At 37.1% G+C, this 72,089-nt stretch overlaps 1 non-coding gene and 1 pseudogene across 1 annotated transcript; one reads left to right on the top strand and one right to left on the bottom strand.

Annotated features, from left to right (window-relative positions):
- Positions 1–29,223: 29,223 nt before the first annotated feature.
- Positions 29,224–55,149, bottom strand: LOC121173068 (uncharacterized; annotated as a pseudogene).
- LOC121173107 (small nucleolar RNA R71) lies at positions 47,588–47,694 on the top strand. The gene has a single exon (XR_005887314.1). It is a non-coding gene; the product is annotated as a small nucleolar RNA R71 (small nucleolar RNA).
- Positions 55,150–72,089: the final 16,940 nt, after the last annotated feature.

The following is a 72,089-nucleotide window of genomic DNA, read 5'->3' as shown; positions in this document are numbered from 1 at the left end:
TACCATGATTATTTTGTTAGAATTAAGCGTTGCTTCGATTTGCAGATATTCTAGTTTTGTCTATACGTGTAACTTTTGCTCTGGTCTGGAGTAAGTCAATTGTAAGGCAAGATAATGTTGAAATGTGCAGGAGATTAAGAAACGCTTGATGAGAATGTTGCTGGTTGGTACTATGAATGTCGTGAAAGTGTATCATGAAAGTTGTTGGTTGTGTAAATGATGATTAACTTCCTTATGGTGATCAAAGGATTAGGAAAATATAGCCTAATAAAGAACTTCATTAGATATCAAACAGTGGTAGTTTTTCACCATGTGTTTGAAGCTTTTTGACTTGGACTGAATTCTTAAACTCCAGCATTCAAGAGCCATAGTTAAAAAGAGATGATTGAAATACAAATGTGGTTATTCTAGATTTTTTGGTGACGTATACTGAGTCGTGTGTTGAAGGATTCTCATTTTTTATAAAATATAAAGTGTGTAAGTTGATTTTAGCTTGTGTAATAATTTTAATTTATCCTTCTTTTGTTACTATAAATGCTTATAGAGAAAATTATTCAAACATGTCTATGATTTTGTTTTTTCAAGCAATAAAATCTGTTATAAAGCAACTGGATTATGAAATCCTGTCATTAAGTAATATATTACAAGACCCAATTTTTATTTTATTTTCTTTCCTTTTCTTATAGGAGCACATTTCAATCCTAATAATAAGGAGCATGGTGCCCCTAAGGATGAGCATCGTCATGCTACAAATTGCAGTAATTTTGCGGTAATTTGATGAGATTTGTAGAAAGTGATGTCTTTTGAAGAAGAGGAATTTTTTTGATGTTTTGATTGAAGGTTTTGAGTGAAAATGAGGATTTGATGGTTTTAAGGTAGAGAAAAACTAGTGGAAGGATTTGATTGTATAACAATTAAAGGATTAAATTCGAGCAGAAATTTGTTAAGGTACCATTCTCATACATTAGCTCTAACAGGACCAAAATACAATTAAGCCTAAGCTTAATCTCATAATTGAATTGTGTTTGAGCTGATTATCTTCTGTCTATTTTCTGTTGTTGATTGAAGACAGCTAGAAGCATCCCCATCAGAGTATGCAAGAGCAAACAAGGAGTTGCGGAAGCTAAGCGGTTTTATGGACCTTATTAAGGAATTGAAGGCCAAACAGAAGGTAATGAGTTGGTGCAAGTTTACCTTAGAAAACAGCAACTTGCCTAAATGGCAAGTGGTGTTACAGGCTTTTGTTTCGTTATTCCTTTTGTGGTAATATTTTACCAGATAGGCCATAGCCTTTAGGCATACTAACTATCTCTTTGCATTACTCGTGTGCTTTATTTACCATGCTTTTCTGGTTTAAAGAAATAAGAAAGAAAGGGGGGAGGATAACTTCTGCTTTTGGGGGGTTATATTATCTAATGCTACCTTTTTACTATCTGCAGGAAATTGATGGCTTGATGTCACTAATGGCTGAATGTTTTGAGGATAAAGACATGCTTAATACGGCTACAGAGGAAATGGGTCAGGCAGTGGAAGAAGAAAGAAGACTGTAAAATTTGTTGTTGAAGTCATTACTTCCTAAGGATGATGCTGATGAAAGGATTGCATTTTGGAGGTGCGCCCAGGTAAAATGTCTCTGTTGAAAATGGATATCTATTATTAATGTTCATCAAACAAATGCTTCAATGAATGTTTGCTAAGTTGTCTTAGGACTTGTTCATCACTTTACTGTTGTACCCTTTTGCTTTTGTCTCTATGCTTTCTTTCATCCCAATTTTCATTTTGTTATACCATGTATTCCAATCCTTTTCACACTTTTTTTCACCTGGTTCAAGTCAAAGAAATCATTGTGGTTTGTGATCCTTCATACAAGGACATTTTTGAAGGTTTTTCCATAACTTTAGTAGTTTTTCTTTCTTTTCTATACCATGTTTTTGCTTTGCCTCTTGGTTATCAAGATTCTTTTTTTGCTGAGATGCAAAGGAAGATTACCAAGCAGAACTCAAATTTCCACTACCTGGAAAAACAAAACAGGATTCTGTTTATAATGGCTTTCAGGAATGTGCAGTCTTTTAATCTTAATAATGGTTTATTTCTTTGTCATTCTTTGTCATTTTTTAATTTCATAACTTTAAGATAAATTAATTTGTAGGTTCCTAAATATTTCAGAATTTCTTAAAGGAAATCTTTGTACTTTGAAAGTTTGTAATTAGGCCCTTAAAGTTTTAAATCTTTTTAATTAAGTTCCTAAATACATTTTTGTTAAGACTTCATTAACCTAATTTAAAAAATTTAAAAAATTTTAATCTAGGAAGTATGTCACTAGTTAAATTATTCAGGAAGTCTTTATATTGTATAAAAAAATTTAATTACAAGTTTGACTTTGTTTTTGGTTTTTAAAATTTATTTTATAAAATATTTTTGATAACTAATTTTTAGAGAGTAAGAATATAAAAAGAGGAAACAGTACAAAGAAGAATGTGAATAATGGAAAATTAACAATGCCGAGGCGATGACCGTGAACACGTGGAGGTCATTCAGGGTATTGAGAGGGATTGTTTGGCCTTAGAAGCTATGCGTCTCTCTTTTTTTCTTAATTAATTATTATTATCTTGGGTTTAAGTTATTGTTATTAGTTATTATTATTACTATGAACTTTGTTTAATTTGGATTTTGATCTTTTCAATTTTAATTTTGCAATGATGATCATTCAGTGGAGTATGTCTTTTTTTTTGTTGTTTCAATGGAAATTATATAGAAATAGAGTGAGGTCTTGATTGGAATGAATTGAATTGTCTGGCGTTTTTGATGTGTCATGCACGTATTAAAACGGAGCAAGAAAGTATAACTACATAAATAGTACTAGTATTAAGTAACTCCTTCATTTTTGACGAATTAATTGATTCATGAATCTCATGGATTGAATTGAAGTAGCATATCTGAAATGGTCTGATTCACTTGATGGGGGTGCTTCACTTGATGGTGGTGCTGGTTGTTGAAGGAGGATATTTTAATCATAGCTATTCACGAATCTCACGGATCGAATAGGATTGTGATGGAACTAAACCCTGTTCCTTTGAGCTTGGACTTGAGATTGCTCAACAAATTAGCCTGGAGCTTGGTCAAGTCATTTTTGCTCAATCAACAAGCATAGCAGATAGTAAGGCTAATGAGTAGTGAGACATGACTCTTTTGCAGCCATTTAACTGAGATGGTACAATGTCCATAGTCTACTTTCATTACCATACAACATTTATTACTTTCTTTTACTTTTATTTTCTTTCTTGTTTCACTTTACATTTCATTAATACTATTATTAAGAATTTAAGATTACATGCCTGTGAAGGTTTAGTTTATCTACTTTTGGTATCAATAGGTTTTAATATATTATGACATGATTCAAATGAAAAATTATTAAATGGATTAAGTGTCCAAGACTTACTCTAGAAGTAACCCTTACCTTAGTTATTATTATTATTTAGCGGCGACATTTTTTAAATTTTATTCAACTTTGTGAAGAAGATTACGACGGTTTTTTAAAACCGCCTTTGATGTTAATGTTACAAAGGCGGTAAAAACCACCTTTGTATGTTTACATATTACTATGATTTTCTTTTAATCAACGTCATTAAAATTTTGGTATTTAAATCACGATTTTATCCTTTTTTTTTGCATGCTGCAAACTCGATCATCTTCCTGCTTGGGTCATACCTCCTTCACTCCACTGCAACCTTCACTCCGCCACAACCTTCACTCCGCCGCAACCTTGCCTGTGTAAGTCTCAATACCCAGGCACAACTTTGTTGTTCTTCACTCCAACAGTCGTGCGGTAAGTACATTGTTTTGATGCACAAGTTTGTTGTTGTTTTTGTCCTCGATAAGCCTCCGGTTTGATTGATACATGCTTGGTGTTTATGATAATATGAATTTGATGCCATTGTGAGTTGTGTTTATTTAAACCCTAATTTTATTTAGTTGTAACTTGAAATCCCTTTTAGGGCTTTTTTCATGGCTTCCAACCTTAATGTAGAAAATTATCCAATAGATAAATTATAAAAAGTTAGTTCAAAATTGCGAGCTAAAATATTAGGCCTCAGAATTGTTGAATATTTTGTGGAGAACTTGAAAGAAGAATATCTAGTATTCATAGCTGAAACAATCCCCTTCCTCGGTGAACTGGTTGAGGATGTGGAGCTTTCAGTTAAATCTCTTGCTCAGAGAATTCTACAGGATATGGAATCTCTGAGTGGGGAAAGCCTTCGCCAATACCTATGACACATAGATTAGGAGAGCGGTATTCATGGTTTTGTGACATGATCAAAGAGCTAGAGATGTGTAATTAAACAAAAATATAATCGATAGGCCAGTGTAAACTGCGGTTAATCAAGGAAAAATTGCATTTATTTATTCTGATAAAGGTTAAAGTTCAATTTTTCCCGTGCATTTTTTAGACTCAGTCATTTATAGCATAGTGCTTTTGGGGGTATTTGTGATAGTAAGAGAAAAGAAAAAGAAAAGATTAAATTGGTTTAGTTTTTTAAATATCATTTATACATTCTGCAGAGGAATTTTATCCGAGACTCTTGTACTTTCTTATTTTTTACAAGAATTCTATTTTGTATCTCTTTCATTTTTAAGCTTTATCATTTCATTATCTTTTAAAACTTTTTTTCATTAAGTTTTTGACGCTTACTAAATAAGTAGACTTAGTTAACATCGGGTTTTCCCAAACTGATGTTAACTACTCGATATTAACATTGGTTATTTAAATAACCGATGTTACTATTGAGTAGTTAACATCGGTTTTGGAAAAACCGATGTTAATATTGAGTAGTTAACATCAGTTTTGGAAAAACCGATGTTAACGAGTTGATGTTAACATCAGTTTTAAGAAAATCGATGTTACCTAGTTGATGTTAACATCGATTATATTTAAAAAACCGATGTTGTCATGATTATAAATTAAAAATCTGAAATTGCACACCCCGCGTGCTTGAACCCTATCATTCTTCTTCTTTCTCCTTCTGCCTGAGTTCGTCTTTGTCGCAAACTGCCCTGCGCTTCCGTGACTGCAACCACATTGTGGAGTTCGTCTTTGTGGAGTTCGTCTCTTCCACTTATCGATTGAGGTACATCCTTTCATTTTAACATTAGGCGTTCCTCGTTTTAACATTTGGTCACTTTCGCAGCTCAAAGAAAACTAGGAAAGGAAAGAGTCCCGGAAAGGGTGGGAATCGATTTTGGAAGTCCATTATGGTTGGCTTTAAGACTCCCAGGGAAGCCATGAAAGGTATGTCTCTGTTGTCATGTTTCGAAACCAATTGCTTAACTTTGTATATATCAAGTCTACTTTCCTGCTCAGGTGATTTCTTCGTCTTCTTTAGTCGCTATCAAGGTTCATTGTTGATTGTGTTCTGTGTGCTGGTTAGTGATCAATGCTGATTAGGAATATCTCTGCCACTGACGGCAATTGACAATCAGTGAGTATATGCATCTCTATTTGTGCTTCTTAACAAGATGAGAATATGCTTGTTGCTAATAATTAAAATAAGTTGTGTTGTAGTTCCTTTGGGTATTTGTATTTTGAAGTAATGGATTTGAGTCATTTGATGTTGCAGGATGTATTTTGTATTTTGTTCATTTGTAGTTGCTCTTTACCTCATGAAGTTGATGGTTTGAGTGTTCACCATTTGTTTGATTCGTGGTTTATTACTAGATGAGTTTGTTAAATAAAATAAAATAAAATTCGAATCATGAAATGAGCCCTGCAATTCACTCTTTATCTTGACATGTTTAAATGCTGCTAATGTGTCTTTGGTACATGTGAGCACTGCAATTCCCTCTTTATCTTGAGTTCATATGTGGACAACAGAGAAAGTTCCATGCATGCTTTGAGTGTCTTTGGTACATGTGACTTGTTGGTTACTGGTTAAAACATGAGCTTACTTAGTATTAATGATTTTACACTACTAGAAAAAGCTGATTTAACATCGGCGGATTAACATCGGTTTTGTCAAAAACCGATGTTAACGTAAAAGCGGTGGCATAATTGTAAATAATGTGTATTTCTTAACATCGGTTTTATCAGTTAACATCGGTTTTTTGAATAAAACCAATGTTAACGTTGACATCAATTTGTTAACATCGGTGTTTTATTGAAAACCGATGTTAAACTTACATTTTAAATTATATTTGACGCGACCTATTTCGCTCGCGCTCCCTTCTTCTCCGTTTACCCTCTCGCGCTTTCTTCTTCTTTTTGACGCGACCTATTTCGCTCGCGCTCCCTTCTTCTCCGTTTACCCTCTCGCGCTTTCTTCTTCTTTGTGTACCCTTTCGCGCTCTCTTCTCCATTGCACTGTTAACATCGAAGGTTGTTCTCCATTGCACTGAAGACCGTGACAGGTACGCTTCGTCTACCTGTGTTGTTATATTGAACTGAAGAGCGTGACCGTGCTAGGTCTGTTTCTGGAACTCGTGGTTAAGCTAAGGACCTTTTTTGGTTTCTGGTGCAAGGATTGGCAAAGTGGTGGTCACCTGAGGTACATTTGACTGGTAGTACGTGGTCTTTGTGGTCAGCTGAGGTACATTTCACCTGAGGTACAATCTCGTCGGCATTGTCACTGTTGTGTTCGAGGTAAGCTTCATGTCTTCATTGTAAGTTTGTGCTTCCGTGTACGTGGTGTTTGTGCTCTTTGTTCTTATAGATTGTTAGTTAGTTTCTTAATTAGTTACTACTACTAGCTAGGGTTTGGAATGCAGGTAGTGTTGCTTGGAAAGCTGTGTAAAAATATTGCCTTATTTTGTTGAGTTGTTGCTTGGAAGCATCTACTTTCTTCCTTCACTGTTGTTGTGTAGTCGTTTCTTTCATGCTCTAGTTTTTGTTTCCATGCTTCATATCTTATAGCTTTTTGGGATAGTGGCTGTTCAAATTGTTTGGCCTTATTGTTCATAGCCTTCTGGCTGATGTTTAACTTTTGCCTGATGTTTTTAATATCCCCATTGATTTGTAGTATTTGGTGGGATATGAGCTTGAAGGAACAGAATTTGGTGTGATTGATTGAGGGTCAACTATCCAATGCATGTTTTTTTTATATTTAATTATGTATTTTACCAAAAAAATATTGTTTTATTTTGTATTTTGTTGATTTCCTTCTTGATTTTTTTTTCTTGAACTAGTCTTCTAAAGCATAACTACTAGTTTTTTTGCAGTCACATTAACCCTTGAGCTGTATTTGTCTTCTTCTTAGATTAAGCTTGGTTGGCAGTCTGTCTTTAACCAATCTCCATGCAAAGATAGCTGCTTTTGCTGGGATTTGTAATTTCCATAACTCCGTAAACACTCCATCACTATTTTCCTCAGTTGCTTCTCCTTGCATCAAAAGGTATGCGCTCCTTGTTGTGTACTGTCCATTAGGTTCTGCTCTCCGTTTCCAGCAATCTACTGAATGTGGATGAATATGAATCTTTGTTGTATCTTCTAAAAATCTGGTAGCTGCCTCAATTTCACAATCAAATAGAGGCCTTCTCCATCGAAAATTTCATTCCTATGATGTAGCTATTATTTTATACATGCAATATCTGAATACCTAAATAGGATTAAGAAAAATAGAAAACTTAACAGAAATGTTATAGAAATGATTACTTTATAAGCATAAGGTGTGTATGATGAATAAATCAAAACCAGCTCTAGCAGCATTTCAACATCATGTGTATCATGCGTTGATGACTTTTTTTTTTGCACAACAACATCTGATAATATTATTAATGATTTAGTACTAGCCTGTTGTTGAATAATCTCCAAGAAAAAGCACTTGCTCTTGGGGGAATTTTCAGGCTCCATATGATCTTGGAAGCCCTATCCTCATTAGCATTATTATGAGCCTCCTGCAACACTTTGTAGTTAGACTTTGTGGAATACAGACCATTAGGGTTAGCCTTCCAACAAAGGAAATCCCTGCTGGATTGATGGATGTGTCCAGACTCAATCTCAACCAGAAAAGCAGCTACCATGTCAATTTCATGGTCAAAAAAATTCCTTCTCCAAATTAGCTTCCATTCCCATCTATCCTCCACGAAATCCCCCATGGAATTGATTGAAGAGGTCTGCTGATTGCTTATTAAATACAAAGTAGGATATTTTGCTTGAAGATTTAAATTATCCCCCAGCCACTTGTCCTTCCACAAACTGATTTTGGTACCACAACCCACCCTCCACTTGAGGTTATCGATAAAGCCATTGTTGTGCTGCTGCTGCAAGACAACCTTTAAGTCTTGCCACCATTGAGATGAGAATTTACTCTTTCCATCAAAGATCAGCTCCTTCCACCCGCCATATTTGGAGAGTAAAATTCTAACCCAAGGTTGGTTCTTATTATTAGCCAGCTCCCACCCCCATTTGCCAAGTAAAGGCTCATTAAAATTAGATAAATCTTTAATCCCTAGGCCCCCTTTGTTTTTAGGAAGGCAAACTATGTCCCACTTCACCCAAGGAATCTTGCTGGCCTCTTGATGACCTCCCCAAAGAAAGTTTCTCTCAATGGAAACAATGTTGTGCACCACTTTTTTGGGAATCTTAAAAAAAGATAGTAAATAGATAGGTAAGGCTGATAAAACTGAATTAATGAGAGTGATTCTGCCTCCCATAGATAGGCTTCTTTGCTTCCATTTTGCAAGTTTGGCTTCAAACTTGCTTATAATAGGCTGCCACACAATCCAGCTCTTAGAAGACACCCCTATTGGAATTCCAAGGTAAGAAAAAGGAAAATCCATATGACTGCAATTGAGGAATTGAGCTGCATCCCTGCACCAACTTCCAGATTTGCCTAGACAGCCAAAATGGCTTTTAGAAAAATTTATCTTGAGGCCAAAAGCCTTTTCAAAAAACCTTAGAATACATTTTAAGGTTCTAACATTATGCTAAGTGGCATCTCCAAAAAACAGACTTCCATTAATTAAAATGGATATGGTTGCAGTGGACAGGCAACCATTAATCCATTTCCTCCATCTTTCACAAAAGCCCATCCTCATCAACATGTAGTCAAGAAAACCCCAAGAAACCGAATCATACGCCTTTTCAAAATCCGCTTTGAAGACCATGCAAGGTTTATTTCTAGCCTTAGCCTCAGCTATAACCTCATTGGCAATCAAAACACCATGAAGAATGTGCCTCCCCTTCATAAAAGCCATTTGTCTTTCATCTATAAGATGAGGTAACACAAGGGCTAGCCTCTTGGCCAGAACTTTAGCCACAATTTTATAGACACACCCTATAAGGGAGATGGGTCTATAATCATTGAAAGATTGAGGGTCATTAAGCTTTGGGATGAGGGCTATGAATGAAGCATTGGTTCCTTCGGGGAAGGAGCTATTGATGTAAAATTCATCCATGAACCTGATGAAATCTGGTTTCAAAATCTCCCAAAAATGGTTAATGAAATTGAAATTTAATCCATCCGGGCCAGGACTTTTGTCCCCCCCACAATCCCAAACTGCTGATTTGATCTCCAATTCAGAAAATCTAGACACAAGGCTTTCTTTATCTCTTAGGTCAAGAGAAGAAAATTGGACACCATCCAAGGTTGGTCTACTACAACATTCCTCCGAAAATCTGTCCTTGAAGTAGAGGATAGCTGCATTTTTAACACTGCAATGTTCATGCACCCACACACCATCTATGGAGATACCTTGAATAACATTTTTTCTTCTTCTATGGTTGATCAATCTATGGAAATAGGTAGAGTTGTTGTCCCCTTCTTTTAACCACTTTACTCTAGCCTTTTGTCTCAGCATAGATTCATATGCATAAGCTGCATCCCACAATTGGACTCGAAGGGATTTCTTAAGGATCACTTCCTCTTGAGATAGAGCTCTATCATTTAAGCCAGCCTCCAAAGCATTTAGCTCCTTTTTAATATTCTGGACTTTTCTAGCATTAGCTTCACCATTTGAAAAACTCCAATGCTTTATACACTGTTTAAGGAATTTTATTTTGTGATTCAGAACAAAACCTCCCCATCCAGGAGGGTGATAATTGCCCCATTGCTGCTCCACTAGTTGCTGGAACCCCTTGTTCTTTAACCACCAGTCCATAACCTTGAAAGGTTTTGGCCCCCAATCAATGGTCTTTGACTTCAAGAGGATAGGGCAGTGATCAGAGTAGTCCCTGTCCAGCACAAACTGAGTGGAACCTGGCCATTGCACCAACCACTCATCAGATAAAAGGAACCTGTCCAATCTGCTCATAGCACTGCCATTAGGTCTACACCAAGTGAATCTTCTCCCAACAAACCTAACCTCCTCTAAAGCCATATCTGAAATCCAAGAATTGAATTCAGAGATGCTGGGGTTAGGACCCACTGACTGAGCTGAACTCACTCTCTCATCTTGGTGCCTTATAGAGTTGAAGTCACCTAAAACACACCAAAGGCCTTCTTGAGAAGATGTCTTCAACTGCAGAATCTCATCCCATTACTGTCTCTTCCCTTGGAGATCACAGGGAGCATAAACATTAATTATGGAGACCCTCTTATTCTCTTTAATCCACATCCCTTCCAACAAAATAAATTCTCTCCCCACTACCTTTCTGTCAACTGAAAAAGAATCATTATTCCAGATGCAAAGGAGGCCACCAGCACCATTAATTGAAGGGGCACATTCCGAAGAAGCATGACAGTCAGCCCATAAATACTGACATAACCTTCTATCAATAGATTCCATTTTTTTCTCTTGGATTAGCCCTCCAGAGGAGAAGATCCCTACTTGAAGGTTGGATCTGATTTAATTTCCACTTCAGCGAATCTAGCAACAAGGCTTTCCTTCTCTCCTTGGCCAAGGGAAGGAAACTGAACCCCATCTAGGGTTGGCCTATTGGGGTTCTGCTCTAAGAATCTCTCCTTGACTGCAATCTTAACACTGCTAGGCTCGTGGACCCACACACCCTTAATGATCAGACCTTGAAAAGCATTGACCCTCCTTCTATGATTGATCAATCTGTGGAAATAAGTTGAGTTTCTATCCCCTTCTCTTAACCACTTCACTTTGGATTTCTCCAAGAGAGGGTCTTCAACCCAAGTTCCATCAATCAGCAATCCCCTTAAAGCATTTCTCCTCCTGCTGTAATTGATTAGTTTATGGAAATACAAGCTGTTGCTGTCCCCCTCTTTAATCCATTTTTTAGTTAGTGTTAGCTCTGCTTATTTCTGAATGTGAAGAATACAGTACACAAGGTTTAAGCAAGAAAAAGCCAAATTAAGTAGGAGCAAATTAAAGACTTTCGAATTAAAGGATATGGCTGTAAAGTTTGGCTTTCCAAAATGAAATTAGTCCAGATACAGTGCCCAAATTAGAGGAAAAATCACTGATTGGAAAAGAGCTTTATATGCCTAAAAAAATAATTAACTTGCATAAAAGACCATTACCAATTGGATATGTACTTAAATTGTGGAGTTTGTAGAGAGGACCAAGTTATCTTCATTGTAACTAATCATAAAACTAAACAGAACAATTACAAAAAAATTGAAAATTCAGTGTGCCACTGTAGGTTTCTCAAGCAAATGACACAACTCCCACTAATAGAAGTGATCGTTACACACTTACACACACATGCAGTATTTGAACCAATGCTGAGAAAGTAAAGATAATACAATTATTTTCTTGATTTTTCTATCCTATACTATTAGAAAATCCTGCTCTGATATTGGATGACCATTGGTTGAAATGAATACCAAAATCCTTCTCCAAATGTGTGAGCCATGTCCATAACAAGAAAATTGCATCATCTAATATTCTGTTAGCGTTGAAACTCCCATTGGAGAATATGATGTCATTTCTTTGCTTCGAAATGGTTCAAGTCAATGCAACTCCCTGTTGATACATAAAACTTTCTAGACTATCATGTCATTTCTTGTCTTCAATATCATTTAGCTTCTGCTCCTCCTCACTGCTGATTTTATTTTTCAGAACAAATTAATTCAGTGTTATGTATGACATGGACTATGGTTTTTTTTTTCAGGTTATCATATACTACTTTTAATTGACATTGTTGTTGAAGGTTGTTCGGGTTATAGCAACTCCAGGTACGTACGTAGGAACTAGTATGTATATACTGCTGTTTCATTTAAAATATTATATACTGGTGTTTGCTTTAAAATGTTATATACTGGTGTTTCATGTAAAATGTTGCATACTGGTTTCAATGAATGAGAAATTGAGTCCCTTAGGAAATGAAGCATTCACATGAAATTCTGCAATAAACCTTAGAAACTCAGGTTTCAGCTCCTTCCAAAAATGCTTATTAAACCTTTTTTATTTATTAGCAAAGATAAATATATTATATTGAAATAAAGTACCAGAGGTACTAATTACAAAGGTATGGACTATTATATGTAGTACATAAGTAGTCAAATAGGTCTACTTGTGTGGCGTACAAGTATTGCTGAATTATGTGCACTCCCTTTACATAAACAAAAAACCTTGTCTAATATTGCTTGACCACTGATTATAGTGGACTGTGAAGTCCTTCTCAAATTGTCTAAGCCAAGTCCAAACTATAAAGATAGCATCTTCAAAAGGCCGATTAGTATCAAATTCTGCATTTGCAAACAAAATTCTGTTTCTAAGCTTCCATATAGACCATGTTACTGCCAACCACCAATACCTCCATCACTTAGCCCTTAATCCTTCGATCTGGATAGAGATATGCTGCATGAATTGCTGTTTCGGGCTGAAAGGGAAAGCGCCTTTGATATTCATCCATGACATCGATTCCCACCAAATTGGTTGGATTTTGATGCAATGAATAAATAAGTGAGATTCATCTTCCATAGCTCCACTACAGAAAGGGCAAAGCATATTGTTGATCTGCATGTTCCTTTTACGAAGATTCTCTTTTGTGGGAAATCTGCCCCTGCATAATCTCCAAGCGAATACCACAATTTTGCTAGGTATCTTTGTCTTCCATAGTTCCATACTCCAATCCTCCTTCTGACCACCAGCAATTTCCTCCCATATCAGATTGTAAGCACTGCGAGTTGAGTAATTCCCTGATGGATCTCCTAGCCACTCCTAAATGTCAGTTTGTTGTTGCTCTATGCTTTGTCCTTCTACCTCCCTAAGAAAACTGATGGATGTATCAATTTTATTGTCAAAAAGCAGTCTTCTCCATGAAAATTTCCATTCCCAGTCCTTGTCATTGTGAATTCCCATCTGCCTAATGGTGTGATTCTGCTGTGAGGATATGATAAACAGCCTGGGGTACCTTTCTGCTAGTGATTCCTGTTGATTAATCCATTTGTCTTTCCAGAATCCAATTTTCTCTCCATCCCCCACCTTCCACCTCATGTTATTTTGAATAACCACTCCCTGTTGTAATTAAACCTTATCTCCTATATGTTAAAACCAACTTATATACTTCAATTGTAATTAATAAAGATGCTTCCATTTTAACTTCTCTAAAAGCTGCAGTGAAAATTTTTTAAAAAACATAAAACCTTCTGTCAAAGCTTATTAATTTGAACTCGTGGTTGTACATAAGTTCAATGAATTTAATTTTAAAAGCTACAGTGCTTATTTTTCCACCCACATACTACAGATACTGCAGAATTTCTGCCTTAAATAAGCTGCAGTGCTTGTACATAACTTCAATTAATTTGAATCTGCTCTGCAAATGCTGCAGAATTTCTGCCTTAACCAAATTAGGATTTTCCACCCAGATACCATCAATCAGCATCCCCCACAAGTGAAGAACAAATGGGATGCAAACTCAGGCTTGTTGTGGCAGAAAGGGCATAAGTCACTGTCAGTTTGAATTTGCCTCTTCGCTAGGTTATCCTTAGTAGGAAGTCTATCCCATAACAACCTCCAGGCAAAGGACAAGGCTATCGGGGGGATTTTAATATCCCAGAGTTGCTGGAATGCCAAGTACTGAACTTCAGAAGCCTGCTCATCTTTTAAAACTTGGTAGGCTGATTTAGTAGAAAAGATTCCATTAATGTCAGCTCTCTAAACCCAGGTGTCCTTCAAGTTGCTATTTAGCCTGATTATTGAAATTTGATCAATGAAATTGGAAGCAATTCCCATCTCATAATCAAACAGGTTTCTTCTCCAAAGAAGATTCCATTCCCACCCACTTTCAGAGAAGGATCCCATATCAACCACTCTGTGGTTTCTTTGAGAGGAAATTTGATATAAATCTGGAAATTGGTCTTTGAGGGGAATCCCATCCCCAACCCAAGCATCTTCCCAGAACAGGATTTGGTCACCCCTACCCATCTTCCAGCAGAATTGTTTAGAAGCAGCAGTCATACTTTGGTGTTGATTAATTGTCTTTAGGTCAACCCACCAGGTAGAGAAATAATGTTTTTGAGGCCCCTGATCCAATCTTCTCCACCCTTTATATTTAGAGATCAAAATCCTATTCCACAGCTGGTGTGGTTGGTGAAACATCAGCCATTTCCACTTGATTAGTAGAGAATTATTTAGAATTCTAAGGTCTTTGATCCCCAGACCTCCCACATCTCTAGAAGCACAACATTGTGTCCAAGATACCCATGCAATCTTCTTCCCTTCTTGGTTACCTCCCCAAAGAAATTGTCTTTAATGGCATATAACCTATTGATCACTGCTTTAGGGGCCCTAAAAAATGACAAGTAGAACAAAGGTAATGCTGTTAAGACAACATTAATAAGAGTGAGTCTACCAGGCATGGATATATTTCTCTGATTCCACCTATTCAGCCTATCCTCAAATTTCCTAATTATAGGATCCCACACCACCTTTCTTTTGGGATTGACACCAATCGGAATACCTAAATAGCAGAAAGGAAATTGGAGCAAAGCACAATTGAGGTAGTTTGTAGCATGAAGACACCACTCCTCAGATTGACCAACAACTCCAAATTTGCTCTTAGCAAAATTAATTCTAAATCCAGAAACCAGCTCAAAACTCCTGAGAATAACCTTCACAGTTTTGACATTTGCCATAGATACTTCTCCAAAGAATATCGTATCGTCAGCGTATTGAAGAACATCCATAGGCACCTTATTGCTCCTCACCAAAAAGCTTGTAAAGCATTGATTTGATACTGCTTCCCTCATTAGACCTATCAAGCCTTCAGCCACTAAATCATATAAAAGAGGAGCCAAAGGATCCCCTTGTCTCAACCCTCTTTGAGGTTTGAATTCGGCAGTAGGGCTTACCCACACAACGAATGTCATCTACCTCCATAACAACAAGCCAATGATTAAATTTAGTTAACTTAGTAGTGCATCGTGTGGCTGATGATGTTTGCAATTTAATGATCCTTTGCTACCCTGCAATGAGACATACACAGATACACAAACACACACACATAGAGACAAACACACGCAGACACTAACACAAACACAAACACAAACACACACACACACATAAAGATACAAACACACACACACACACACACACACAGAGTCACACACACATAAAGAGACAGACAAACACACAAACACACTGAGCCACAGACACACACACTGAGTCACAGACACACACATACACAAACACACTCACATACATAGACAGACACACACACACACACATATAAAGAGACAAAACACATACACACACACATAGATAAAGAGACAAACACAAACACACACACACACACACACACACAGACAACTGTTGATGTCCTTGTATGTTCTTGTACGTCATGAATGTTCTTGTATGTCATGAATGTTGTTATACGTACTGAATGTAATTTGCTATATGAATAATTGTTGTTCATGCTGAGTGAACCGTAGATTCCTGTTTGAGACTGAATGTAATGATTCTTGCAGATAGTTTGCATTAGTCATTGTACTTAGTCTTGAATTGTCCGTTTGGACAGTTTGGGGAGACTGGTATTTTTATGTTAGACTCATTCGGTCAGCTTTTATTATTTTGATTAATTTGATGAAATTTTGGTTGAATGCATTTCAAGTTGTTCTCTCAGTGCATACTTGATTATCGTGAAATTCATTTCACCGATTTCATGTCGTGTACTTGGAGACCAATGCAAAATGCTGCCGAAATTTACTTAAATTGTTCAAAATAATGCTAACCATGACGTTTGAGGCTAACATAAAAGACAATCTTCCTAAATAGGATAGGGCCACACCTATAAATAAAAAAGTGAAATTTGCATGCATGGATTTGCTTAGATGGATCGAAGTTGGATCAATCAAAGTCGCATGAGCCTAGAATATGAGGATGGCGTGGAGCAGTTCTTGCAATTTGCTTTAGAAAGAGGTCGACCGAATGAAGAAGGAAAATATTATTGTCCTTGCATCAACTATTTGAATGGAAGATGACAACTACTTGATGACATATGGGACCATTTATTCTATGATGGGATGAAGAAGAATTACACGACGTGGATATGGCATGGTGAAGTGACTGACATGCAGAGTGGGTCCCAATCTGAACCGTTTGATGTAGAAATGGGAGATCGCTTGGAGGACATGATTCGTGACCTTGGACAAGAGTCTTTTCAGGAAGCACACGCCCCTGTATATGAAGGATTGCAGAGTGATTCAAAGAAGCCTTTGTATACGAGGTGCACGAATTCCTTAACCCTGTTGTCTGCGGTGTTAAGTCTAGTTAATGTAAAGGCAAGGTATGGGTGGAGTGACAAAAGTTTCACCTCACTGCTTGAGGTAGTGCACAATCTGCTTCCAGAGGACAACACGCTGCCTAAAAGTTACTATAAGGCGAAGAAGATACTGTGTCCCATGGGTATGGAGTATCAGAAGATTCATGCTTGCCCCAATGATTGCATACTCTACAGGCATGAATTCCAAGAAATGTCCAAATGCCCTATGTGTGGGACTTCACGGTACAAAGTGAAGGATGAAGAGGAAAGCAATTATGATGAAAAGTCAAAGAAGGGCCTGCCAGCAAAGGTTTTGTGGTATCTTCCAATCATTCCAAGGTTTAAGCGTCTTTTTGCTAACGAGGACGACGCAAAAGACCTTACATGGCATGCAAATGGAAGGATTTCTGATGGACTGGTCCGTCATCTGACTGATTGCTCACAGTGGAAGAAGATTGATGGTTGTATCCGGATTTGGGAAAGAGCCAAGAAATCTTAGACTTGGACTAGCCAGTGATGGAATGAATCCATATGGCACCTTAAGCACTCAACACAGTTCATGCCCAGTTCTGCTAGTAATTTACAATTTGCCTCCTTGGTTGTGCATGAAGCAAATTGAGCTGGTAAATTACAGTGTATTTTACAAAAGCAAAGGTGAAACGAAAGATATTGAGCTGGTAGAGGAGGAACAAGCACGGATTGGTGCTGATTCTTCTAGTGAAACCTCCAATAAATCTGAGAATTATAAGGAGGAAGCACGAAATGAAACACAGAAGCATAAACCAAAGAGGGTAGAGAGTGTCAATGCTAATGCAGAAGCCTTTGGTGATGATTGGAATGTTCAGATTGCTCTTTGCATTCTGAAGCTGAAGCACTAGAACATATGAAGAAAAAAGATACAGGCCGTCAAAGTGTGTCATTGGAGAATAAGACAGGAGATTCAACTGTGCTGAAGATAGGAAATTCAGCTAAAGTTGTGATAAAACAAGATATGAAGGGAAGAAGGCATAAATATGGGTTTAACAACAATAAACAAGAGAAGGAAGAGAAGGTAAGGGTGGTGGATGATGAAACTGGCGACAAACATCAGCTGGATGAATTCCTAAGGATGCCATGTACATGTGTATTTCTGAAGATATAGTATTTATATTCCATCAAGCATACATTGACTGTTGATTACATGTAATACACTTTTTATAACATGGTTGCCCCAAATCACAATTAAAAAGCACAACTAAATCACTTTCAGGGCACCCCTTTAGTTGGGTTTTTTGTTTTTGGAAGGTGGCACCTTGGGTGTCTCGTATCTGATCTCCTCAGTACCTCTGGCACTGTTATGTTTCATTAATAATATTATACTTTTGCCTTCCAAAAAAAAACTTATGACTGATCCTCTTTTGATTAATCCTATTTTGTATGTGGCTATATGTTATTGTATAAAAGATCATAGGTTCTCCACCTGCCTCCACTCCTCCTCCTCCTCCTCCTCCTCCTCCTCCTCCTCCTACTTCTCCTCCTCCTCCTCCTCCTCCGGACGCATCGGCTTCGCCGTCTGCCATGAAGCGGACACGCAAAGCCTCACGTCTACGATCGTTGTCCACTATACCACCTAGTGCTGAGAGACCAGTGGTGCATGTTGATCCTGCTACCGGGAAGGCCGACGATCCCCACAAGAAGAAATTAAGAACATATTTGGGGATTGTGGCGCGTGATAAGGTGGATGTCACCTACGAGAACTGGAAGGAGGTCCCTACTGCTCAGAAGGACCTGATTTGGGAGGATATTCAGGTATTTTTCTTTGCTTATTTGATTTTGTTTAATTAATAGCCAAAAAATACATTATTGTAACAAATAAACTTTATTTCATGTTGTCAGGCGGAATTTGATATCCTAGAGGCTTCTGACAGTAGGATGAAAAGGAAGTTACTGCAGACCATGAGGGAAAGATGGAGGCAGTATAAATAAGACCTCACGGTGAAATGGGCCCTTGCAGCCGATCAGGATGGTGTCGAGGACACTGTCTGTGAGAAATATGGCATCAGCAAGGAAAAGTGGGCCCAGTTTTGCCAGACTCGTAGAGACCCTTCTTGGGAGGTATGTTCCTTGCCATTTAAGTTGTTTTTAAAAAAACATGATGTTGTTATACTTCATTCTACCAATTTCAAACATTATTGTTTAATTTTTTCAGGATGTGCGCAAGAAGGCACATACCATCTAGAAGTAGAATACTGCCCCCCATGTTTTGTCTCGTTGGGGTTATGATTATTTGGAGCAGAAGCTCCTGGCTGAGAAGACAAAGAAGAAGCTGGAGGAAGCTGCACAGTCAGGAAGTGTTGATGGCGTCATCGACCCTCCATCCCCGGTCAGACGCCACGTGAAGTGGAAGATGGCCCGCTGTCATACCCTAATTTCGTCCGGGGACCTTTGCTTGATGACATGCGACCTTTGTTTGGTCCTTGTAAGGTGCTTGGCACCCATCATTAGGCAATTTGTGAAGTTTCGGGACATGCCGGAAATCAAAAGAAAATACTGATGCACAATCCGTAAGGTTCCGTGACACACCGGAAATCAAATGGAAGCATCGTTGCATAATTAAGTGAGATTCCGTAACATTCCGTAAGTCAAAAAGGGGATGATTATGTAATCCGCAAGGTTCCGTAACATTACGGAAAGAAAACAAGTATCGTTACGAGATTCGTAAGTTTCCGTAACTTTACGAAAAAAGAATCACCAAAAAAGGTAAGGGGGGGTGAACTTATCAAGATAGGGGTGTAAATAGCAATTCAAATCTAGGCCCTTCCTGAACCTTTTGGAAGTTGGGTTGCTTAAGGAGGAAGCAACTTGGCGGCAAGCTCCTCCACGTTTTTTGAAAAATGGTTTTCGGGGCTTCCGCGGCTTCCGTAATACTTCCGTAAAATTTCCGAAAACCTTGGGTAAGCATATTCCACTTAACATTGGTGAAAGGGAAGAGAAAAAAGATGAAAATCAAATTCGAAAATACTTCCGTAAGGCTTCCGTAACTTTTCCGTAAAATACGAAAAGGGGGGTGAACTTAGTAATTCGGGTGCGCTTAGAAATCTTCTTCATTAAGTCTTTGGGCGGCAAGCACCTCCTTTTTTTTCTATAAATAGGGGAGAGGGGAGCTGTTTCAAAATGTTCAAGACCCCTTTGGCTATGCATTTCGGCTATTTTGGGCAAAAAACACGTTTTCGTGAAGAAAAATCGAGTCGAAGTGCTTCTGTAACGCTTCCGTAAGCGATTCTGTGGAAATTCTTCATCGTTCTTCGTCGTTCTTCACCGTTCTTCATCCGTTCTTCGTTCGTTCTTCGTTCTTCAACGGGTAAGTTTTCGAATCCGAGACTTTCAATTCATTTCTTGTTTTGTGTACTTTCACTTTAATTTCGTTTACTTTCAGTTTTCTTTTCTTCCCTTTTGACGTGCTTAAGCCATTTATTTAAGTCATTTCTCGCTTAATCTAAAAATAAAATAAATTTCCACCGATCGTTTGAATTGTATCATCCGTTAATTTTGGTTAAAATGAATTCCGACCATTCGGTCGTGCCGTAACCACGTTGGAAATCAAAAAAAGAGGTAAAATAATAATATAATAATCAAAAAAATATTTTTTAGTAAAGTAAAGCGAAAAATCAATCGGACGTTTTCTCTTTGGGATTTCTCATTCTTAATCGAATTGATTAATAACCAAAGTGAAACTAAGACTAAAATCAACTCACAAATCAAGTTTTTTTCCGAAAAATCACTAAAAACCGTTTTAAGGTGCAACGCCTTAAACGGTCCTCTTTGCTTTTATCGGTTAACATGGACCGTTCAAAAGCATAAAATCAACATGTGACTTTACCGCTTTTGCAAGAACTATGTAGGTCTGATTTCCTCATCGCAATTGAGGATACGTAGGAGCAAAAGCCTCGCTTTTGTTGACCACCCCAAGAGATCGTTAATGGTCCAAATTCCTTAACGCTTCTCTCCTTTCACCCCAAGAGATCGTTAATGGTCCAAATGCCTTAACGTTTCTCTCCTTTCAAAAACAAGAGATCGTTAATGGTCCAATGCCTTAACGTTTCTCTCCTTTCAAAATCAAAAGACCGTTTAATGGTCCAACACCTTAAATGACCTTTTGTTCAAATAAAAAACATATTTTGCAAAAAAGACAAAAAACAAACTTAAACCAAACACTTTGTTCCGAAAGAACTACGTAGGTCTGATTTTCTCATCCCAATTGAGGAATACGTAGGAGCAAAGGGAAACACCCTTGTCGACCACAAAAAGAGAAAAAATATAAAAAGGGTATAAAGGATATAAGGACATAAAAGGGAACGTAAAAATCAAAGTCATGTTTGCACATTCGATTAAAGGCTGCCGTCCCTTGTGACGGACGTGTGGGGTGCTAATACCTTCCCCGCGCGTAAATACAACTCCCGAACCTTTCACTTAAAAGTTCGTAGATCGCGTCTTTTCCGGTTTTTCCGACGTTTTCCTTAAATAAATGTTGGTGGCGACTCCGCGCGTATTCCTTTCGTGGAACACGCATCCCGCGAGTCTCGCGTCACCCTCCCGCCGAAGGGTAGGTTGCGACACCCGCACGAAGAAAACAGGGGAGATGACGATTGAGGCTGCAAAGGAAATCGCTGAGAAGATTGTAAGTCATGTACCACTGTGTTTTCTGTGCAGGATTCCTTTGAGGAGCAGGCCACACAGGGATCCTTCGTCCCCCATGGACGTCAGGATGTTCTCGCCGCTACTATTGGACGTCCAGAGCACCCTGGACGTGTTTGTGCTGTTGGAGCCGGTGTCACCATCAAGCAATACTTTGGATCGGCTCCACGGACGTCCCGCAGCGCTTCCTCCCTGCCTCTTGACGAATTGCAGCAGCTAACCCAGCAAATCAGGGACCAGCTAGAGGAATCCATGACAGAGAAAGTGACACGGCAGGTCATGGCATCCTTCAGCCACATGCAGTCCCAACTTCAGTTGCAGATGCAATCTCAGGGAATTGCAGTGCCTCTTGACCCTCTGGTTGGTCCCTCCGGTCCTCAAGTGAGCACAAAGGGGAGTTATGTTGATCCCTCAGGAAACAATCCTGAGACGGGTGACTCTGACAGGTGCGGCTTGTACATAGAAGCAGATCCTGCCCGCCTGGTTGCCGTGGGGAAAGTTTATGAGGGATCCACTATTGTTCATAACACTCCTTTGTTGCCTGGACAAGTAAAGGTGAGTGTGAAGGAGGTTACAGATGCAGATGCTCCAGTTCCTGTACCCACTGATGAGGTTTCCTTAGTGGGGCAGGCACTTCACACCTTCCTTACTTGGTCGACACATCTGGTCAAGTCTTTATCACAACATGTACTTATTGTCCTTACTATATGTTTCTTCTTTTTAAATCAATTCATTAAGCGTGCCTCAAATTAGGCTATTTAACTTTGTTTCTTGAACAGGTAGCTGTGTCTCTGGCAAAACCACCTCCAAAGCCCGATCCGGAGGTCAATGATCCGCTTTATCTGATGACATTGACCATACTAGAGCTTTTCTTGAGGCCTTATCAGGTTAGATGGGATGTCACCGTGTTTGGGGTCTTCAATCCAGATTTCCCCCTCTACATAAAGCACAAAGACCTCTCCAAAATCGCACATGGTGGTCAATGTCTCAGCATATCAGTGTTACAGTTGTGGATTTTGTAAGTCATTTTATATTACTTTTAATTACCTAAGTTATTGCTTTCAATTCATAAATATTTAACTTTGACTTAACATAAACAGGCATCTCACTGAAACATGTATGCGAGTGGGGAATTCTGATATCTATGGATTCCTCGAGCCACAGTCCATTCAGAGGTCTAGGCAATCGCAGTTTGAGTCTGAAAGTTACATAAAGAGTTGGATGCAGAGTTCACAACGCGATGTCTATCTTGGAGCCTACCTAAATGGGTAAGTCACAAAATAACTAAATTTAATTAATGTTTACTAATGTACTAACCCATTTTAGGTTCCACTGCAGCGGACACTGGCAGATGGTGGTCATCCTGCCCAAGGAACATCTAGTTGTCTGGTTTTGGTCATACTACCTTAAGGGGATTATTAATAGGTTAGTGTTCTTTTCAATACATTTGCATTGTAATACCTCAACGTACAACACCAGTTGTTAATTGTTACTCATCTGGAACAGTGCTTTAAAAGGTCTTGATGATGCTCCACAACTTAAATCAAAGGCTTCTACTAGGTGGATTGTCGTCAAGGTACGTCATTTACATAAAACTTCCACTTATATATATTTCTTTATGTGTCTGTACACTAGTTGTTTAATTAATATCCAAATTTCATTATGTATTTAGTGTAATAGACAAAAAGGAAGTACTAAGTGCGGCTACTATGTGATGCACAGGATGTCCACCATCATTTTAGGAACTTTTAGGAATAATTGGGAAGCGGTAAGTTTATTTAAAAAAAATAGATTTATTTATAATTTGTATTACATTATTAACTTATTATGATTTATTTCATCATGCAGTATTTTAACGATCCTAGACCATTGGAGCCAGAGAGATTAAAGGCATTGCGGATCCAGTGGGCACAATTTTATCTCTGAGTTAGAGATCAGGCCTAGGATTTAGGGACATTGGTTTTTTCCTTAGTTTACTTTGGTTTAACATTTTTGACATTTTCTATGTAATATGAACATTGAATTCATTTGATGGTTGTTCTTTATGATAAATCAATTATTTGTTCTTTATTATCATTAAAACTGCTTGAAAGCAGAATAAAATGTTTATTTACTGTGAATTGGCCTTGAAATTTCATTTGACAGGTACAATTTTGGGTTTACTGTAAAAACAAAAAGTATATATAAAAACAATACTTGAAAACAACATCGGTTATTAACAAAAATCGATGTTAATATGATAAACAACATCGGTTATTTACAAAAACCGATGTCGACATGAACCTTAACATCGGTTGTAATAGACAACCGATGTTAACGTTTGTATATTAACATCGGTTATTTGTGTATAACCGATGTCAGCGTTTGTATTTTAACATCGGTCATCTGTAGATAACCGATGTCAACTCTTGTATATTAACATCGGTTATTTATAAATAACCGATGTGAACATTTGAATATTAACATCGGTTATCTACATATAACCGATGTTATACACAAAGAACTACACCAAATAAGTGTATGCATCATCAACATTGACATCGGTTTTCTAGAAAAACCGATGTTAATGGAATATATTAACATCGGTTATCGTAGGAAACCGATGTTAATATATTACATTAACATCGGTTTTTCTAGAAAACCGATGTTAATATAACATATTAACATCGGTTGTACTGCAAAACCGATGTCAATGTTCATCATGCGTACACTTTTTTTGCTGTTGTTCATTGTGTTTAACATCGGGTATTCAGAGAACCGATGTTGTCATATATATGTTAACATCGGTTTTACAAAATCGATGTTAACATTGATACATTCAACATCGGCACTTTCAACATCGGTTTTAGAACTGATGTAGAATGTTCTAAATAACCGATGTTGAAAGTGTATTTTCTAATAGTGTTAGGACTGTGTGTTTGAAAGGATGATTGCTGATTTGGTTTTCACCTATAACCACTATTTTAGGAAGGCAAATTGTGTCCCACTTCACCCAAGGGATCTTGTTGGCCTCAAGGTGACCTCCCCATAGAAAATTTCTTTGAATAGAGACAATCTTTTGCACCACTTTTTTAGGGTTCCTAAAAAAAGATAGCAAATAGATGGGTAAAGCTGTTAAGACTGAATTAATGAGAGTTATTCTGCCACCCATAGAAACACATCTTTGCTTCCATTTTGCAAGCTTGGCCTCAAACTTCCTTATAATAGGCTGCCATACAGTCCAGCTTTTAGCACTTACCCCTACTGGAATTCCAAGATAAGAGAAAGGAAATTTCAGTTGACTACAATTGAGAAATTGAGTTGCATCCCTGCACCAGCCCTCTGATTTGCCCAGGCAGCCAAAATGGCTTTTAGAATAATTTATCTTAAGACCAAAAACCTTCTCAAAACACCTTAGGATACATTTTAAGACTCTAACATTATCCTGAGTGGCACAAATAACTAAAGCACAGTGAATTTGGGTAATTCTCTGTTGCCCTGTTGGCTTGTTGGGCATGGTCTATAGGTTTAGTATTTACCTACCTACAAGACCTTGATAGAAAAACTTTTTAGAACATTGAAAACTTAGTCAGATGAAACAGCAACCATTGAGTACTTGCTTGCTGTAGTTTCATGTGTTCATTCAGATTAAAATTTGTAATTTATAAAGAAATAATGGTATAAATAAAAGTGTAAGATACCAATTTACTGCAGATTATGTTCAATGTTTGTTGATGCTAGTATGCAAGAAGCAAAGTCAGTGCCATTTCCAATGTGGTCAAATTCAATATTATCACCATTAAAGTTCACAATGTTGTTTTCTTCAGTAAGTTGGAAAGTGAGATAAAATTATTAATATAACAAACTAACAGAAAAATAAAGGGAAAGATAATGTCTTAAAAAATATTAATGACCAATGTAACTCAATGAAAATTGGTAGAGATGGTTTTTCCCTTTATCTAAATTTTCTTATCTTTTTATATTAGTTGAGTAATTAAGGAGGCATTTGATTCAACAAAAATGATGGAGCAACCAAAATTTTGTTTTCATAAACTTAAATTTCTTAGGAAAGCAGAAGGAAACTAGAAGAGCATCAAATTTGCATGAGCATTTGATGATGGGGCACATGAACTGTGCAATTTAAACACAATAAAGGCCTTCTTGAGGAAAATCAAAACACAACACTATAAGATTCTAATGGAACAAATTCAGCCAGATAGAAACCATTTCCAATTTTGCTTTTTTATGGATGGATGCGACACAAAGTCACTTTCTTTCTGTCTTTCATCAACTCTATAAAAAAAAAATTCCCTTACAAAACCATGGAATCAGATGCTTCTATGGCTTTCTTCCTCTTCTTTTCCTCCTTACTTTGTCTCGCACCCCCATTTTTGAACGATGGCCAATCTTCTACACCTACCACCATTGAAAATTCTCTTTCTTTTTCCCTTTATTCCATTTTTTCTTCAATTCCAATCCCGAAAGGTTTTGTTTTCGGTTACAAGATCCACCAGTATGTGTGCGGTAGGATAGGATAAGCTAGTGGAGGAAAACTGTTATAGTAGAATTACCTTAAAATATGAATCAAATTAAACCTGACATTGAGATATATTTTTTTTAATATAATTAAATATTAAACAATGCAAGCACTACCACCAAGAGCATGGATTATGGTTGTTCTAGTTTAATAAGTTGTTGAGTTTAAATCCTAACATGCAAGTATGATAAATGATCATAGAGAGTTTTTTAGGTTTATAATAATATTATCCAGATCAAATAGAAGATAGTACAACATAAAAATTTTAATAAGTTGTTAACTTCCTCTTTATGACTTCCACTTGATAGCTGCTGAAAAGGTACTTAGACACAGCTGACCTCATCAAAGCTGTAAGACCTTCCACTACTATATTGAAGAGCAAAGGTGCAAGGGGATCACCTTGCCTTAATCCTCTCTTAGGGGCAAATTCCTTAGAGGGACTTCCATTAATTAAAATGGATATAGTTGCAGTAGACAAACAACCATTAATCCATTTCAGCCATCTTTCACAAAAACCCATCCTCATCAACATGTAATCTAGGAAGCCCCAAGAAACCGAATCATACACCTTTCCGAAATCCACTTTGAAGACCATGCAAAGTTTGTTTTTTGACTTAGCCTCAGCTATAGCCTCATTAGCAATCAGGACACCATGGAGGATGTGCCTCCCCTTCATGAATGTTGTTTGCCTTTCATCTATAAGATGAGGCAACACAAGGGCCAACCTTTTAGCCAGAACTTTGGCCACAATTTTATAGACACAACCTATAAGAGAGATGGGTTTATAATCATTAAAAGATTGAGGGTCATTGAGCTTGGGGATGAGAGCTAGAAACGATGCATTGCTTCCTATGGGGAAAGTGCCATTGATGTAAAACTCATCCATGAACCTAATAAAGTCAGGTTTCAAAGTCTCCCAAAAATGCTTAATGAAATTGAAATTTAAGCCATCCAGACCAGGACTTTTGTCCCCACCACAATCCCACACCGCTGATTTTATGTCCAATTCAGAAAATCTAGCTACAAGGCTTTCCTTTTCTCTTTGGCCAAGAGAAGGAAACTGCACACCATCTAGGGTTGGCCTTGTATAATTCTCCTCAGAAAATTTGTCCTTGAAATAATGAAGAGCTGCATTTTTAACACTGCTAGGATCATGCACCCACACACCATCTATGAGGAGACCTTGAATAGAATTTTTGTCTCCTTCTATGATTGATCAATCTATGAAAGTAGTTTGAGTTGTTGTCCCCTTCTTTTAACCACTTCACTCTAGCCTTTTGCCTCAACATAGATTCAAATGCATAAGCTGCATTCCAAAGTTGGTCCTAAAGTGATTTCTTAAGGCTGACTTCATCTTGAGATAGAGTTCTATCATTGAAACCAGCCTCCAAAGCATTCAACTCCCTTTTTAAATTCTGGACTTTTCTAGCATTGACATCACCATTGGATAGACTCCACTGCCTTATACACTCTTTAATGAACTTTAGTTTCTATTTCAAAACAAACCCTCCCCCCCCCCCCATCCAGGAGGGTGATAACTGCCCCATTTAACCTTATGTCTTGGTTTTCTTTTGATTTCTAGACATTAGCCAAGGTAGTATTTGACTGTGCCTCCAGCTTATTTTTTGAAAGTTCATATACTGGAATTAATCTTTGATTGCTTTGTCTTATTTCTTTCCATTCGAATCGGGAAATTCATGTTTCTTTTTCCATTGATGGGACTGTGCTACTTGCTTCACTTTCTGTTAAAAAAATGGACAAGTAACCTTCTATTAAAAAAAGGTTAAAAATATTAGACACTTGGGACCTAGCCAAAACAGAAGTCAGCAACTGGGATAGCCAAGAATGTTCCTTTTGCCCCCAAGAACTCTTCAAAAAAACTGATAGTTTTTGTTGTGTTTTATTACTCATTAAAACTCCATTCAATGGAGATCATACAAATTCTTGCAGCCACACTTGGTTCCTAGGAACGTCTGCAATGGATGACAAAACATTAATACAAACACACACTTTAACTATAGAAGAAGCATCTAAGGTCAGATTACCTATCTCAGGTGTTATCAACCCCCTTAAGGCATACCCTTGTAGGTTAAGGGCACTAACCCTTTGATGGTTGAGGCTGCATGTGACTCCATGCCACTTGAAAAAGTGAGTTGAACTATTCCAAGAAGCCAAGACATTAAAAGGGTTGTTTTCTACTGCTTCTTTGAATCTGAGAGATGATAATTGGTCTGTGTCATTTCCTAAGGCACTAGCAATGCTCTTAGGTTGCAAACATAGTAGGGTGGCAGAAAAGAGAACCACAAGAGTGCATGTGAACCAAAATGAAGAGTTTGTCATTCATTTAGTTTTAGTCGTGGAGAATCTCAACCAAATGAAAACTGTTTGGTACAAAGTTGAGTTGCTATAATTCTGCTATATACAAAAGAGTCTATATAATTGATAACTAGCTAGGAGTTAGAGTTGTTTTAATGACTTATGGTGTGTGTGAACATTCGTACCTTTTGAGTTCACTTAAGTTGATATAAAGCTATAAAATTCTTTCAATTATTATTAGGATAAGATTTATTCTGCTTCTGTTGACTTTGAAATTAAACTAGTCGTGACATAAGCTTGATCGTTACCAACAGTTATTGATATAGTTTTGAATTGGTCTTGAAAAGGATAGCACCGCTGGTGTTACTTACGTGATAGTTTTTAAAGAAGCTCCATGGAGAATCTCAATTTTAAATTTGCTAAACACTAAATTATGCTGCCATACTATTTTCATATTCCATTAGGAGCGATTTTAGCCATTGTTGATCCTATGGTCATAGGCATTGTTGAGAAGCCAGAGGTCATTGCTGTTTCGAAATTAAAAGTGGTCTTGCGGTCATTGCTAGAAAGTCAATTGTGCGGAAGCCTCGAACTCAGGTATTTATATGTTTTATTCGAAAACTACTTTGAAATTGTTTTTGTATGCATTACTGGTATAGTTGTAGAATTGTTTGATTTATATGCACCAATTGTTGCTAAGTACAAGATAAATTGCAATGCCATGAAAATAGTATTTATTGAATAATTTGGAAAGTAAATAACAAATAATCAATTTGCAAGCCCAATACCATTCTTTGGTAGATAAATTGTTGTATTTGTTTGACTAACTTATCTAACATCTAATGAGTATCTGTCAATACTCCTCCCCTAAAGCTATCTTTGAAATCCAGCTTGTGCTGTTGACACACACACACAGCCACACACACACACACACACCCACATACGCACACACAACCATACACAAACACACAGACAGCGACACACACACACACACACCCACATACCCACACACACACACACACACACACACTACCACACATACACACACATACACACACACACACACACATCCACACACACACACACACAACCACACATTCAGAAAATACTAACAGACCGAAAATACTACTAATCCTACAAAAGAACACCCCCCCAAAACCTACCAGAGTTAGGCTACTCCATAATTAGTGAACTACTTGCATGTCTCTGTTACGGCCTGGGGAACGATCATTTACAGTTTTATCAAACCTCACAGAGCTGAGCAAAGTATCGCGACTAGTGATAACGGCTTGAAAAAACCCATATACTCCCTTTGCAAGAAGATCAATTCCTTGTGAAAGCTTCTCGGCACCCGCACGTAATTCCTCAATAGTCTTCACAAGCCAGTCTGTCTCAACGGTATCTACACCAGCTTGGATAGTAGGATATAATATCTTCACAGAGGCATCAACCACTTCCAACTCATTCAATACAGTAAATTTACCACCAGAAAATCTAACTCTAATTTCCTCAATTACAAGATTCCGCAACCTTCTAAAATCTGGAGCCCATGAATGTATGTCGGCCACATTCAAGTCTGATAACTTCTTTGACGAGCCAGAGAATGCTGCAGTAAACACCCTGCAAATAAATGCAGTCTCCACCTTAACTCCATACATAGCTTGCATCAAAACCTTTCCTTTGGAAAAAATTTTAACCTTAAGAAGATCAAGTGAGCCCACAAGATTATCTAACATAGAATTACATTTCTCAATTCTAGGGTTCCTAGAACTAACATGCTGTCACCAATAATCAAGTAGGGAACATGCCCGAAGATACTGCTTTGAAGAGGCAGAGTCTAAATTGTGCAGTGCACACTTAAGAGGAAGGTTTCCCTGGTTCAGACGTGAAAGCTCAGAGCTAAATGCATTGCAAATGTCTAGCAACTTTGAACTTATGTCCAAGTACACATCAATCCATTTGTCCTCCCAATCACTCACAGGAAGCTCAAGGGCAGTCATAAGGGTCCGTATGTCATTGTGACTTTCACAAAGTGACTTCATAGCTAAAGTCATCCAAGACAAGGTGAGGATTTCATCCTTGCTTTTAGGCACAAGATAGTTGGTTTGTAGAATCAGCTAAGCCCAAACCCTGCAGAAAACGTTCCCTCCTCTCCTTCACACTAACAGGGTCCTTCACACTTAAAGCAATAGTGGATAGATTTCCATAATCTGTGTTGGATCGAGTGGCCTCGAAATAATTAAGAAGGTGGGGTTGAATTAATTATTCCTAAACCTTTACTAATTAAAAATTTACTCTTCTAAGGCTTTTACTAAGTTGTTAACAGAATAAGGAGTAGAAGAGAAACTTAACAGAAAGTAAAAGCGGAAATTAAATGCACAGCGGAAATTAAAAGAGTAGGGAAGAAGGAGACAAACACACAAGAGTTTTTATACTGGTTCGGCAACAACCCGTGCCTACATCCAGTCCCCAAGCGACCTGCGGTCCTTGAGATTTCTTTTCCAACCTTGTAAAAATCCTTTTACAAGCAAAGATCCATAAGGGATGTACCCTCCCTTGTTCTCTTTGAACCTAGTGGATGTACCCTCCACTAGAATTGATCCACAAGAGATGTACCCTCTCTTGTTCTTAGTTAAACCCAAGTAGATGTACCCTCTACTTGTACCACAAAGGATGTACCCTCCAATGGGTTCAGACAAAGATCTCAGGCGGTTAAACCTTTGATACTTTGTGAATGGGGATACAAAAGAATTCTCAGGCGGTTAGTCCTTTGAACACTTTTGTATTAGGGAAAGGGAAAAATCAAAAGAATTCTTAGACTGTGTCGTTTTGAATTTTTTGACAAGGGAGAAGGGAGACACAAAAGAATTCAGGCGGTTAGTCCTTTGTTCTTTTGGAAAAGGGAGAAGAGAGACACAAAAAGAATTTAGGCGGTTAGTCCTTGGCAAATTCTTTTTGGCAAAGGGAGAAGAGAATGAAAAGATGAATAGCACAAGTTTTCAAGGTTTAGAAAACCAGAAAACTTTAGAAAGCTTTTGGTACAATGAAGAAGAAGAAGTTCAAAGAGATTCAAGGCTTCTAAAGGATTGATTGAATAAGTGTAAAAGTGTATTGAAAAGAAAATCAAAGCCTTGCTTTTATAAACTCTTCATGTCTGGCCAAGAGGACCATTTAGAAGAGTTATAACTTTTAGAAAAACTTAAAACCAATTTGAAAAAGTCAAAAACCATTTGAAGAGTTACATCTTTTGATTTTATTCAGAAACAATCACTGGTAATCGATTAGCAAATCAGTGTAATCGATTACACAAAGCTTTTATGTGAAAGGATGTGACTCTTCACATTTGAATTTTAATTTCAACGTTCAAAGGCACTAGTAATCGATTACCAAAACATTGTAATCGATTACAGCTTTTTGAAATTAATTGGAACGTTGTAAATTCAATTTGAAAACTTTTTTAAAACAATTTTGCTACTGGTAATCGATTACAACAATCTGGTAATCGATTACCAGAGAGTAAAAACTCTTTGGTAAACATGTTTTGAGAAAAATCATGTGCTACTCAATTTTTGAGAAAAAATTTTCATACTTATCTTGATTAAGCCTTTTCTTGATTCTTGAATCTTGAGTCTTGAATCTTGATCTTGATTCTTGAGATCTTGAACCTTGAATCTTGATTCTTGACTCTAAACTTTCTTCTTGAGTCTTGAATTCTTCTTGATTCTTATCTTGAACTCTTGAATTATTCTTGATTCACTTGAGTTGTTCTTTGATTGATCTTTGAGCTTTTTGTCATCACCTTTGTCATCATCTTTTGTTATCATCATTGTTATCATCAAAACACCTTTGAATCACCTTTGACTCACCATGAAGGTTTGCTTCTACAATCTGTAATCACACAAAACAACATTGATCACTAGTTTGCCCTCAAATTTTACCAGCATCACAACTACACGCATCCTCATGATACACACAGACCCTCATGATACACACACAGAGACACACCCTCATCACACATAAAGACACACACACACCCTCATCACACACAAAGACACACACACACACACACACCCCCTCATGATACACGCACACACATATACCCAACTACAATAATAAAGCATAAGCACCCTCCAAACCCAGAATTTGAAATTAGTTACATAAAGAACTGCTGATGTCTATATTTGTCTGTAATTGAAATTTACCTTTTGTATGTTCTTGTATGTCATCAATGTAATTTGCTATATAAACAACTATTGTTCATGCTGAGTGAACCTTAGATTCCCGTTTGAGACTGAATGCAATGATTCTTGCGGGCAGTTTGCATTAGTCATTGTATTTAGTCTTGAATTGTCCGTTTGGACAGTTTGGGGAGACTGGTATTTTTATGTTAGATTCATTCGTTAAGGTTATTATTATTTTGATTAATTTGATGAAATTTTGGCACAATGCATTTCAACTTGTTCTTTGAGTGCAAACTTGATTATCGGGAAATTAATTTCACCGATGTCATGTTGTGTACTTGGAGACCAATGCGAAATGCTGCCGAAATTTAGTCAAATTGTTCAAAATAATGCTAACCATGACATTTGAGGCTAACATAAAAGACAATCTTCCTAAATGGGATAGGGCCACACCTATAAATAAAAAAGTGAAATTTGCATGCATGGATTTGCTTAGATGGATCGAAGTTGGATCAATCAAAGTCGCATGAGCCTAGAATATGAGGATGGCGTGGAGCAGTTCTTGCAATTTGCTTTAGAAAGAGGTCGACCGAATGAAGAAGGAAAATATTATTGTCCTTGCATCAACTATTTGAATGGAAGATGACAACTACTTGATGACATATGGGACCATTTATTCTATGATGGGATGAAGAAGAATTACACGACGTGGATATGGCATGGTGAAGTGACTGACATGCAGAGTGGGTCCAATCTGAACCGTTTGATGTAGAAATGGGAGATCGCTTGGAGGACATGATTCGTGACCTTGGACAAGAGTCTTTTCAGGAAGCACACGCCCCTGTATATGAAGGATTGCAGAGTGATTCAAAGAAGCCTTTGTATACGAGGTGCACGAATTCCTTAACCCTGTTGTCTGCGGTGTTAAGTCTAGTTAATGTAAAGGCAAGGTATGGGTGGAGTGACAAAAGTTTCACCTCACTGCTTGAGGTAGTGCACAATCTGCTTCCAGAGGACAACACGCTGCCTAAAAGTTACTATAAGGCGAAGAAGATATTGTGTCCCATGGGTATGGAGTATCAGAAGATTCATGCTTGCCCCAATGATTGCATACTCTACAGGCATGAATTCCAAGAAATGTCCAAATGCCCTATCTGTGGGACTTCACGGTACAAAGTGAAGGATGAAGAGGAAAGCAGTTATGATGAAAACTCAAACAAGGGCCTGCCAGCGAAGGTTTTGTGGTATCTTCCAATCATTCCAAGGTTTAAGCGTCTTTTTTGCTAACGAGGATGACGCAAAAGACCTTACATGGCATGCAAATGGAAGGATTTCTGATGGACTGGTCCGTCATCTGACTGATTGCTCACAGTGGAAGAAGATTGATGGTTTGTATCCGGATTTTGGGAAAGAGCCAAGAAATCTTAGACTTGGCCTCGCCAGTGATGGAATGAATCCATATGGCACCTTAAGCACGCAACACAGTTCATGGCCAGTTCTGCTTGTAATTTACAATTTGCCTCCTTGGTTGTGCATGAAGCGAAAATACATGATGTTGTCTATGATGATATCGGGCCCAAGACAGCCAGGAAATGAAATTGATGTTTTTCTAAGTCCGTTGGTTGAAGATCTGAGAAAGTTGTGGGACGAGGGGGTTGTAGCGTTTGATGCATTTCGCAAGGAGATGTTTGAAATGCGTGCAATGCTTTTTTGTACCATTAATGACTTTCCAGCATATGAAAATCTTAGCGGTTACAGTGTTAAGGGTCATCACACATGCCCCATCTGTGAAGAAAACACAAGCTACATACAACTAAAACATGGGAGAAAAATAGTCTACAATAGGCATCGCCGCTTTCTAACACCCAATCATCCTTATAGATGACTGAAAAAAGCTTTTAATGGAAGTCTAGAGCATGATATTGCACCAATACCGTTGACTAGTGAGCAGGTATATCAGTGGGTTCAACAGCTGAATAATGTATTTGGAAAGTCCTAAAAGAAGGATAAAGTAAGAGTTGCATATGGAAGAAGAGGTCCATTTTCTTTGATATTCCGTACTGGTTTGATCTTGATGTTAGACATTGTATTGATGTTATGCATGTGGAGAAAAATGTTTGTGACAGTGTCATTGGGACGCTCCTTAACATTCAAGGCAAGACGAAGGATGGCTTGAGTACCCGTCAAGATCTAGCTGATATGGGCATACAATTACAATTGCATCCAAGGTTTGATGGGAAGAAAATTTACTTGCCCACAGCTTGCCATACTTTGTCCAAAATGGAGAAGATAAGTTTTTGTCAGTGTCTTCGTCGGGTGAAGGTTCCACAAGGACACTCTTCAAATATTAAGAGCCTTGTGCAGTTGAAGGAGCTTAAGCTTGTAGGGTTAAAGTCTCACGATTGTCACGTGCTCATGCAACAATTGTTAGCCGTGGCTATACGAGACATCTTGCTAAACAAAGTCAAGTTAGCCATAACTCGCCTGTGCTTTTTCTTCCATGCTATATGTAGCAAAGTCATTGATCCTGTCAAGTTTGATGAGTTGGAAAATGAGGCTGTTGGATCGAATGGCCTCAGAATAATTAAGAAGGGGGGTGAATTAATTATTCCTAAACCATTACTAATTAAAAATTTCTCTTCTAAGGATTTTACTAAATTGTTAAGAGAATGAGGGGTAGAAGAGAAACTTAACAGAAAGTAAAAGCGGAAATTTAATGCACAGCGGAAAGTAAAAGAGTAGGGAAGAAGGAAACAAACACACAAGAGTTTTTATACTGGTTTGGCAACAACCCGTGCCTACATCCAGTCCCCAAGCGACCTGCGGTCCTTGAGATTTCTTTCAATCTTGTAAAAATCCTTTTACAAGCAAAGATCCACAAGGGATGTACCCTCCCTTGTTCTCTTTGAACCTAGTGGATGTACCCTCCACTAGAATTGATCCACAAGAGATGTACCCTCTCTTGTTCTCAGTCAAACCCAATTAGATGTACCCTCCACTTGTACCACAAAGGATGTACCCTCCAATGTGTTGAGACAAAGATCTTAGGCTGTTAAACCTTTGATACTTTGTGAATGGGGATACAAAAGAATTCTCAGGCGGTTAGTCCTTTGAACACTTTTGTATTAGGGAATGGGAAGAATCAAAAGAATTCTCAGACTGTGTTGTTTAGAAGAGTTATAACTTTTAGAAAAACATAAAACCAATTTGAAAAAGTCAAAAACCTTTTGAAGAGTTACATCTTTTGATTTACTCAGAAACAGTCACTGGTAATCGATTACCAAATTAGTGTAATAGATTACACAAAGCTTTTGTGTGAAAGGATGTGACTCTTCACATTTGAATTTGAATTTCAACGTTCAAAGGCACTAGTAATCGATTACCAAAACATTGTAATCGATTACAGCTTTTTGAAAATAATTGGAACGTTGTAAATTCAATTTGAAAACTTTTTCAAAACAATTTTGCTACTGGTAATCGATTACAACAATCTGGTAATCGATTACTAGAGAGTAAAAACTCTTTGGTAAAAGGTTTTGTCAAAAAATCATGTGCTATTCAAAGTTTTGAAAAACTTTTTAATACTTATCTTGATTGAGTCTTCTCTTCATTCTTGAATTTGAAGTCTTGAATCTTGATCTTGATTCTTGAGACCTTGAACCTTGAATCTTGATTCTTGTCTCTAGACTTTCTTCTTGAGTCTTGAATTCTTCTTGATTCTTATCTTGAACTCTTGAATTGTTCTTGATTGATCTTTGATTTACTTGAGTTGTTCTTTGATTGATCTTTGAGCTTTTTTTTGTCATCACCTTTGTCATCATCTTTTGTTATCATCAAAACACCTTTGAATCACCTTTGATTCACCATGAAGCTTTGCTTCTACAGAGGCCACAATTATACTGTGCCAGTTGGAGATGTATTTTCCCCCTGCTTTCTTTGACATCATGATTCACTTGATTGTGCATCTAGTCAGAGAAATAAAATGTTGTGGTCTTGTTTATCTACGGTGGATGTACCCGGTTGAGCGATACATGAAGATCTTAAAAGGGTATACAAAGAATCTTTATCATCCAGAAGCATCTATTGTTGAGAGGTACATTGCAGAAGAAGCCATTGAATTTTGTTTAGAATACATTGAGAAGGCTAAACCTGTTGGCCTTCTTGAGTCTCAGCATGATGACAGAGTGGGTGGTAAGGGATCAAGAGGACTGCATGTGATCACTCCAAGTGTAGAACATTTGTTACAAGCTCACTTGTATGTCTTGAACAACAGTAATGAAGTTTTTCCATACATACTTAAGCATGAAGCTTTAGTCAAACAGAATAATCCAAAAATGTCAAAGAATTGGGTGTTGAAAAAGCACAACAAGACTTTCTGTGATTGGTTTAAAGATACAATCTTTGCAGATGAGAATGCTTCAGAAACATTAAGAAAGCTAGCAGATGGGCCTAAAAGAAATGTTATAACCTGGAAAGGATACAACATAAACAAGTATTCATTTTACACAAAAGCACAAGATGACAAAAGTACAATGCAAAACAGCGGGGTCACCCTAAGGGCTGAATCTCAGCACTTCGCAAGTGTTAACGCCAATCCCTGTGTAGCTTCCATCCCTTACTTTGGGTTCATTGATGAAATTTGGGAGCTTAACTATGTGAAATTTACTGTTTGTGTTTTCAAATGTAAATGGGTTGACAGCAACACCGGTGTGCGCACCGATGATATAGGATTTACGCTGGTAGACCTAACGAAACTTGGTTACCACAATGACCCTTTCATCATGGCAGAACAAGCTAGACAAGTATTTACGTGCAAGACCCTTCTGATGAAAGGTGGTGCATGGTTCTCCAGGGCAAAACAATTGGTGTTAATGTAGAAGATGATGATTCATACATGGACACCTATGTTAGTCCTTTGACCGCACAAATCACTCGTAACGTTGTCGGAGAAGAAGAAGCTGACGACGTTCATGCTAATCGTAATGATCATGATGAAGGAGAATTGATTAACATCGTCTAATGTAATTTTCTAGAGAGAGAGAGCTCACGAAAGCAAGTAAGTGGCAACTACACTTTTTTCTTATTGTTTAAAATTATATCTTAAGTTGTTGCAAAATTTATTTATAACTTTGTCTTGTTATTTATGGATGGTTTACTGAAGAGGGAGTGAAATCAGGCATAATTCATTAGTCTTATAATAAAATATGAAAAATTTAGTCATTGGTTTTTTGTGGTCATTGAAATTGACGGATGTTGAGATCAAATTTGGTTATTCATTGAGTTGTGAAAATGGGTGTGGGGGATTTTCCTTGTTTTTTGTGCCTGGGGTTGACAATTTGTGTTGTTTGAAATTGACAACTATGGATTGGAGATCAAATTTGGTTGTATGTTGAGTTCTGAAAATGGGTGTGGGAGATCAAATTTTTCTGTTTGACTTTATTTGGGGGAGATTAATTGAGGGGAAAATGGGTTTCCTTGGAGTTATGTGCAATTCTGAAAATGGGTGTGGAGATTTTTCTAGATTTTGATTATGGGGAAAGTGATAAATTTTTAGAGCAGGATTGGTTATTCATGGAGTTCTATGCAATTCTGAAAATGGGTGTGAGAATTTTCCTTGTTTTTGCTTTTGGGTTCGAGGCTGTGTTCTTTGGATTTGATTTGTTTGGGGTTTGTTAGGGTACTGCTGCTACAAAGGTCAAAATGACATAGAAAGTGGCTCTGGGGGTTGCTGAGAAAAAAAAAGGAAGAAGGGGTCCGGGCAGTGTTATTGGATCCAAGTCAAAGTGTCATTAACTTCACCACCATCCCCATCATTCATATCAATTCCTAGCATCTTCAGCAAATCTTCAGTATCAACTTCTGGCTCAACTTCTTAGTATTCCTCTTCATCTTGAATATTCTCCATAACCACGTCATTCATGGTTTCATGTTCAACATTGGCAATACCCTCATTATCTTTAGACCATGGTTCTGACCAACCAGTCCAACCACCACCTTCATTTTCACGTGAGAGTTCCTCATTCATAAGTTGTGGCCTAGTTTCCTCCTCTTTGTCCAACCATGTGGACCAACCGAGAGCCCCTTCTTCCCCAACTCTAGCACCATCATTGTTCTAAAAATGCTCAAATAGTCTGTGTTTACTCTGCTCAATGAGCAGCAAAGGAGGACAAAATAAACTAAACTCTATTTCAGCCTAAAATAAAGCAGTGGCCAATTCTATATAACCAGTCTGCCACTCAAATCTGCAAAGACTAAGAAATATATCCACAAGACCAAGTTCTAACTGAACAAATATAGGATCTGGTGAAGAAGGATTGGCAGCTTGAAGAACCTGCTAAAAACAATTTTTTCTTCCTTTTTTGAACTACTTCGGGAACTTCCAAAGTATTCACATGACATGAAATTCATAAGTGAAAAAAGTCATGCAAATGATTTGAAGTTGTTAATTTCTAACACATATCAACTAATTTATACACCTCCAAAATACAAACAAAAATGGAAATTTAACTTTTTTGTTCATACAGTGCATAGATAAAAATGAAATACATAACATTCAACTATCAGCCAATTAATTCCCTTGCCTTCCAACCACCTTAAGATTGTGTTTGATAAAGGGGGGAAAGAGAGAAATAGAGAATAAATAGGATGGGTCCCACACCTTCAACACTCTACTTTAGTTCAAATATGTCTCTTCTGTTTATCAGCTCAACCAAACACACTCTAAGAGGGAAGAACAAAATTAAAGAAAAGTGGTCCCTCCCTCAGTTTTCTCTCTCCCTATTTATATTATCATGCAACTAAAAAGAAGATCAGATTATTCCCTTTATAGAAAATAACATCGCATGCGCAAACAAGAAAATACATTAAAAATAGATGAACAATATTGACTTTTGCAGACAACATAAAAAACTGGATAAAGCATAAAAATTGAGAACCTGCCTAGAGTGTTTGCTGCATGAAGCAGATAGATCTTCAATTGCATGTGCATACATCTTCCTAACCTCTGAAACCTTAAATCTGGAGAAATTTCTCTGAACAATGTGTAAGAATTCTCTCCATAACTTATAACTTCCAGAGTGTTGCAAAAGTATTTCGCTTTCTAAACAATGTGCAAGAAGTCAAAGCTGAAAAGGAACTAAATTACGTTTTTGGCCCAAGTCACTTTAATCTTTAAATTTCTGAAATCTAAGAGAACAACAATGAAATTGACTGCCTACCTCATTTCTTTCTGTACTCTAACAATTTATTTCACTTTCTAGCTACATTACTAACTCAGAACCTATATTCAAACTCCCTCGTTAGTCCCCATTGAGATACAAATTAACCTCATAAATACAAAACAGTTTTTTACAATAGAAATCAATCACATCCATATATTGAGAAAACTACAAATTTACAATAAATTTCACAAACTGATGTGAGGGATCCACCTAAAAACACCAAATGCAATTTGAAAAATTCCGGTGACCAAACTCATAGTAAAGACAACATTTCTGTATGCATTAGGATTGGTAACAAGATCTTCCACTTTTGGGACCAGAGAGGCTAACAGCATTAACACTAGAACTACAACTCCAATTGCAATTTCTGTTGAGCTCCCATCATAGCATAAATAAGAGGAGGAACAACACTGGTATTTGAATGAAACAAAAAACCAAACCAATAGTGAAATTTAACCAAACCATACCAAACCAATCAGGTAGCTGTAGTTTTCTCCTGCACCTTTTAATCCTTCTCAAATTGCAGTGAATTGGTTAACATGATTATTCACAAATATAATAATATTCCTACATCAAATTTGTATATATACCCAATTATAGGCTATAGCAAAATGCAATAAATTGTAGAATCCTTTCATTTGCAGAGCTTCCATACGCAAATCTACTCTCATCTGACTCCATGACTCAATCTCATAATAGAGTGCATATATCACTAATCCTTTCATTTGTGTCAACTTAAGCAACCCTTTCCCTTGAAGAAACACTTCCATTAGAATCCTAATGTTTCCTTATATTATCATGGATGGACACAAGACCATTGTTCGCACACGTCTTTTTTTCCTTTCTATTTTGGTTCTAACAGACTTCATCTATTTATTTTGCAAAGGAAAAAATTAATAGGTTTTTGTTCTAACTCAAAAATCCACTTCGCCTAGTTATGTCATAGCCTTTAACACCAATTATTTAATATTAGAGTAATATAAAAGAGAGGTGCAGTCTTCAACTGCACACTCACTTAACCATGTTAGTCACTGAGTTAGTTACTTAGTTAGTTAAGAGTTGGTTAGAAGGTTAGCTAGTCATAACTAACTATTCTAGAGCTCTATATATACTTCTCTTTGTAACAGAAAATGGTTACCCAATCATAATAACATTTTCTGATTCTAAAGTTCTTCTCTCTTTTACTCTTTATCTTTTTCAGTTCTATTAAGAACTCTTTTATTTAATGATATATTTTCCCTTCTTTCATTGATATTTTTTCCTTTATTTTTCCCTTATTTGGATTAAGGTTCTGTCCTACCTCTTTAAGTACTCTGTAACAAGCAGAGTAAACATCAGGCATTCGAGAAGCCACATATGCATTTTTCTCATTCTACATTTTGAAGTACAATGTGAGGAGTCTCATGAACTTCATCTTTTCCTTATAGATGTTGGCCTTCTTTGAAGAATATTTTTCCCCTTATTATTTCTACCGAATGTATATTTTGCCCCTTACTATTTCTGTCGAATGTATATTTTGTAGCACATTTAGATAGTGGAAGACCTATAGATGATGAAGGTGTTGAAGATGCTTTTGAGCTCTTACATGAAATGAATGAATGTGTCAAGACAAGCATCTGGGTTGGGGATTGCTTTATCTACAACAATCACGTTTGGAGACTTAATTACTGTGTTGGTGGTAAGGTATTAACTATTTTCCCTTCTACATTTCTACTCTCTAGGAGACTTAATTCCACTTCTTTTTGTTTTGTTCATAACAAATGTGGTAATCTTTTGATGCTTTATTTGTATGATTATATTTTACATTTAATTCTTACATCTATCTTTGCTTGTCATATGCTTTTATGGTATTAAACTATTGATGCATAATGTTGCACAAATAACTACTGCTACATGTTCATTTGCCTGATACTTGATTTCAAATTTTGTTCTATAAGTCATATTTGTTTATTCAAATTTAAGAGTTTAGTCTTCGGATCTGAAGTTTTCTAATTAGTACTATTATATTACCTGCATCCTAATGAAAATACTTGATTTTATGGTAGTGTGGCTCATTTTTTGGAATCACGAGGTATGATAGAAGATGCTCTTAAAGTAGCTACTGACCCTGACTACAGATTTGATCTAGCAATACAACTTGGAAAACTAGATGTTGCAAAGGTATGTGATCGAGGTCGTACCGAAATCAAATAAACATTAAAATGTAGTAACTAGGAAGTGATCCTAGGTCGTTTCCCAATGAGCAATGATACACCAAATGTTCATGACAGATAGTAGGAAAATAGTAACGAATGGGGGGGTGTTTGCTTTTGTAAATTAAACAGCCAATAGATGTGAATTAGAAAATATCAGAATTAAAACACGTTGTTTCCCCTTGATTCACAAGCAAGTCTCTTATCCTAGGTTACAAGAGTCTATCCTTATTCAGTTCAACCACTTAATCCAACCCTAAATTAAATTACTAAGCGAAATTTAACATAAGGCATTCATTATGTGATTAAGCAACACATACACCAATTACTCATAAACGATCATTAAGCATGAACGTAAATTAAGCGCAGAGACAATTAATCAAACACTAAGCATGCATGAATTAATAGCAACAAATTCAGAGTAATTAGTGAAGAGGAAAAATTGAACATAATTTAACAGTAATAATAGAACCTCAAAGAGAACTGTGCTTGATTCTCAAGAGAAAACAACGCTGGGGACTTAGCCTTCCATTAATCAATAGAGAAAGAAATTATAGATTGAAGAACAAAATTTTATTGCTAAAACTGAAAGTCAGAACTGGAATTGCCAAAAACGAAAAAATAAGAAGAAAGAGAAGAGAAAGAGAAGAGAAGAGGAGAGGAGAGAAAACCTAAACTAGAACCTTGGTGCTGTTATATAGTTTTCCAGCCCCAAAGCTTACAAATCTGTTTTAATTCCAAACCCATAAATAAAATAAAATCAAATCAAATCTAGATAAGATAAGATAAGATCTAGATGAAATAATATCTAGATGAGATCAAATCTAAATAATATCTAGATAAGATAAAGTCTAGATAAGATAAAATTTGTAGAATAAAATAGTCTGCCCTCTTCAAGTCCAAGCCCAATTCTGGATTCAAGCCCAATGCATCATTAATTCCTGAAATTAGATTAAAAACATCAAATTAGCTTAATGGGCCCAAATAATAAAACTTCCTATTTAATTTGACAATTAAGATTAATCGGTACTTAAAATGGTGCAAAAAGGGTTAAGAAATAGGAGAAAATAATGGCACATCAAAATCCCCCATACTTATCCCTTTGCACTCCTGGGAAAAATGAAATAAAGAACAAAATCCAAGGATATCAAAGAGAGACAAACAAAAACATTTAAATATTTCTCAATGAACATCAAGGAATGAAAGGAATGGGTAACATCTAACATGAAGAGATCCAAAGAGTCAAGACATTCGTGAAAATCATCCAAGCAACCCAATCATGGCAAAATAGTTAATCAGCTCAAGAATGAAAAGTGATAAAGCCTCACAAGATATACACTCTATCTCTCAAGTGTCTAGGCTACTGTTTACTCTCAAAGCATCCATGAAAACAAACACCACATAGACTTGGCAAAATTCTAAAATTGACAAACAACTTGACAAACACATGCACATGAGGATCAAAAGGTCTTTAAAGGTTGCAATGGGGCCAAGGACAAGGTAGGGAAAAATATGGAATAAGTAGCTGAATCCCAAAGGAATAGAGGAGCAATGGCGAATAAGTGGAAATTAAGCACAAGTAGTAAACCCAAACCCTCTAATATCAACAAAATCAACCAAGGCTCCCAAATTAAGTCCTTATAACAAGACCTCATTTATTCATCTTCACTTCTTTTCTTCTTCTCTTTTTTTATTTTTATTTTTAGATTGAACAGTACGAATTTGCAGAATTTGCAACAATTGATTTTTTTTCAATTTTTTTTAACAGTACAAATTTGAAGATTAAAGCAAGAACTAGGCAATATATATATACATCAAGCATGGCCAAAATAAAACATTAGGCATGGCCAAAAATCATATCTTCCAATGAAACATACCCCCCCACACTTATTCCCAAAACAATTCCGAAGCTCCAAAATTCCTTAAGGGTAAGGTGATATCATGGTTTTTCACTTAAGGCTTGTAATGAGCTTCAAAACAAAGAAAGGGGAACATAGGCTCAAAGGGGCTATCAAAGGAATTAATTCAAGGTAAGTCCATTTGGCTAGAAGCTTATAAGAACAAAATTGCCTAAATCATTTCCAAATATGCATGTGAATTAGGAAGCATCAACAAGAATCAAGCCAAGGCTATTGTGCAAGCAATCAATGGGGCAAAACACACCAAAAGATTATGATGATGGATGGCTCAAATTCTCACAAAGGTAAACTTATCACTTTCAAATTGAGCTTTCAAAACTATCATGACATGTAGAGGAAAAACAAGGATTTCAAATCACAAAATGTCAAGAGACTTTTATTTTCAGAACAATTACCCATTTCTTGAACATATCCTATAATTCAAAGAAAAATATGCAAAGTTGTACATGCAAACAGAATTGACCTAAAATATTAAACTAGAAACCCAACAAAACTAACAAATTTAACACAGACAAAACTAACAAAACTAGCAAAACCAAAACCAAAGAACACTCCCCCCTATACTTAAACAACACATTATCCTCAATGTAGCACAATTAAAAGATTAAAAGCAATTAAACCATCAAATAGAATCGGACAAATGTAATAAAAGTAAAGAAGGAGATAGGAAAAGAAAAACTCCCTAAGTCATGGTGGAAAAGAAGTAAGCTGAAGTAAGGAGATCTTTTGAGCAAGGACAGATGCATCACACATTAGCTCAAATGGGGTTTTCCAATCAGGTGCCTGAATGATAGGGGTGGTAGTCAGCGCTTTTTTGAGGCAATGAAAGGCCTCTTTGCATTTATCATTAAAGTCAAACTCCACCTCCTTTTGCAACAAGTTGGATAGTGGAAGGGCTATTTTGCTAAAATCTCTTATAAAGCGCCTGTAGAATCTTGTATGACCAAGAAAAGATCGCACCTCTTGCACGCAAGAGGGGTAAGGCAATTGTGAAATAACAAAATTTTTTGCAGGATCTACTTAAATGCCCTTATTGGAAATAATGTGGCCTAAAACTATACCTTGCTCAACCATAAAATGAAATTTTTCAAAATTTAGAACAGGGTTAGTTTCAGTGCATCTATTCAAAACCTTTTCTAGACTATCCAAACAAACATCAAAAGAGGATCCATATACAATGAAATCATCCATAAACACCTCTATGCAATTTTTTAAAAAATCACTAAAAATACTAATCATGCACCGCTGGAAGGTACCAGGGGCATTGCACAGGCCGAAAGGCATCCTCCTATAGGAAAAAGTGCCGAAGGGGCAGGTGAATGTGGTCTTTTCCTGATCCTCAAGAGCAATAGTGATTTGCATATAACCAGAAAAACCATCAAGGAAATAGTGGTGAGATTTACCTGCCAGGCGTTCAAGCATCTGATCAATGAATGGCAGTGGAAAATGGTCCTTTTTGGTAACCTGGTTCAGCCTCCTATAGTCGATGCAGACTCTCCAATGGTTCTACACCCGAGTAGGAATCAGCTCCTCCTTCTCATTTTTTATCACGGTGAGGCCGGTTTTCTTCGGGACTACCTGGACAGGACTCACCCACTGGCTGCCGGAGATGGGATAAATGATGCCAGCTTGCAAAAGCTTGGTTACCTCCTTCTTCACTACATCAAGAATTATCGGGTTAAGTCTTCTATGTGGTTGTCTTACTGGTTTAGCCCTATCCTCTAAATTTATCCGATGCATACATGTGGATGGGCTAATACCAGGAATGTCCGCCAGGGTCCAGCCTATAGCCTTCTTATGCTTCTTGAGAACTTATAACAACTTCTCCTCTTGCTCATTAGCAAGGGAGGCAGATATAATTACTGGAAAACTTTTGCTATCATCCAAGTAAGCATATTTTAAATTTGATGGCAGAGGCTTCAATTCTGGTGTGGCCGGCTGGATAGTGGTAGAAAGAGATGGTTTCTCAGTCTGTACCTCATAAAGAAAGTCTCAGAAGTATGTGTACTTCTTGAAACATGGTTAGTTTTATTTGACTTTATAAAATCAATCTCAAGAGGTAAAACATCAGACATGTAATCAATATCAAATTCAGATTCACTCTCAGAATCAAATTTAGACATATGATCAAGTACAAATTGAGATTTAATGCATGAAGAGTGACAAGCATGCAGATTAGAATGAAGATCAGCCATGTATTCATCAACAATATGGTCAATTATTTCAACATGAAATACAAAAAGATCTTCAGATGGGTGTTTCATAGCATCAAGAATATTAAAATGAACAGTTATATCACCAAACTCCATAGATAGTGTGCCTGCATATACATCTATCTTAGTGTTAGCAGTTTTCATAAAAGGTCTACCTAGAATGATGGGAAGTGATCCTTTAGAAAATCCCTCCTCCATATTCAAAATATAAAAATCAACAGGGAAAATCAATTCACCAACTCTAACTAAGACATCCTCTATGAAACCAGCAGGATAGGAAACACTTATATTAGCTAAATGAATTACCACATCAGTTGACTGCAAAGGACCAAGAGATAGAGAATTAAAAATAGACAAAGGCATAACACTAACAGAAGCTCCTAAATCTAGCATGGCATTGTCAAACTTATTGTTCCCTATAATACAAGGTATGTTGAATGTACCTAGATCTTTACATTTTTCAGGGATTTGGGGAACAAATTTACCAATCAATGCGGAGACATTTCTGCCCATACTAATTCTTTCACTTCCTTTAAGCTTCTGCTTATTAGTGCACAACTCCTTCAAGAATTTAGCATATCTTGGAATTTGCTTTATTGCATCCAGCAGAGGTATGTTTACCTCTACTTTTCTAAATGTTTCCAAGATCTCCTTCTCTGCTTCTTCCATTTTTTGTTGGAAATTTCTCTTGGAGGGAATGGAAGAGGGATACGCTGCTTCTGTAAATCAAAATTACCAGTGAAAGATTCACCTGCATAGAATTTGGTAGGTAACTTACTCTTTAAATTTTTGTCATCATCTTTTTCTGGAGTAGAGTGAGGTTGGGCAGGTTCATTTGCGGACGAGGAAGGTGCTACTGGTTGAGGTCCTTGACACTGCTTTCCCAACCTTAATGAAATGACACTCACATTTTTTGGGATTCTGGACAGATTGAGAAGGCAATCGGTCCGAATTCTGGGACTGTTGTTAATTTAACTGTGTAGCCAACTATCCCATCTGATTAGTTAAGCTCTGAATGGAGGCTCTGGTCTCTTGTTGAAACTGCATGTTTTGTATAGTCATTTGCCTCACAAGTTCTTCAAGGGAAGGTTGCGGAGGGGCCTCAACTGTTTGTTGTTTCTAGGGCTGTTGCTATTGGATTGGTGGAGGAACGTATGGTCTGCTTGGGCCAACAGCATTTTGAAAATAAGGTTGTTGTTGTTGTTGTTGTTGTTGTGAAGGATTCGACCATCTAAGGTTGGGATGATTCCTCCACCCGGGATTGTACCTGTTGCTGGAGAGGTCATAATTGTTCTGTTGTGGCTGATTTTGCTGTTGAGGTTGAGGAGGTCTATTGTAGATGTTTGCAGCATAAGCTTCAGGCTGTTCAATTGCTTCAGATTGTTGCACAGAAGGGCAAAGGTCTGTGTGGTGGTCGGCAGAGGAGCATAAACCACAGAGTCTGGCAACAGGTGCACATTTTTTATTCATGGCTAGTTGGGTTACAAGGTTAACCAAGGAATCTAGTTTACCTTCAAGCTTCTTAGTCTCGAATAATGACAATAAATTCGTGGCTACTTCATGCACTCCTCTAATGACAATAGCATCACTTCTGGCACTAAATTGCTGGGAGTTTGAAGCCATCTTCTCAATTAAATTTCTGGCTTCAGCAGGAGTCATGTCTCCAAGGGCTCCACCACTGGCAGCATCTATCATACTTCTCTCCATGTTACTGAGTCCTTCATAAAAATATTAGAGAAGAAGCTGCTCAGAAATCTGGTGGTGAGGACAGCTGGCACATAGTTTCTTGAATCCCTCCCAGTATTCATATAAGCTCTCTCCACTGAGTTGTCTAATGCTTGAAATATCCTTTCTGATGGTCGTGGTCCTGGAAGCAGGGAAATTTTTTTCTAAGAATACTCTCTTGAGGTCATCCCAGCTCGTGATGGACCATAGAGCAAGGTAATAAAGCCAGTCTTTTGCCACTCCCTCTAAAGAATGAGGAAAGGCCTTCAAAAATATGTGGTCTTCTTGGACATCTGGGGGTTTCATGGTGGAGCAGACAATATGGAATTCTTTCAGATGTTTATGCGGGTCTTCACTTGCAAGGCCATGAAACTTTGAAAGCAAATGGATCAGTCCAGTTTTAAGAACATATGGGACATCCTCATCAGGGTATTGGATGCACAAGCTTTCCTAGGTGAAATCAGGTGCAGTCATTTCCCTTAGAGTCCTCTCACGGGGTGGAGGTTGTGCCATGTTCTAAGAATGTTAAAAATCAAAATGTTCAAAACAATAATGCTCAAAATCACGAATAACAGAATGCTCAGGATGCTCAAAAGGTACTAAATGATGTCTAACTAATCTATGAAATGTCCTATCTATCTCAAGATCAAAGGGTTGTAAATCAGATGGATTGCCTCTAGTCATATACTATATTCAGCATGCACAACTAGTTGTCTTCTTATGCAAGTAACAGTGTAGGTTTGAACTACAGCTACCATTAAATGATATCCAAATGACTTTAAATTTTGTGAGCAACCTTATCAAATGATGAGAAGATAGCACAAAAAATTTCAAACAAAAATTTAAAGTCTAACTATGGAAGCTAAAAATGATAAGTTAAGAAAAATAAAAGAATAATACTTGGAAAATAAAAACTTTTGACAGAATCTCAATTTTTGGATGAAGGAGACCTCAACAGGCCTATGGCAGGCTTCCACGGCATGGGAAATTTGTTTCTACCCCAAATACATATATAATAATAGCGATTTTGATAACCGGAGCAAAAGTTATGGTTGTTTGAAGTTTTGACAAAAATCAAATTTGCTACTTTTTTGGAACTTTTAAATCTGACCAAAATAAGGGCTCCAGCTATTTTTCCCACAAAATATGGATCAAAAGAAGTGACCACAAAAAAATTCAGCCAAAAATAACAACTATAGCTACCAAAAAAAAAAATCTCAATTAATTCAGCAAGTGTGGTCTCTAAAATCCGTCGCTAAGGGATTTCCACTACTACCCTATTTTCTAATTTAACAAAAGTGGTCGCCAAATCCGTCGCAAAGTACTATTCACAGAAAAACACAAAAACTGAAGCAGGAGAAGCGCTGAACAGAAAAACTAAAACAAAACACCACACTAAACAAAATAGCAAGACACTAAACAATGCTTAACGCAACACGAACACCACACTAACACAACACACGAAAGCATAAAACAACTAAACATAAAACATCAATTACTAGCTATTATGAACCTTTGGACACTGCTCCCCTGTAATGGCGTCAAATTTGATCGGGACCATACCGGAATCAAATAAAAATTAAAATGTAGTAACTAGGAAGTGATCCTAGGTCGTTTCCCAACGAGCAATGATACACCAAATGTTCATGACAGATAGTAGGAAAATAGTAACGAATGGGGGGGGTGTTTGCTTTTGTAAATTAAACAACGAATAGATGTGAATTAGAAAATTTCAGAATTAAAACACGTTGCTTCCCCTTGATTCACAAGCAAGTCTCTTATCCTAGGTTACGAGAGTCTATCCTTATTCAGTTCAACCACTTAATCCAACCCTAAATTAAATTACTAAGCAAAATTTAACATAAGGCATTCATTATGTGATTAAGCAACACATACACCAATTACTCATAAACGATCATTAAGCATGAACATAAATTAAGCGCAGAGACAATTAATCAAACACTAAGCATGCATGAAATAATAACAACAAATTCAGAGTAATTAGTGAAGAGGAAAAACTGAACAGAATTTAACAGTAATAATAGAACCTCAAAGAGAACTGTGCTTGATCCTAAAGAGAACACAATGCTGGGGACTTAGCCTTCCATTAATCAATAGAGAACGAAATTATAGATTGAAGAACGAAATTTTATTGTTAAAACTAAAAGTCAGAACTGGAATTGCCAAAAACGAAAAAAAAAAGGAGAAAGAGAAGAGAGAGAAGAGAAGAGGAGAGGAGAGCGAACCTAAACTAAAACCTTGGTGCTGTTATATAGTTTTCCAGCCCCAAAGCTTACAAATCTGTTTTAAATCCAATCCTATAAATAAAATAAAATCAAATCTATATAAGATAAGATAATATCTAGATGAAATAATATCTAGATGAGATCAAATCTAAATAATATCTAGATAAGATAAAGTCTAGATAAGATAAAATTTGTAGAATAAAATAGTGTGCCCTCTTCAAGTCCAAACCCAATTCTGGATTTAAGCCCAATGCTTCATTAATTCCTAAAATTAGATTAAAAACATCAAATTAGTTGAATGGGCCCAAATAATAAAACTGCCTATTTAATTTGACAATTAAGATTAATCAATACTTAAAATGGTGCAAAAAGGATTAAGAAATAGGAGAAAATAATGGCACATCAGTATGCTTATGTAATATGTCTACAAGGAGATATTGTTTAATTTGTGAAAGTTGTTAAGTTGGGTATATAATTTTCTTCATTTCTCTTCATCAGTTTGATTTGTCATTTTATATCACAAATAATATACCTGCTTTTTCCATGCAGAGTATTGCAATAGAATTGCAGAGCGAGTAGCTGTTGGGATAATTAGCTATGTTTACTGGAAATTAAAGGTGTTTTCTATGTCATTTGAATCTTCAGCTGTATTTATTTAACCTATACTATGTTCTTTGTGTAAAGCTTTATTGCACTCTTAAATATCCATAGCCAAGTGTATTCTCCATTTCCGTGATGGTGTACTATTGAATTTGACCATGTGCACATGATGTATAGACCTTATTGAAGCTTTTGATATGCAAGAGATTATACAGGTTTTACTTATGGCCAGATTAAGATTTGCTTCGTTGCATGTTACAAGTTATAGTCAAAAAGCAAGTTAATGCCTCATAGCTTCAATTTTGAAATTATAGAGTTTTTTTTTTGTGAACATTGACTTTGGGTTCTTGCATTTGAAACTGGATATTTTAATTGGACAAATATTTGTGGACAAAATGCTAGTTAATGCCTGGAAAGAGAGAAAAAAAGATATAAAACATTTGGTGTGAAAAAGCATCAATTTTGAAATTGCTTTCAAATAACCGTCTTTGAATGTCGAAGCAAACGCAACATTCAAAGATGGTTATTAGCTAATAACTGTCTTTAAACATCAAAGCAGACATAGCATTCAAAGACAATTATTAGCAAATAACCGTCTTTGAATTGTTCTAACTTTCAAAGATGATTATTAAAATAACCGTCGTAAAAAGTAATTTGGTTTTAACGACATTATATATAACGACAATTTACAACCATGGTTAAAAGCACTTATTAACCGTCGTAAAAAGCCCTTTTCTAGTAGTGATGGCACCACACATTCAGATTATGATGAGTCAATGGCAACTACAAATCTAAAGAGGCTATGCTCAAGTTGCTGACTTCTCACTAAGTAAACTAGAAAACTTCAAACTCTGATTTATGTTAATTAGTAGTGGCATGATTCATTGCTTTGTCTGCTCACACTACCAATTCTTTTTAGATCTCTTATTTATCAAAGCACTTGATATAAGTAAATTGATCACACCATAGGAATTAACCCCTTCAAATTACATTGCTGGAAAACACATGAACAACAAACTCTATTAAATCAATAAAAACTCTTAATTAGAAATGCCTCGTCAAGGTCACTTCCTTTGAAAATGACATAGTGACATCTCATCATGAAGTGGTCCTAGTCTGGAGCCTGAACCATACAGATATGAACTCTTCCACAACCCAACATACATATTTTTTGTTATTTTAACCACCAAGATATATCAACTATTTTAGAGCCAATACTGGCAACGAGTTTTAGGATCCAAAAACAGCTGAAAATGGAAGTTTTTTTCTAAAAATTCAAATCCGAAAACACTAAACACAGGGTACAATCCCTTTCTAAACTTAGAATCCCCAAAAACAAGCTCCTTGGTCCTTTCCTCCAAGCAAACCAAAGTCAGCATACACAATAACAAAACACGCCAATTAAAAAAAGTTTAATTTTTATACACATCCAGCATAACTTATGAAAATAGGTTATGACTTATAAAAATAGTTTAACCTTATTTCATAGGGGCCACGACACCTATGAAACACACACCTTGTGCAAGCTCTCCCACCACGGCACTGGCACCCGGTACCCGTGGGGCGGCAGAATCAAGCATAGGGGCGAGTCCTCTGGCCTGGGGCAGTGCCTCTCCCTATAGTGGTTCGCATTTGCAGCGGGGCACGCCTCCACGCCGTGTCCACCCGCCTCGATCGCCGCCACAAGGCGGTGACGCTGCTGCGGGTCAGCGCCAGAGCGGAGTAGCGTCTGGCGGTCGAAGGTGGCAAGCGAGTCACCGAGTGGGGTAAAGACCTTCCCCTTTCTTTGCTCTCTAAAAAGCCCCATTTCCCACAAAAACCCTAGCACTGATTGCGCCGACGGGTGCCCGCTCTCGGTCATGTTGTGTGTATCGCAGATTGTAGAGTTTAGCTACAGTGACGTGAAGAAAATTAATAAAAGAAATATTAGCAAGGATCTTTGCTAGAGAGAGAGAGAGAGAGAGAGAGAGAGAGAGAGAGAGTGACGTGAAGAAGTTGAGGCGCCAACTCCCTCATCTCCCGCAATGTCGCGATGAAGAATTTGAAGCGACGAGAAACAATGTGAGAATGAGAGAGAAAGGGGCTTATGTATGTTGCCTGATAAAAGAAAAAGCCATAAATTAAATTAAAATAATAACCATTTAAGACGGTGTTCCCAAGACCATCTTTATTTTCAAGCATTCCAAGGCGGTTTTCTTGAAACTATTTTTAAAATGTTAACAATATTTACAATATTGCCATTGTTAAACAAATAAAGATTGTTTTTTATGACCGATGTGAATACCGTGTCGTAAAAAATAATATTTTTAGTAGTGTTTATTTATGTGACTTTTCCTTAAAATATTTTTACACGAATAATTAAATTTTGTTTTCTTAAAAGTGATTGTTTACAAAAAGTAAGGTTTTATTTAGAGTTAATTATATTTTTGGTTCGTGAACTTTTTTGAGTTTTCACTTTTAGTCCCTAAACTTAAAATTGGCTAATGTTGGTCCGTAATCTTTTTCTCCGTTAATGTTTTTAGTCTTTTTCTTTGTTGTCCCATTAAACGATGATGCAATGACCAATGAGAATGACATGTGTCATACTTTGTAAATAATTTAATGGATTTATTTTCTGGCAGCTAAAACTCCCAAAAAATGTTTGGCTAGATTTTTGAAAGGCATGAATTGTTTCTTTCCCCTCACCTTCTCCCACTTCTTGTATCACACAAAACTTTCCAGAATCAAGGACAGAGAAAAACATGCTCAAAACATCAGTGGCATAGAAAAACAAAACAGCTTCAAACAATTTACACTTCAACATTCATGAGAACACTATGAAACTACGCGAGTTGGATTTTTGAGAGTTGAGGAGGACTTATCGAGAAAGCACATTGAAAGAGAGTAGAGAGCCTCGTCAAGCTTGTCGCCGATGAGGACAACGTATCCCATGGTGTAGGCTTCATTGATCATGTGCTTGTTGATCTACGGAGATTGTAGATTTGATGTGCGCCTCCACCAAAACGATACCATCTCCCTTGTTTTTATCTCGAAAAACCCTATATCTGCAATGCTTAACTGGAAATGGCGAGATGCCATGGTGAAGAAGAACGTTAGGATGTTCACATTAGAAATTTCAGAGCAAAAGACAAATTATGCTTATTATTATGTTTGTTCTAATTTATGCTTGTTTTTTATTTTTATTTTTTAAGTACTTATTGTAATGTTATATTTTCAATAATTAAAAGGGGGGGGGAGATGAAGATTAAAACATATTTTGAGTAAATAGTCATTTTCGCCCCTGGATGTGAAGAACGTTAACAAATTTGTCTTTGAATGTGACAGGTAGGCTCTTTCATTAACGGTAACGGAAATTTATCACCCCTAGGAATGATACTCTCTCTCTCAAAGAACCATTGTTTCAATTTGTGCCTAGATCTTCATTCACGCATTGGGTTTTTATAAACTGCTATGGATTGGGGCCTAAAATGACTTACTCGCTTAAGCGCGGGTAATGCCTCACTTAAGCGAGGTCTTCTAATTCCTTTCAAGGTATTTTCTGATTCTCTCCTCTTAAGCGTGAATAGTACATCGCTTAAGTGTGAATAGTGTCTCACTTAAGCTAGGCTGATCTTCAAAAATTTCAGCTTTTGTCTCTTCTCGCTTAAGCACACAACAAGCCGCACTTAAGCAAGGGATCCTCAACTTCATTTCCTGCAAAAACTCCACAAAAACATCAAGAAATCCTAAAAACTAACCAAACAAAAATCCTAAATGATAATTCCTAATCTATCCTAATTTTGAGTTAAAACAAGGCTCAATGTATAAAAATGTTAGATAATCGCCTAAAATTATGTGTGAAATTAAAGCATATTTGACAATTATCCCTTGGACTTGGTTAAAGAAAAAGATTAAATCATTTTATTATTCCTTCTTAATGTGTTTGGAAATGGCGGGGGCGAGAGATATTCAAGATTCATTTGTGCCCGATTTGCAATATGTATGCGGTGTCCATCTTGCTATTACACTGTGGAAGCAATGTTTTTGCAAAGCTAATCAAGTTGACGATGCACTTGCTAAGTATGGTCTGTCTATAGACAATAGTTGTATCTTTGATGTAGCTTCGACGGCCTTTTTTAGAGGCTTTTAATATATCTCGCGCGGGTTCCCCCGGCTCCACCAAAAAAGAAAATGTGGTCTTTGAATCCGGGAGCTAGTTTGATAGACAGGGAAGTCCTATAAGCTTATTGGGTCATCTTTATTTTGGCACTATCGTGTGAGGATTTGTTAGGTACGGGGGAGGGGAAGATTTGAGAAAGAGAAGATGATGTTTGCCTTGATTCGAGGTCAAGGTTCCTCCTGAGGGAACTAGCTTTTATTGAAAGGATATATCTGCCTTCCTCATACCACTTTCTGGCTTTTATACAAGCTACAATGGCTACGACGAACATCTAACGGCCCTAACTACCAAGCTGGAGTAGTTACAACTAACTAACAGAAAGCTAACGTATACATGCAAGGGTTTCTATACGTATTCTTCTAAGTATCGAGGTCTCGTGGTAGCTCTTCGTGGACGTGCTTCGTTGCTACTGGTGTCATTGCTTCTAACGATCCTAACAGTATCCTCCCCTGGGAAAGTCACCTTGTCCTCAAGGTGAAGGGAGTCGCGGATATCAGCCCAATTTTCCCATGTTGAGTCTTCTGGTGCCATCCCCTTCCATTGTACCAGTACAAGCTTCCTGGGTGGTTGACTTGAAGTATCCATGCGTGAATCTAGAACATCTAAGGGTTCTAAGATAGAATTGTTGTGAGTTGCAGCTGGAGGAAGTGGGGTTGCTTGTAAGTCGTGTGGACCATGGTGAGGCAAGAGCAATGAACAGTGGAAGACAGGATGGATTTAACATCCTTCAGGTAATTGCAGGCGATATGCAATGTTGCCAACGCATTCTAACACTCGGAAAGGTCCAAAGTATCGTTTAGCAAGTTTGTTGGAGGTCTGAGTTCATAGTGAACGTTGCCGATAAGGTCGAAGCTTCACATATACTAGCTGATCAACCTCGTATTGAGCCTCGCGACGTGATTTATCGGCGTAGTACTTCATGGTATCTTGTGCCTTGAGTAGCTTGCGTCTGAGGGTGGCGTATATTTCTTCCCTCGTGGAGAGCACCGCATCAACTGCTTCGTTGCGGGAAGAACCTCGAAGGTAGCTGTGAATCGAAGGAGGAGGTTTGCCATAGACTACCTCATAAGGGGTAAGCCCAGTGCCCGAGTGTTGCAAGGTGTTATACGACCATTCCATTAAGGGTAAGTGATGCAATCCTACCCCGCAAGGGCATTGGATAGAAAACTCCAAGTAGATTGGGCCAGAGATGCAAGAGAAGGCCCTAGGGTTCTTATGAGCCTTAGGGTAGATTTCAGGCCCATGGGCTAAGTACGAGCCCACTTATCTTTGTAAATATTAGATTAAGGTTTCATTATTTTTGGGCCATGTATTTAGGGCTCCATAATGTAGGTAGGGTACCCTAGAAATATAGGATTTTTCAGCCCTTGTATTTTAGGGCACCTAGACTAGTTTTTGTATTAGGGGTAGTTTTGTAATTTCACTTGCACTAAGTGGATATGTGTGTGGTTGGAAATAAATTTAATTGAATTGGTAGAAGCCCAATCCAATTAAATTTTAGAGGGGGAGGTGAGCATTTGCTTACTACACCCCATTGCCACATCATATAGTCACACTTTGTGCATGTCCTTCATGCTTTTCATGCCTCATGACACCTAAGCACACTTAGTGGAGAATCTTGGAATTGATCTTGGATTAGTGGGCTGAACCATAACTAAAATTCACTAATCATAATTAGTGAAATTTTGGCTCCAAAGTTTGGCTCCACAAATTCAATTTCAAATTCAAGTGAAATTTGAATTTCCCTCCAATTTTGTGTGACACTTAGGCTATAAATAGAGGTCATGTGTGTGCATTTTTTTCAACTTTGGTCATTTGAATATTAAACTTCAAAGTTCAGACCTCTTTTGAGGCCCTAAATTTTGTGCTCTTCTCTCCCTCACCCTTCATTCATCTCCTTCTTCCTCCAAGCTCTTATCCATGGCCTCCTATAGTGGTGAGCTTCTTCTAGACTCATCTTCTCCTTGAAGTGGCGTCTCCTCTCTTTCTTCCTTCTCCATTCCGCTGCCATTCATCTTCCAAGAAGCAAAGGAATCCATTGATGAAGAAGATCCTAGGCCTACAAGCTCCAATGGAGCTTGCATCAGTAAGAACTGATACCAAGCTGTAGGTTGCTAATGAACGAAGGCGCGTAGATACGTTTCGAGTGTGCGGTTGAGGACTTCTGTTTGACCATCCGTTTGTGGATGGTAGGCAATACTCATTCGCAGAGTGGTGCCACTCATTCTAAACAATTCCTTCCAAAATAAGCTGAGGAAGACTGGATCTCGGTCCGAAATGATACTTCGAGGGAAACCATGCAGTTTACACACCATTCCCATGAACAGATTGGCCACTTTAAACGCGGTGAATTGAGTGGGTAGGGCACCGAGGTGTATCCCCTTAGAGAATCTATAAACCACGACAAGAACCACCATGAATCCATGAGAGCTGGGAAGATGAGTAACAAAATCCATTGAAAGATCTTCCCAGATTCCTGTGGGTATCGGAATGGGCTGAAGTAAGCCTCCACTTTTACGTGTTTCATGCTTTACCTGCTGGCATATGCTGCACTTGCGAACAAAAGCCTTGATGTCTTTGAGCATGCCCACCCACTAGAAATTAGGTTGAAGACGATGCAAGGTCTTTTTTACTCCGAAATGGCCACCCAATGGTGTTGCGTGATATTCATGCAACAAAGCTGGAATAAAGGGGTTCTGTGAGTCAAGCCAGAGGGTGCCTTTGAAGATGATGAGGTCGTCGGAAATGGAGAATTCTGGGTAGTCCGTTGGGCGAGAAGAATAGCCTCGCGTTGCTTCTGAAACTCGGGACTTGCTAACAATGTTCCTCATAGCTGAGTCATGAACTCGGGATGAGGGACTGATAGCACCATATACTGGCTTGAGGACGACGTATCCCTCCGGGAAAGGGAATCAGCTACTGTGTTCGAAGCTCCTGATTTATATTGGATATCATAATCGTATCCTAACAACTTTGCCAAGTAAAATTTCTGTTCTGGGGTTTGTATTATTTGAGACATGAGCTCACAAAGGCTATGGTGATCTGTGAAGATCGTGAATCTATGCCCGAGGAGGTACGGTCTCCATTTGCAAACTGCGGCTACGATCGCATGCAATTCTCTAACATATGTAGAGGCTTGTTGAAGACGAGGGCAAAACGGCTTACTGAAGTATGCTATTGGATGCCCTTGCTGATGAAGGACAGCACCCATAGCTGTGTTAGACGCGACTGTCTCCAAGTTAAAGGGGATCGTGAAATCAGGAAGAGCTAATACTAGTGTGGTGGTCATGGCCGTTTTCAGGTTCTCGAAGGCGATTTGGGACTCCGGTACCCAGTGGAACACGTCCTTGCAAAGCAGCTTAGTTAGGAGTGCTGCGATAGCTGCATACCCCTTGACAAACTTTCTGTTGAAGCCTGTTAGTCCCAGGAAGGCTCGAAGCTCCTTTGGATTCTGTGGTGTGACCCAATCAACGATGGCATGTATTTTGGAAGGGTCAGGTCGTACACCATCACCGGAGACGATGTGTCCCAAGTAATCTAGCTGTCGTTCTCCGATGAGGCACTTCGAACGCTTGAGGTAGTGTTTGGCCTTCGAAAGTGAACTAAAGATGGAGTCAAGGTGGTGAACATGGTCTTGGAGTGTGACACTGTAGATCAAGATGTCGTCAAAAAATACCGCTGCGAATTTACGAAGAAAAGGCCGAAGTAAGTCGTTCATGGCCGCTTGGAATGTGGACGGTGCATTGCACAGTCCAAACGGCATGACCCTGTACTCGAAATGGCCGTGATGAGTGCGGAACGCTATTTTTGGTATGTCCTCGTTCGCCATCAAAATTTGATGGAAACCTTGCCGCAAGTCCAGCTTCGAGAACCATGAAGCATTCCCCAGTTCGTCGAGAAGCTCTTCAATGGTCAGAATCGGAAAATGATCCTTCACCGTAACTGCATTGATAGCTCGGTAGTCAACACACATGCGCCACGATCCATCTTTCTTCTTCACCAGTAATACCGGAGATGAAAAGGGGCTTCAACTTGGCCGTATGAGGTCGGAAGTCAACAACTCCGATACTTGCTTCTCGATTTTCGTCTTCTAAAAGTGCGGATACTTGTAGGGCCTGACATTCACGAGATTGGTTGCAGGGAGGAGGTTGATATAGTGGTCGTGGTGTCTAGGGGGAAGTAACTCTGAAGGGGTGTGGAAGATGGAGTGGTATCGGAGTAGAAGCTTTGTTAATAGCGGGTATGGGTTGAGGGGGGTTTGTGGTTGATTCGGGTTGGTTCACAGGTAAGAGTGAAATGTGGAATAAGCTAGAAGTGGAGTTGGTGGAGATCATTCGTCTAACCTGGGTAGTAGATGCTGGAGAGTTATCGACATGAACGTCGGCGTGTAGGTTGACTGGCTTATCGTTATAGACGAACTGCATGGTAAACGATGAATAGTCAGTGGTTATGGGCCCTAAGGTGTGAAGCCATTCCACTTCGAGCACAATATCCGCCCCACTCAATGGTAGCACCCACAACGTGACCGTAATGGTATGCCCTTGCATGAGGACTTGTGTATCGGAGCACGATTGGTGGCACTGTAACACGGAACCATTGCCCACCATAACTCTGAGGGTTGTTGTCTCCTTCACAGGTAAGCTCAGGAATTTCGCAACACGAGGTTGAACGAAATTGTGAGTGCTACTGCTGTCAACCAAGATGGTGACGCGAGCACTGTTGATCAACCCGTATAAGCGAAAAGTGTCGGAGGCAGGGACACCAGCCAACGCATGAAGGCTAATGTGGGGATGGGGTGCGTTTGGGTCGAGAACTGGGTTAGTTTCGTCCGGGGTGGGGTTAGGTTCAGTTGCTGGGAAGTGTGGGTAGTCCGTTGATGGAGGTTCAGACGTGGCGGGATCATCAGGGTCCGCTATGAGGAGAAAGACTCGACCCTTGCATCTATGTGATGAACTCCACTTTTCATCACAATTGTAACATAGACCTTTTTCTCTTCTAAATGCCATTTCTTCCTGGGTTCTTTGGATAAAGGGGGCCCTGGGTCGTGGTGCGAGTTGGGTGGGTGTGTGAGGTACAGTTGGGTTTGGTGGCAGGGAAGGCCCAAACGAGGCCCTGGTAGTGTGCTTCTTTCGATCCAATAGCTTGTTTTCCTGCAGACGAGCGAGGGCTGTAGCTTGTGGTAATGAAATGGGCTGGAAGGCCTGCACTTCACGGCGGATTTTCGGGTTGAGACCGGAGATGAAACAGCTAAGCAAGATGGAGGGAGAGAGACCTGTGATACGGTTGGCGAGTCTCTCAAACTCAGTGAGGTAGTTTGTCACAGACCCACGTTGAACAAGCTTGAATAAGGTTCCGCGTGGATCGTCGTAGAACGAAGGTGCAAACCTTGCTTCGATTGCTTGGAGAAGGGCTGACCAGGACGTGATGAAATTGTTCCTGAACATCCATTGAAACCAGCTGAGAGCTGGTCCATCGAGGTAAAAAGAGGCCACTGGTAGTCAAAGAATTGCGATACTTTGAAGATCCATCCTAGAGGATCGTGGCCGTCAAAGCGGGGCACGTCAAGCTTGACGGGTGGCTGTGGGTGTGGAGAAGGTTGGGAAGACGCTGGTGAGGCAGAGGTAAGGTGGGAGAGACGCTCGCACCATGCTTCGAACTTATTGGCCAAGTCGGAGTGTCTCTCGGAGAGGGCTGCTATGGCTTCTTCAAGGCGGTCCGTGGTTGTGGGCCGAGTGCCGTGCTCCGCCATAGTAGCAGGTCGGACCAGTGTTAGGTACGGGGGAGGGGAAGATTCGTGAGAGAGAAGATGATGTTTGCCTTGATTCGAGGTCAAGGTTCCTCTTGAGGGAACTAGCTTTTATTGAAAGGATATATCTGCCTTCCTCATACCACTTTCAGGCTTTTATACAAGCTACAATGACTACGACGAACATCTAACGGCCCTAACTACCAAGATGGAGTAGTTACAACTAACTAACAGAAAGCTAACGTATACATGCAAGGGTCTCTATACGTATTCTTCTAAGTATCGAGGTCTTGTGGTAGCTCTTCGTGGACATGCTTCGTTGCTACTGGTGTCATTGCTGCTAACGATCCTAACAGGATTTGTAGATGCTTGGTTTTCTGGCCTTTTTGTTATCATGCAGCGGTGCTTTCAGTGGTTGGGATATGTTGATTGTGGTGGTCTCCGATTGTACTATGCACGAGCTACCTTTTTTTGGGTGAGAATAGTTAATTGTATACGTAGCAGGTGGTTATACTCAGTTGGGATAAATATGCTAAGTTTGGGACTTCGGGTTAATTGGTATTTATTGCTTCATACATACGATAAAATTTCATTTAACCCGGGGATGAGATATACTTTATTATGTATCTGTTTTAATTAGGTACTACTGGTACCATTACATTAATGAAATTTTATTTGCCGGTTTAAAAAAAATTACTGAAAATCATTTTGTGTTAGCTAGTTATAGTCTACTAGCTAGCTTTTGGTATATTATGCTATAAGACCTGCTGCCTAAATATACAACACAACAATATTTACAAAATTGTAGGTCTCAACAAAAAATGTCAGACAATTGAAATAAAGCCCAGCTTGCAGCGTCAATGAGAAATTTAGTCCATGTCCTCAATTGGTAAATCATTGGAAGGAATTGAAAAAGCAAGAAGTAGAATGGCTAATTAAGAAAGATGATCAATAAAGAAAATTAAGTTTCTGTGAACTAGTTACCAAGAAATAGAAAAACTAGTGCTATCAAAGGTTTATTTTGGTAGAAACAAAATCATCAAACATATTGTAACAATAAATTAACCAGGTGAAACAATAACAATAAAAAAGGCGTAAATATATTTTTTGGTATATCATATTTATCACTTTTGTTTTTGTCATCCAAATTTCATTTTTCTATTTTTAGTCCCTCAATTTTAAAAAATATTATTTTTAATCTTGCATGTGATAAAAAAATTGTCATAAATTATGCATCCAACTGCCAAATTTCATTCAGATCAGAGCAACTAAAAAAATATTTGTCAAAATTAAGAACTGAAAAAATAAATTTAAATATTAAGGATCAAATTAAAAAATGATCTAAATTTAGGAAAAAAAACATATTTAAACATAAAAAAGTAAGAATTTTTTTCAAGCTTCTGATTAATTTCGAGCAATAGATATCATATCATCTAATTATTAAAGACAAGTGGGTTGAGCAGTTCTGTAAACCTTGGATGCCAAGCCATCAACTTTTTGTTGAAGATTCAAAAATATTTTTTATTGTTCAGAAAACTCGGACTCCAGCTCAGAAACATTTGGCCCGAAATAGTTTGATTAAAAAGTCAGAATACTAGTACATCTCATGAGATAGAATTTCTTTTACTAGCAAAAGATAAACCATTTCCATAAAATGAACTTCCAATTATACATGTTTTATATATTTATATATAACTTTGAATGAATATAATTCAACTGCAGAATCCAAAGTGTGAGCAGGATTTATGTGCACGTTACTTAAGGAAACAGAATAAACTTAATACTATAAAAAAATTCTCAAATAATGGCACCGTTTTTAATTTTTTATATGTTTAAGGAAAACAAGACTATTGGCAGAAATAGCGAATGTACACTTAAAGAGAGATAAAATATCCTCCAAGAGACAAACAAGAGGTTAAAAACAATGATAATGAAAGTGTAAATAAAGCATCAAATCTGTGCAGTCTCTTGTATAAAATGTTTATGACCCCATATCATTTATAGCCTGTATCCTGCCCTGACATGAAGCACTTATAGCCAATTAAGGAGCATTCGGAAAATTAAGAAAAAAAGAAAATTCAACCATATCAATCTTCTTTTTGAACCAGCAGGCTGAGACTTCTGGCCTGAATCTGAAAACCATCAATATTTTTTGTTATCTAATCTTAATCTTGCCTGCAATAATGTAAAAGAAACTAGCAAAAGTATAACCTTTTGATGATGTAGATTTCCTTGAACCTCTTCAGTCTTTATTTACTTTATATTTATCCTGACAAATTAGACTAATTAGTTAAACGCTTATTTTAAATCTGAACCATATGATCTTTGTCCAAAATTTATACTGCATTGATTACGTTAATCCTTGAAAATGTTGACTGCACCAAATTTGGTTCCTACGGGAGATATATATGTATATCGTTTTATCTTCAAAAATGAATTTAACTATAATAAACTGAAAATATAAATATTTTTTAGATTATCATCTAATAATAGACAATCATGTAACGGAATATTATTGAATTTTGTAGCCATGCATATGGTCTTAACTTTTTGGTGACTGTGAATTAAACGTGACATTCATTTAGATTGATAGTTCTTGATTTATATAATAATAATAATAATAATAATAATAATAATAATAATAATAATAATAATAATAATAGTTATATATAACAACTTAATCTATGTTTGAGTTGAATGTTAATGGCATTATTTAATCACAAATAAAATAATTAAATATTTTATTAAAAAAATAATTGAGACATTTATTATTTTTGGTTAAGGCTAATTATTTGGCCTGGTGATCCGAAATAAGGTCAAGTTGAGATTAAAACATGGAAATCTAAAGTAAGTTTGAACTAGGCCTGACCAACCCGCATTTATATTTAGCTCATTGGGTTGGATCATACATGATGACTTATTTTGATGACTCTAAGATTCATTGTGTATACTTTCTTTTCCAAAATTATTAGTTTCCTTCTTTATGTATTGTGTGTTAGAACTCTCTTTCTTCTCATCCATCTCAATCTTATTTTTTAATTCCAAAATGGCTGATATGTAAGGGTCTTTCTTTTGCACAAATTAAAAAAATAAGTATTTTAAAACAATAATATATTTAGGGGATAGCTTGACTAAAATATTCTTACTCTTTTTCTTAATTTTATTAAATGTATTATTAAGATTTTTATGTCAACAATAGAAGATAAAATTGAAATAGATGTACTGTTTTAATATTTCGTTGAAGAAAATTAAAAACACAAGTTAATATGATTTTTTTAATGCTAAGACTTTGGTCAATTTGAAATGGGGGGAGTATTAAGAAAGAAAAAATGCTTCTAAAAATTATGTTTCATGAAGTGGTCACACAAACAATATATCATTTAGTAATCTACTTTAAATGAATAATAGGAAGAATGTTACTCTAATGCCAACGGTCAAAATGAGATTAAAAATTAAAACCTATCTATTTATCCATTAAAGCCAATGATGGAATGAAATTTTACAACTTAAAAATCACTATAGTACTGAATATTCTCTATATTATTCATGTATGGAATGACATTCAAGTGAGATTTCAACGTTCAAAACCAGTGGTCAATTGTGTTAAAATGATAATATTAAAAATTACAATATCTATCCATGTATCCAAGAAATTCAAAGATGAATATAAGAATTCTTTTTATATTAGTACCATTCTCGTACCACCTCATTCAAGTAATTTACTAACTGATATGTAATGTAAATTTTACAATTTAAAAGTCATTAAAGTTCCGGATTCTCTATACCCTGCATGTAAGGAATGACATTTGAATGTTCAAAATCAGTTGGCACTTTTACACTACAGAATGCACTACTAAAAAATGGTCTTTTACGACATATTTTTTAAGACGGTTATCATAAAATTGTCTTAAAATCTCAGCAATGATAATTTTGTAAATAATAAGAAATGAACTACGATGACTTTATCAAAAACGTTTTAAAAATAGAGCGTTCAAAGATGGTCTTCTTATACCCGTTTTTAAAATTAGTGTCTACACCCCCTTTTTATTTCTGCCCTAGCTAGCCTCACTCAAAATATCACCTTCTGTCATTTCGTTTCGTCTTCACCTTCCACGACTCAAGAGCCTTTCCTCACCACTCCACTCTCTTTCTTTCCTCACCACTCCACTTTCTTTCTTTCTTTCTCAGTGCCTAAACCATGGCTTTGTTGGTGGAGAAAACCACACAAGTGGTCTCGAGTACAAGGTCAATGACCTTTCCTAGGCCGAGGTCCGTCAGTGGTCCTGCAACATCTTCTCCACCTAGGACCACGCCGCCACCACTATTGCCTGCGACAGTACCATCGTCTTCGCTTGGAAGAGGGAGACCCTCCAGGAGTACTGGTGGCGCACCGAGCGTGCCCTCGACTGGACCCCGACGAAGGACCCAACCTTATTGTCGATGACGGTGGTGACGCTACCCTCCTCATTCACAAAAGCATCAAGGCCGATGAGCTTTATGAGAAGGTTTTAGACACATCCAAAGAACCATGAACAGGACTTGAAAAATCAGAAGGTAACTCCTTGATTTAGAGATTTATGTTTGCAGTCCATGTTTAACATTCACATTTAATGGATATATTTGAGATAAAAATCTGTATTTTTTTAGATTTATTCCTTTGTTTCAAAAAAAATGTTTCTCTTATGTTAACTTTTTTATTTATTTTCGCCTCTCTTGAGTGTATAATTTCTTATGAATAGTTTATTGTAAAGATTTGATGCATTAACACCATTATTCTTTCACGATTACTCATTCACACATATCTTTTTGTTTATTTATTTGTTTTTTCTCTTCTTCGGATCTGAAAACATCCCACAAAAATTGAAAAATGCTTTTTTATTTTTCCAAACCATGACATACTGGAATAAATTCTAATGAACTGTTCCAGTTGAAGAGATATTGTTGGTGGCAGTAGAAACCACAACACAAGCAACACTTTTCACTTCTCAATTTGTTTCTCCTTTTTTCTGGTCACCATCATGGGTCGGAAGAAGGTGAAACTTGCATTGATAGCCAACAATACCAAAAGGATCACAACATTCAGGAAAAGAAAGAAGTCACTGATGAAGAAGGCGGAGGAACTCAACACCCTTTGTGGCATTGAAGCGTGTACTATTGTTTAAGGCCGTGACAAACCCGAGCCGGAGGTTTGGCCATCCGAATTGGGTGTCCTAAGTGTGGTGGAAAGGTTCAGAAGCAGGCCTGAATTGGATCAGAGTAGGAAGAAAGTGAACCAAGAGAGTTTCGTTTCCCAAAGTATCGTGAAGGGTCAAGACAGGTTGCAGAAAGTTGTGAAGGAGAACAAGGAGATTGAAATGTCCTCGTTCATGACTCAGTGTCTTAATATAGGGAATGTTCAACCTTGTAAGAACATGACCACAGCTGATTTGAATGTTCTTTCATCTATGATTGAATAGGATCAGATGGACGTTGATAAAAGAAATGCTGAATTGCAACCAGCTGGAGACACCATCTCAACTCCAGATGCAAACAACACCAACATACAAACCTGATATGCAAACCCTAGCAAACCAACCTGGTGATCAGATTCAAACCCTAGAAAACCAACCTGATATGCAAACCCTAACAAACCAACTTGGTGATCAGATGCAAAACCTAGCAAACTAACCTAATCAGATGCAAACACTAACACCTGAAGAAATGACACTGCTGAATTATGGCAATGGGTCTGATATGAATGTTAACCCTATGCCAAAGCAGGGATATATGGCCTTGCTTAATGGTGATGATGATGATGAGACAACAATGTCTACATTTGGAGAACTCTGAACTGGATTTTGGCCTTGCTTAATGGTGCGCGCAATTAAGTCATCATGTGGCTTTGCCATCCCATGTTTATTTCTTAATTTCTGCCAGAAGTTGGTTGAACAATATGGTTTTATGAGTGTTTCGATTTTCAAAATGTATTGGTTAGTTTAATAAATTAAGTCTTTTGGTGTGTGTGGTTAATTACCTCATGTTATGGTACCCATAGGAAAAGTTCTTTGTTCACTGCGTATTACTCAATTCTTAAATAGTTCATAACGTTGTCAAGTGTCACCTTATCATATAATAAGGTTTTATTTAAATTAAAGTCGCAGTTTTGATAGCAGGTTATATAAAAATTAAATTGCAAGAAATATGGAGCGACTGCAGTTACAAATATTTTCAGTATTATGACATTGTGATGAGATTTTAATTGCGGACCAAAGTTTAGATTTTAGAACCTTCATATACATACGAGATTTAATATGTGTGTGGTGGGACGTTTATGTAAAATGGCATTCATAAAAAACAAACAGCACCTATCTTTTTTTCAATCAATAAGACTAGTTTTATTTTTTTAGTTTTAGTTTAGTACGTTCTATACTTGTGTTATATAACCCTCATTAAGCTCCAGGGGGCCTGCTTTCCTTTCGGATTTCTGATGAAATTCTAAATTTTTTATTGAACACTTCAGCCACAGGTGATTTTTTAATATTAGTTGGACATAGAAATTAATAATAATGATAAGAAGAAAGCATATAAAAACTGATAAAGCATTGTGTATATATTAGAGATGATATAGTATTTTGGCCCAACAATGAGATAATAATTGATCGTTTTAGGCTTTTACGTTTTTTAATGATCTTTATAAAAAAATAAAAATTTAGTAATTATTTAATAAAAATATTAATTTCTTAAGAATAATTATATATTTTTCCTTAAAATATCTCTCTTATTATTTGGTAGTGGATTTGCAAAAAATTGATATAGTATATGTGGAGGCACCACCATAGTGTGGCAAGTGCTTGAGCTGGGGGGATTTATGCTTCCTCCAAGGTAGATTTTCGAACTTCTAAAAGTCATTAAATCTTTCAACAAGGTTTTAAACCTTCAAGCAGGTTCGGCCTTGGACCTTGTCTTAAGATGCAATGGCACAGGTTAAAAAAGACTCAAAATATTAAATAAAATTATATAATAATATTTTGTATATTATTTTATTTTATATTAATAAATAAATAAAAATTATTATTTTATTTCATGTATTTTTTATTCAAATTAAATTGTGATATATCACTGTTTTGGTTGCTAGTTATTTTTTATGATGTATTATATTCATAAATTTATATTAAATAAATTTTCAGTGCTCCATAATACATCATAATATATATATATACATATATATATATATATATATATATATATATATATATATATATATATATATATGATTAAGTTTATTTTTTAACAAGATAAGAAAAAAACTAAAATTATAATATAAATAAAAATAAAAGTTAATTAGTATATCAATAAAGAACACAAATATATAAGCTTTAATATAAATGATATTTTTTTTATGATAGACGATAGCAATGGAGTTAGAGCTTTTCTTTCAGGGGTCAAATATAAAATGAAACTAAATCAAATTAAATTAAATATAAAATTAATATTTTGAAGATATATAAGTAAATTAAAACTGTAAAAATGTGAGGGTTCCCCGCAAGTTTACATAAATCCAATAAAATCAGACATGGATGGGTTTAAAACTATAAGCTTTCCTCTATTACATCTAAACCCAAATTTGTCTCACCTTCAATTGGATGAGGATGGTGAGTCCCAAATAGATTGCTTATTGTCATACTTATTTTATATATAAATATTTATGTGTGTGTAATTTTATTTGAAGACATGAACGAAAAACCATAACATGATACTAAATTGAACAAAACATATTATATATATTTTTAAAATTTATTAAAATGATTTTATTATTTTAATGCAATAAATGTATCATTTTTAATTTAATTACGTATCTATTTGTTTTGTGCAATATTTATATTTTCAAATACAAATATAAGAGGATGTTATTTATTATTTTGTCCCGGATCCATAAAATTTTAAGACTAACCAAGTCTACCAGAGCTCATTCGGGCAGCAAAAGTAATGTGAAATTTTGCCTACAACCAAAAGCACACGGAAAGCATAACAAAGTCATAGATAAGAAAAACCAAGGAAATCCACGTAAAACAATATGCTATGAAACGTATTGCATCATTTAAGCTTAGATTTAATTGTTGAAATATTTAAAGATTAAGAAACTTAAGAAAAAGATTGTTATGAAAAGAGCTTTGTCTAACATTGATTTTGATAATAAATTCATAATTATAAGAGAATAAACGATCATTCACTCATCTTAAAGCAATGCTATGATAAAATAAACTAATTATATGGTAAATTAATGTGAACACCCAACTTTAATTTTGTCCTTTATTTATATTTATTTTTTTTACCTTTTTTAGTTTTTTTTAAAAAAAATACAAATTCTTCCAACTTTAGTATCATATTTTATTTTGCTATTCTTAATTATTTGGGGTTCTAACTTCTAAGCCCAACATTTCCCCCTCCCCTTTTTTTTAGCTTCGCGCCTACATGCAAGGTTGGCTCAAGGCTATGGTCATTTTTTTCTTCAAAATCATTTTAATTCCAGAAAGCACTGAAATTTTAACACTTCTAAAAGTTACTTCCGAAAGTGTTATAATGCTTTCGAAAACTAATTTTCAGAAGTGTTATTCATAAAGTTTTTCGAAAGAAAAAATAGTTGTATGTATTTATGAAGTGAGAAGCAAAGCTTCCTAAATACCATCGTCTCGGAGTTTTCCCTCTACCCTTTCGTAAAGCACTGCCCCTTAATTAGTGCTAATAGTCCTCTCCTACACACCCCCATTACCGCACGTGTTGCTCCATGCTTAACTCCTTCTGCATTAACGACTTCTTCGTCCAGATCTAGATCTGCCCCTAGTACTTCCAGTGCTATCAATTTCCTCCCACTACAGATACATCTCCATCTGTATTTTACACGATTTTCATGAACGGGGACCTCAACCTTGGGAAAAGGAAGGTAGCATAAAATTTATCCCTTAAATTTAAGCAAAATTTTGTTTTCCTTAGATGCCCTTCCAAAGGTGCAATTTACGTACTAAAAGGAAGTTGGTAGCCCCATTGAAAAGTTTAAAAAAAAGAAGAGAAGAAACCATTCGATAGAGGGAATGAACTTATACTAGGCAAATTTTTTCTCATACACATGTGAGTGAGAACCACGAGTATATACATATCTAAATCGTCTATCAGGTACCTATGAATGCGGCCACTATGAGTGACCAATATTTTATGTATTCCACTACATTACTACAGCAGGTGCATTTTACACCTGTTAAATTGATCATTTTACATCGATTATGGATCGACGTTGTAAAAGACATCGTAAAAAGAGAGTTGGTGTTCTACGATGGTCGTGGTCGCAGAGTGATAACTGCTAAGTAATAGTGAATTAATAGTGAAAAATCAGTCTAAAATTAACTTAGAATTAATTATTTAGTAGTTATTTATGCTTTAATTTGGAAAGATTTAATTAATTTTGAATTTTGATTGCAGATGTGAAAAAGGGAGGTTCAACAAGTAAAAAGGAGAAGAAATAAAGGAAAAAAGAAGAAAATCAGAAAAAGCCCAAGCCCAAATTTGCACCTATAAATAAGAGGATCAACCTAGGAAAACAGACACACTTCCTGAGAGCTCAGTTTTCAGACCTCTGGCACTTAGTTCTCTCCTTTTCCTCCCCTTTTCTTATATTCTTGTTTTCTTTCTTTCACCCCTCCTCTCATTGTAAAACACTCATGACCATGAGTAGCTAATCCCCTAGCTATGGCCTGGCAGACCTAAAAAGCCAATGATGTATGGAGCATTTCAAGAGTTATCAATAAAAAGAGGAATTCCCTCCAGGTTCTTTATTTATTTATCGTTCTTTCTTTTTACATCATGTATCTCTGAACTTGCTTTCTATTAGGGTTTAGTCCACTCGGGAGAGGGTAAAGCCTAATTAGGGGTAAAGAATGAATATATGAATCTGTTTTAAGGGTTAGGCCACTCGGGAGAGGGTAACGCTTAAGAGGACACTAAAAGGAGGAAATTATTGGGTTATCTTTTAGAGGGGTTTTCCTTCCAGTTTCTATTATCTGCTTTTCTTTCTTGCTTATTCTGCATCTCGGACTTTGTTTTCTGTTAGTCTTTATGCCACTCGGGAGAGGGTAAAGCCTAATTAGGGATAAGGAATGAATGCGTGAATCGGTTTTAAGGGTTAGACCACTCGGGAGAGGGTAACACTTAATAGAACAACAAAAGAAAGAAATCATTGGGTTAGCATGACTTAATGCCTCAATGCCCATGCTTTAACAAACATCTAGAATGTAATCTTAATGCATGTTAGTTATTGAGTCTTCGCAAAGGACATTTGGAAGATAGGTAATTAAGGTAGGCTTGTCATCATGAGGCATCAGGGGCAAGTAGATGGATAGATGTGGGCCAGAATTAGTTCACTGGTATTGATAACAGACAAATTCAGAATCCATATATCTAGGCTAATTAGACTTGTCAGGTTTTAGCGATTTTAATATATAGATTTTATTCCCTATATTTATTGTTGGTTTTTCTTAGAAGTAGTTATTCCTTATTTTACTGTTGGGTTTTAGGAGTAACTATTTAGATTTAGTAGATTTAGATTTTATTTATTTGAATTTCGTAGAAGTAGTTATCTTTATCGCAATTTAAATATTTTATCTTCTAATTTTATCTTTTAATCTTATCTTTAAATCTTTTATCTTATCTTATCTATTATCTTTATCTTTTATTTTAAATTTTAAATTTCTTATCCCTTGCTAGATTTAGATTATATTTACTAAATTTATAATTTACAAACTGAAAAGTACTTCACATAAGTGCAACAAAATCCCTGTGGTATGACACTCGGCTTACCGAGAAATTATTACTACGAGCAATTTGGTACACTTGCCAAAGAGCTAACAAGTTTTTGGCGCCGTTGACGGGGATTTTGTTTTCGCATTTAAGTGCCATACTATCAGTTTGTAATTTGTTTCCCTCTTGGCCATTCTCTTAGCCATTCTTTCTTTCACCCCTCCTCTATCCCTTGGCCAATCTTTCTCTCACCACTCCTCTTTCCCCATTCTTTCCTTCTCCATAAATTACACGGGTATAACCTTGTGTTTTTATGCGAGATAAATCTACTATCGTTCCCATAGACTTAGAAATCCAAGCTACCTGTCGGCGTAATAACGCCGCAAGAAGACAAAGAGAGCAAGACATAGATACTTCACCTCCTCTCTCTCCAAATCACGTTCAAATGGACGGAGAATCAGCACGTAGGGTTACATTAGAAGATTTCTGTCAAACTACTACTCCTGAATTCCTCACAAGTATCACACCGCCAGAAGTTCAAGCCCCTAATATTTTGTACCCTCATTCTCTCATTCAGCTGATTCAGGGGAACCTTTTTCATGGTCTCCCAAGTGAGGATCCCTATACACATCTAGCCTCATTTATAGAAATATGCAACACTTTTAAGATAGCGGGAGTTCCACCACAAGCGGTATGCCTCAGCCTCTTTTCTTTCTCGTTAGCGGGAGAGGCAAAAAGATGGTTGCATTCTTTTAAGGGCAACACCTTTAGGACTTGGGAAGAAGTTGTAGACAAATTTCTGAAAAAGTACTTCCCTGAATCCAAGACAGCTAAAGGGAAACTAGAAATCTCATATTTCCATTAATTCCCAGATGAATCCCTTAGCGAGTCCTTAGAACGCTTCCACGGATTGTTAAGGAAAACGCCCACTCATGGATATAGCGAGCCAGTACAATTAAACATCTTCATTGATGGATTACGACCTCAATTGAAGCAGTTACTGGACGCATCC

Source organism: Glycine max, chromosome 11 (genome assembly GCF_000004515.6).
Source record: "Glycine max cultivar Williams 82 chromosome 11, Glycine_max_v4.0, whole genome shotgun sequence".
In the NCBI taxonomy this organism is placed as follows: domain Eukaryota; kingdom Viridiplantae; phylum Streptophyta; class Magnoliopsida; order Fabales; family Fabaceae; genus Glycine; species Glycine max.
This window is presented reverse-complemented; position numbering and strand designations above follow the sequence as displayed.